This window comes from Mirounga leonina, unplaced genomic scaffold (assembly GCF_011800145.1).
Source record: "Mirounga leonina isolate KUSES-001 unplaced genomic scaffold, KU_Mleo_1.0 Mir_174, whole genome shotgun sequence".
Taxonomy (NCBI): Eukaryota; Metazoa; Chordata; class Mammalia; order Carnivora; family Phocidae; genus Mirounga; species Mirounga leonina.
This window is the reverse complement of record NW_023270451.1, coordinates 64,414,814-64,486,902: the sequence shown is the minus strand read 5'-3', so window position 1 is coordinate 64,486,902 and position 72,089 is coordinate 64,414,814. Positions and strand designations below refer to the sequence as shown.

General features: G+C 38.2%; 1 protein-coding gene across 1 annotated transcript; it reads left to right on the top strand.

The window, feature by feature from the left end:
* Positions 1-28,248: 28,248 nt before the first annotated feature.
* On the top strand, positions 28,249-50,233 carry GPR37 (G protein-coupled receptor 37). The gene is made up of 2 exons (XM_035021040.1): positions 28,249-31,931; positions 49,342-50,233. Exons 1-2 carry the CDS (start codon positions 30,906-30,908, stop codon positions 50,158-50,160), a joined length of 1,845 nt encoding a protein of 614 aa, XP_034876931.1. The 5' UTR covers positions 28,249-30,905; the 3' UTR covers positions 50,161-50,233.
* The last annotated feature ends 21,856 nt before the right edge of the window (positions 50,234-72,089 follow it).

Here is a 72,089-nt window from a genome sequence, read left to right as displayed (position 1 = left end):
TTATTTATCTGTTTGACAGAGAGAAAGACAGCGAGAGAGGGAACACAAGTGGGGGGAGTGAGAGAAGGAGAAGCAGGCCTCCTGCGGAGCAGGGAGCCCTATGCGGGGCTCGATCCCAGGGCCCTGGGATCATGACCTAAGCCGAAGGCAGACGCTTAATGACTGAGCCACCCAGGCTCCCCAGTAGGGATGGATTTGCGCCGAACAACCCATGCTGCTTCTCCCATGAGTCTCTTACCCTCACTGTTCTCATCCTGTGGGACAGCAAAAGGGAGGCAGGCAGCAATAATGTCAGAGCCCCTTGGAGCTTAAGTCAATGACAGTTGTCTCATTGATCTAATATTGCATCCTGTCAAACAGACCAAGCCACATAGAAAGTGACTTATTTTCCATAGCTTAGTTTTGGAAAAAATATACATTGCCACTTTACCTTGCATCTTAGCAATAGCCACAGGGAATATTTTTGGACTATGGTAATACAAAAGAATTCCCTAATTAAGAAATTATTTATTGATTCTCTTAGTGGTTCTTTTACTCACAGTTTTACTTATGTGTGACACGTGGAGCAATCGAGCTAAAATGAAAATACAGCATCTCCCTACTTCACTAGAATTTAAGCTCTCTAAAAATGGGGAATTTCTCCATTTTGTTCACTGTTGCATTGTCAGAGTCAGGAAGAGTGACCAGCATGTAAGATGTGCTCAGCAAATAAAAATTTGTTTAATGAATGAAGAAAAGAGAAGCTTTATTTAAAAACCAACCAGCCAACTGACCAAACAGATGTTCTGGTTCTGGTAATGCTGGAGTAGGTTGTATTTGATTGACATTCCCTCCGCCCCACCTTATGTAACAATTATAAAATCTTTTTTTCCCCAGTTTTTTGAGATATAATTGACATACAACATCATATAAGTTTAAGGTATACAACACAATGATTTGATATATGTGTATATTGTGAAATGATTATCACAATAAGTTTTACTTAATAGCTATCACCTCACATAGTTACAAATTACAAAATCTTAAAGAAAAATGATGAAGCCACTGGAGAATGACCAAAGCAGAATTTGACCCTTGCCATAAGGGGACTGCATTTGTCCTTTTCCACTGCTCTGCACAGTATAGGGGAGCAAGAGACAGCTCTCAGGCCGAGAGCTGTAGTATTCTTGGTTTGAGTGTCAAGAGACAGGATGTAGGGCTGCCTATGTGTCTGAGAATCTCCCCCCAGTAAGGAAAGAGTTACAAAGGAGGATGCACCACATTATAAATATAAACTTTCCTAAAATCCTTGGTAACTGTGTAAGCATAAGGGAGAATCCACGGAGATCCATGAAAAACAATAGCTTGGAAGTTTAAAAGGCTCGATAGAGATGTTAGCTGCTGCCCACCACAGGGAAGACAGACATTTGGAGCGAGAATCATGTGGCAGATTAAAGGGCTTGATGAATACCGTGGGTGTTATATTCAAATACCATACTTGTAGACTAAAAACTATCACAGGATTTGCCGAATGGATTTTCCCTGAGATATAAACAACCTAAAATTAGGCCTGGTTTGACAATATGTAAAAGCTAGCATTCACAAGTTCAGGGTGAGCAACCAATAATGTAACTGCTAGGGGAAAAAGTAGCACTCAGAGACTAATATAGAACCCAGTTTCTTACCAATGTATCATCCACTATGTTTAGAATATAACAAACATCACTAAATATGCAAAATAAAATTATGATGCTAGATCAAGAGGAAAAGCAGTCAACAGAAACAGACCAACAGACCCAGATATGGATAAGATGCTGGAATTATTTTAACAATTTTAATTTATTTAAATTTAATTTAATTTTAACCAATTTTAAAGCACCTTTAAAACTGCTTTTATAAATATGTTCAAGGGCTGAAAGAAAAAGATGGTCATACTGAGTGAACATGTGGAGAATCCCAGCAGAAAAATGCTGAATATAAAATAGAATGTAATATAAATTTTAGAGCTGAAAACTAAAATATCTGAAATGAAAATGTCACATGATGGATTTGAAAGTAGATTGAAGATGGTGGAAGAGCAGTAAAAATTATCCAGTTTAAAAAACAAGAGAAAAAAGGGCTAGAGGCAAGGAACAGACATTCAAAGATATGTGGAATAATATCAAGTTGTCTAATGTATGTATACATGAAATCTGCGGCTGAAAAAAAGAGAAAAAGTGAAAAAATATATATTAAAAACATGTCTGAAATTTTCCAAATTTGGTGAAAAACTTATACTTCACGTTTCAAAATCTTAGAGAATTCCTAGTAGAATTAATACATTGAAAACCGTAAGTGTACACATCATAATCAAACTGCTAATAACAAAAAATAAAGAGAAAATGTGGAAAGCAGTTAGAAGTTGTGTGTGTGTGTGTGTGTATGTGTGTGTTGGAATATTATTATGTACAGGGAAACAATGATCCAAAGATAATTGAAATCTCACCAAAAATAGTGGAGGCTAGAAGACAGTGGAACAAAATCTTTAAAGTGCTGAAAGGAAATTCCCTCAACTCAGAATTCTATCTTCAGAATAAATATCTCTCAAAAGTAAAGGCAAAGACTTTTCAAATAAATAAAAGCTGGTAACTTCCTACCAGCAGACTTGCACTACACGAAATGCTAAAGGATTTTCTTCAGTTTGAAGAAAAATAATCACTAGCAAACTCAGATCTTCAGGAAGGATTGAAGAACAGCAGGAAAGATAAAAATGTCATATATGTGAAAGAATATCTTTTTCTTCCCCCTTTAACTTTAAGACCATTGCTTTTTGATACAGATATTATAAGTTTGTATTGTGGGGTTTATAATGTGTGTGGGTTTGAAATACACGTCAACAATAACAGAGAAAATGGGGATAAATAGAGTCATGCTGTTAGGCTCTACTATTTTAATTCAAGTGGAAAAATGTTAACTCTAAGTAGACTGATAACTTATTAAATATGCAGATGGTAATTACATGTAAGTTACTGAAAAAAAAATTCAACACAGAGGTGGAGCTAAAAGCCTAAAAGATTTGAAACAGAATAATGATTAACAGTTAACCCAAAGGAGGGCAAGAAAGAGATTTGTGCATTTCACTGTATGTAAAATTTTACTTTAATCAAACATTAGAAAAATACAAAATAAAATGAACAAAAATAGATCTAGTGGATCAGAATTAGGGAGTGGGATTCAGGAACTTATAGAACACCCACTTCCCCCAAATATGATGATCACTTTTGTTTGAAACTACTAATGCCGATTGACTTCCCCAACCTTCTTGTGACTATGACAAGAGGACAAGGCCTCTCTCGGGCTATTCTCTCCATTGAGACACATCTCTCAATTGTAAGACCAGCAGGAACCTCAGACTTGTCAGCTGGAAGAAGACAGCCTTGGAGAGCTTAACAGCTTGATATTTTCTCTTTTATTCTTACATACCGCTTGCTAACTTTTATCTTCCCTCAATTTGTCTGCCTTTTATAGGCATTTGATGGAGAGAGAATTATCATAATCTGACACTTCCATTTTTACAGGAAAAGGAGACTTACAAGGGAATATCAGTGTTCTCTCACACATTTGTGGCCTGAGCAGGTTTGGCATTGAGGCATTAAGGAGACAAGATTGTGGCACTTGCTATATTTGTATAAAACCAAAGCTGTGTGAAAAGATGGAGAATCTGTCAGAAATGCTAGACAGTCCAATGGGACCTGCAGTACATCCATCATCAGGCAAGTCATGAGAGATTTGGTATAAGCCTATTTCTTGTGCTCTAGATGTCACCTTCCATCACGTTAAGGCAAAAATGTAAAAGAAATCTCTTCAGGAAATAAACTGATTTAAAGTCATGGGAGTAATTTATAGTGGTAATGTGCATGTGCTGAACATGAAGATTACACATGCAAATCTCAATATGGATTAAAAAAGAGTAGAATTCTTGGATTATAAATGTTTATTTAATGTAGTATAAAGTAACGGCAATTTTAATAATCATTTTGGAAATACTGATTTTTTTTTCCAGTAGCCTTCCAGGATGGCAGGTAAGCTTCCATATTTCCAGGTACACAGTCTCATAGGAATCCTCTAGTTTCTTAATTTAATATCCTGATTTAGAGTTATGTCTATTTAATTTAATGTCTCTATTTATGACTCTTTGAGTTGGGATTTTTTTTTTCATTCACTTAATCTTTATTCAATAGCTCATGTATTTCAGACTGTGCTAGAGCTTGGGGATATTATCCCTATCCTTACCTCTCTCAATCTAATGAGAGGTGCCACAGTTGGGGTTAGCAGATACTGCATGAAGTGCTGTGATAAGGAAGTACAAACACATAGGAAAGGGAATGTAATTAAGACTTGGGAGGTCAGGGAAAGCTTCCTGAGAGATGTGATCTCGAAGGTGAAATTTAAAGAATGATTAGGATTTGGGAAGCAACAGAGGAAGGAGATAAAGCACAGAAGAATGTTCCAGGAAGAGAAACCAGCACATGCAAAAGCCTAGCGTGGCAAATTCAGTAAACCCAAACAATTCAGTCCATCTGAAACATGGAGTGAGGTAGAGCAAGAAGGTAACTAATTAGGGAGAGAGGAGTGAAGAAAGTAGTTCAAGATCATGAAAAATATAGAAGTGATATTTAGGAATTTGTAGTTTGTTCCTGAAGCAACTACAAGTCATGACAGTTTTAAAGAGGGGACTGACATGGTCAGATGTGTATTGTAGAAAGATCACTCTGGCTTCAGTGTAGAGATTGGGCTGGATGGTAAGTTTGAAAGGACTAGGGCCAGGAAGACCTATGTGGAAACTGTTAGCTAACTGTTAGTTAACCTGTGTGCAAGGTAATGGTGACTTGAAATGGGGTGGTGAAGTGGGATAGAGAGAGAAGTGCAGATTCCTGAACTATTAAGCAATAGAACTGTAGGACTTGCAATATAAAAAAAAAAGGGTCATTGGAATCTAAAGTGTCATAAAAGATGTGAATATCAAAAGGAATTCATAAAAGTGATTTCAAGAGAACTGAGGTCACTATGAAGTAAAACTTAATGTTTAATGAAAGTAACAGATTGAGAGAGCTAGGAGAGTAAGACTTTGTGCACAGAGTGGGACTTTCAAATCAAGTCAAGATTTCAGAGGTGGAGTGTCAGGTGATGATAAAGCCCAGGATGTGGCATTGGGAGCTTGTGATGGAAATTAAGTGGAGATGAAGGTCATGGAAGGCAGAGAGCCAAGGTGGTGTAGCATACTAGAAGAGATCTCCACATTTCTTTTCAATGTTAAAATGAAAACTGAGGCTGAAATGAAAACCATGAGTCAGACACTAAAGGCTTCAGTGAATGAGAGGGAGTTACCCGGAAGTCTGTAGATGACAGAAGTAAGGTGGCGTAGAGGTTAGTATAGACTGAATGACATGATAGTAAGTGAGCCTGTCTATATAACTCAGAACAGGCAGAAAAAATTTTCCTTTGGTGACATTCTTCTCTAGCTTGCCAAGTCTCCCAGATGGAAGCTGATGACTGCAGTGTTGCTTTTTCTGCCTAGTTACATCTTTGACATCTCTACCTCATTTAGCCTCTGCTGATTCACCATTATAGGATCCTGTTGAATCCCAGTCCTCCTGGAGTCTTACTCCAATGGTTTCCCCTATTCTAACATGTATAGTTCCTTGGAAATGTGTGCAAGCATGTGTGCCGCTCTGTGTGTGTGTGTGTGTGTGTGTGTTGGGGGGAGTCCTAGACTGGAGGATAATGGTCATTCTGCCTGAACAGTTTTTGTGTTCCAATTTTGGCTCAATGATTCTTTGTGAAGATAAGAAGATGAATCCATGATGAGAGATCAGCTAAGTATCCAAATGTAGTCAGGAGTATATAGACAAGTGTTTAAGTACAATGTAGTCAGGATGGACATAGACAAGCATGAAGACTGAAAACATGAGAAGTTAGAGAATCACAAAGATCAGCATTGAGAGGAGAGATGTTTAGTCTCTACCCTGTTTTAGATAGACTGCTATCCTTGAGTTTCTGGATTCTTAGGACTGGAGCCAGAATGAAATCAGAGGTCTGCAGGAGTATATCTTTCTGTTAACAGGGGCATGGGAGAAACAAAAGTGAGATGGAGGAGCCAAATAGTTTTGATAGAAACAATTAGCATGAGGGCCTCTCATTCCAAAAGTAAATGCTATAAAATGGGAAAGGCAGGGCATTTTACATGTCTCCAAACAATGAGATCATTGAAAGCAAAAATTGTGCCTCACTATCTTTACTTTGCTGCTAGGGGTCCCTACAACGTTATTATAAGATTTTGAGGTATGAATTTATTTATAATTTTCTGCTTGGGATTCATTGGACAATTCATCTGCTATATAATCCTTTTATTGGGTTTCTTTTTCAATTTCTTAAAGTTCTATTTTTTTTATTAAAACCAGAAGTGCTTTATTTTTTTAAATTTTATTTTATTTTATTATGTTATGTTAGTCACCATACAATACATCATTAGTTTTTGATGTAGTGATCCACTATTCATTGTTTTTGTATAACACCCAGTGCTCCATGCAATACATGCCCTCCTTAATACCCATCACCGGGCTAACCCATCCTCCACCCCACCCCCTCTAAAACCCTCGGTTTATTTCTCGGAGTCCATAGTCTCTCATGGTTCATCTCCCCCTCCAATTACCCCCCATTCATTTTTCCCTTCCTTCTCCTAATGTCTTCCATGCTATTCCTTATGTTCCACAAATAAGTGAAACCATATGATAATTGACTTTCTCTGCCTGACTTATTTCACTTAGCATAATCTCCTCCAGTCCCATCCATGTTGATGTAAAAGTTGGGTATTCATCCTTTCTGATGGCTGAGTAATATTCCATTGTATATATGGACCACATCTTCTTTATCCATTCATCTGTTGAAGGGCATCTCGGCTCTTTCCACAGTTTGGCTATTGCGGACATTGCTGCTATGAACATCGGGGTGCATATGGCCCTTCTTTTCACTACATCTGTGTCTTTGGGGTAAATACCCAGGAGTGCAATTGCTGGGTCATAGGGTAGCTCTATTTTTAATTTTTTGAGGCACCTCCACACTGTTTTCCAAAGTGGCTGTACCAACTTGCATTCCCACCAACAGTGGGTTCCCCTTTCTCCACAGCCTCTCCAACATTTGTTGTTTCTTGCCTTGTCAATTTTTGCCATTCCACCTGGTGTAAGGTGGTATCCCAATGTGGTTTGATTTGAATTTCCCTGATGGCTAATGATGATGAACATTTTTTCATGTTTCTGTTAGCCATCCGTTTGTCTTCTTTGGAGAAGTGTCTGTTCATGTCTTCTGCCCATTTTTTGACTTGATTATTTGTTTTTTGGGTGTTGAGTTTGAGAAGTTCTTTATAGATCTTGGATACCAGCCCTTTATCTGTAGTGTCATTTGCAAATATCTTCTCCCATTCTGTGGGTTGCCTCTTTGTTTTGTTGACTGTTTCCTTTGCTGTGCAGAAGGTTTTTATCTTGATGAAGTCCCAAACGTTCATTTTTGCTTTTGTTTCACTAGCCTTTGTAGTTTGAAGAGACTCTTCTTTCCATTGCATGTTTTTTCCTGCTTTGTCAAAGATTATTTGACCATAGAGTTGAGGGTCCATATCTGGGCTCTCTATTCTGTTCCATTGGTCTATATGTCTGTTTTTGTGCCAGTACCATGCTGTCTTGGTGATCACTGCTTTTTAATATAGCTTGAAATCAGGCAAAACCAGAAGTTCTTTAAACAAAAATTTCCACTCAGACTTTCTTCAGACAACAAAAGTGATAATTTGGACTAGAGGCTCAGGTGAAAGCTTGCTAATGGTTATAAATCCTCAGCAAAGACATTAAGTTCTTTGTTATCGTCTTCTAAAGAGAGCGTTTAGTTCTCATTCATCTTTACTTTGAGAGTTTAGTATACGGAGGTCCATGCTGTATCCAGGCTGTAGGCTGTACTTCCCGCTTCCTTCTACCCAGTCCTGCCACAGACTTGTCAGAAACCGTTGATAAAGCTAATTTTGTCACTTACCTCCTCATGTTCTTGCTTTCACTTCAGATTTTGACCCTATTCCTCAATTTTGTGCCAGGTCAGGTAGGCATTGAAAAAGATTTTTTGATGTTATATCTACCATTTTTGTTGTTTCAGTAGGAGGACCATTCAAGGTATAGAACTTGAAAGCGTTTGAATTTCAGCGTGAAGCAGGAGGAAGCCAAATTCTGAGAGAGACAAGAAGTGAGGACTTCCTCAGAGTAGACAGTAAAAGTTCCCAGGAGTAATGACAGCCCGGAGTGTTAGTGAGGCTACTGGAGTCACACAGGATGAGGCAGGAATCTAGTCTGATGAGCATGGAGGTACTCAAGATCTAAGACAATAGTGGTAAAGAGAAGGTTGGCTTGTGTTAAGGAAACATATGTACCTCCCAGGAAGAGTGCAATTTATATCATAATGGAAAAAAAAATTGCTTCCCATCAGCAATTTCCTGGGAGATCTGCTCTGGGACATAGAAATTGAATGTATGTTATATGGTCAAATAAAGTATTCTTCTTTTATTAAAAATCAGGGGAAAATGCCAAACATAATTAATATGAAAGCAAATGGGGGGTGCCTGGGTGGCTCAGTTGTTAGGCATCTGCCTTCAGCTCGGGTCATGGTCCCCGGGTCCTGGGATCGAGCCCCGCATCGGGCTCCCTGCTCGGCGGGAAGCCTGCTTCTCCCTCTCCCATTCCCCCTGCTTGTGTTCCCTCTCTCGCTGTCTCTCTCTCTCTCTCTGTCAAATAAATAAATAAAATCTTTAAAAAAAAAGAAAGCAAATGATAAATCTTCCCTATGATTTCAATGTTTATTCTTTTTTATTCCTTGAAAGAAAATAGAACTATAAAAGCAAAAGGAACTAGAGTGGAAATTAAACATTTCATGGGAGGTAAGGTAAAATGATAGCACTATGTCATCTTGGGGGGAAAAGGAGAGGGATAAAATGAGTGCTTGAGGTTGGGAAGGAGAAAACAGGGAATGTGGGCAATAAGGCTTGAAGATAGAAAGGGAAAGTGGCATGATGAGCAAAAAGAAAACAAGAGGATAAATGCAGATATTAAAAAAGGGAAGGAAGACTAGGAGAAACACACAATGAAGGTGCTTGGAAAACTAAGAGACTATCTGAAGAAAACAAATAAAACCAAAAACAAATAGACCCCAGAAATATATAAGATGAGGAACAGAAAATTTTAAAACAAAAGTTCAGAGGAAAGAAGAGGGCTGGAAATCCCTAGAAAGGAAAGGAAATGCAATCAGTAAGTGTATGTCCATGTCTTTTGGATTAATTGTGAGAATGTTTAGGCACCACTCCAAAAAACATGAACACCAGCCTTTGGGGGAATTGACAGATTATCCCTATAGATGGATAATCTTCCCGAGTAGTATAAAAGAAAATGGATAGAAGAACGGTAACCATCCTGTGGGCAGTGAAACAAACTTCATAAATAATATTTGCTTAGAACTTTTTAGGATTTGACTTCCTTTATAATTCTTTAGAATGACTTTTTAAAAATTCTTTTTTTTTTTAAGATTTTTTTTATTTATTTATTTGAGACAGAGAGAATGAGAGAGAGCACATGAGAGGGGGGAGGGTCAGAGGCAGAAGCAGGCTCCCTGCCGAGCAGGGAGCCCGATGCGGGACTCGATCCAGGGACTCCAGGATCATGACCTGAGCCGAAGGCAGTCGCTTAACCAACTGAGCCACCCAGGCGCCCTAAAAGTTCTTTAAATAACATGTAACTTGAGTAAATATCTAAAGAAAAAAAAAGTACTTTTCCTATTCTGTAAACTCCACAAACAGGTATTGAGGACCCACCATGTTTAGATTCCTATACAGGCAGGCTCCATGAGATTTTAATCAAATTTGTGACACATAATTACAAGGCAGACAAGAACATTAGATCCATTTATTTGAAGGCAAATAAAACATTAACAATCTGATTCTTGCATTAATACAATGTACTTAAAAGTACTTTGAGATATCCTCTAGGTTTGCAAATATGCCAAAAAAACAACAACAACAAACCCTTACAGGATTTCCCACATACATTTGTTAGTTTTGAAAGACTTAAATGTTATTAAAAATGTATGAAGAGAGTCTTCTCAAAAGGGCCTTAGATTTAAGACGGCAACATTACCCTGTATCTAATTCCCTCTATGCAGATTGCCATTAAAATGAACAGTAGATTATTTAACCAAATATATACATTAAACAAGAAAAGAAACCCTTCACTGGTGCAGTTAAATACAGAATAGTGAGGGCCACTCTCCAGAAACAGAGATTTTTCTCCATGTAGAACAAGGAGAAGAATGAAGGGCGAATGTACACTGCCATTTCTTTCTTTTTTTTTTTTTTAAGATTTTATTTATTTATTTGACAGAGAGAGACACAGCGCGAGAGGGAACACAAGCAGGGGCAGTGGGAGAGGGAGAAGCAGGCTTCCCTCTGAGCAGGGAGCTCGAGGCGGGGCTCGATCCCAGGACTCTGGGATCATGGGTCGAAAGGCCCAGCCATTTTATTTTTTTTATTTTTAATTTTTTTTAAAGATTTTATTTATTTATTTGACAGAGAGAGACACAGCGAGAGAGGGAACACAAGCAGGGGGAGTGGGAGAGGGAGAAGCAGGCTTCCCGCTGAGCAGGGAACCCGACGCGGGGCTCGATCCCAGGACCCTGGGATCATGACCTGAGCTGAAGGCAGACGCTTAGCCACTGAGCCACCCAGGCGCCCCTACACTGCCATTTCTTAGTAAAGTGTACCTGGGAGTAAGTGGAGAACATCTCAAAGAAACCCTTGATGCTCACCATCTGGGGAGGCTGTGACATTATTTGGTCTTAAAATCGCAATGAGTATGCTGCATCCTCCATAGCTAATGTGTCCTGGTTCATTGGGCACACAAAATAGTGCCTGCCAGTTGATTTCTGGTTGCCAATCAAAACAAAACAAGAAACACAGTATCTTCAAAGGAGAAGTATGCACCTCTTTATTTCCTTCAGTCTGTTGGATCTCTCAGCTAATCAAGTAAATTTCTTCCTTTCCTCTTCCTTTGCACCCAAAAGATTCAGACAGGGATCTGTACCAAGGTCTGATAGACCTCATTTCAAGTGTAGACCTTCCTTTAAAGGATGGAGTCAATGAAAACAAACCAAAAAAAAGTCATTATTAGACTTAGTAAAAATACATTCCAGTTAACAAGTACAAACATTTTCTTTGTAAAAAGAAAGCAACAGGAAATTTTAGAACATTTTTTCCCATTTCTTTCAATAAGCATATGTAATTGTTTAAATTAGAAATAATATGCAGAATTCTTCCAAGGTAGCAAGCAAACTATCCATTCAAAATCTCAAATACTTCTCCATCAACTCCCTCCCTCCTTAGGCTTAAACACGTGGCACTTCAGATCAAAGGGTGTCAGTTCAAGTCTTGACTCTAAATTCTATCAGCTGAGTGTTCTCCAAAATGTTGTTTAGTACCTTCATCTGTAAAAATGAGGAAAAATATTCTAAGTTGTTTTGTGCTTAGAGTGGTTAATATGAAAATTAAGTGGAGTGAAACATATTAAAAAATGCCTATCCCATGGAGGATTCTAAACACATTTTAGTTCCTCTTTCTTCATCTCACCTTCTCCTTTCTCTCTTCCTTCTTTCCATCACCCCTTTCGAATGAATGGTTCATGTTTCTTCTCCACTTATAATGAGATTTCTCTAATAGACGTTTTACATTTCTCATTCTGCATTTTGTTATGCCCATTCCACTCTCTACTTGGTGCCTTACTATCTATCTCACTGAAGCCCAAACATTTAAGTTAATCTCTTCCCAGATCCTTACTAGATCCACTTATCTTCTTTCTAGTTATCCTCGATTGATTTCTTGTAGTCTCTCATAGAAAAAGCTAGTATTTCGCCTTCTTGCAGTCTTGGCATTTTGGGTGCTATCCTGGATCCTCAACTCCAGTTCCACAGTGGATTCACTGACCAGTAGTGTACTCAGGAAATGGCAAAGGATTATGGGAAAAAGCATAGCTATTAGTCAATTAATTAGTCCAAAATCTACAGTGTGATGGTTAAACACATGGAGTCTGGAACCAGACCGTGGTTGAAAACAGTTCCACTACTTCCTGGCAACGTGAGCTTGGTCAAGATATTTCATTCCCTCAGCCTCAGTCTGCTTAGATTTCCTTGAATTCCTGACGTTTGAAGGGGATAATGAATATAATGCGGTTAGCACAATGCACCGTACATAATAGTAGCTAACATTTGGGGAATACTCTGTACATGTTAATTCAGATTAATTTGAGGATCTTCCAAACGAGTGATGAGAACTAAATAAAGCGCAGATGAGTGACAATACTGAAAATTACTTTAATTACTTTTGTGTTTATGTTTTAATCTCATACTTTTTCAAAACAACTCCTTCCTAACAGAAGTTGAACTTTCTTGATGAAGATTCAGAAACTAATATATTTTCAAATATTTATGAACAGAGAGAAAGAATTTGATCTCAGAATGGTTACTTAAATATACTCATTTTAATTCTGAAGACATGCCTGCAAACTCTATTTACTGGAATGAATATTATAACAACACATTGTGATGGAGGTGCCACGTGAAGTTTTGAGTATAAGAGTGTTTTCTTCTGGCATTTTGAGTATTTATATTTTATATTTCACCTATTACCAACAAGTGAAAAATTATCTGGTATTAATTAAAACTCTCTTGACTTTCAGCATGTCTTTAGTAAGATAGATTTTTCTGTGCTTTGTGTCATTTTCATTACAAGGCTAAAGCATTAAATTTTAATACTTGGCATTCATACATCTGTCAAAATTCATTTTAACTCAGGCATAAACATGTCATTTGCATGTTGATTAACTGCCACGATTTCCTCCGTAACAATCTCAGATTGGAAATGCACATAAATCACAACTGAACAGATCCCTATTAATTCCAAAACCTCATATGAAATAATTGTTGTTTTTCTGGAGAAAATCTGTAGTCAATGTGCAAATTATACATTTTGTTTATACATGCAATCTATAGTTGATGTTTTAATTATACATTTGTTTATACATGAAACTTGGATTTCCAAATGAAAGATGATAAATACGGAAAAGATTTAGCCAAACTAAGGTGCAAACTTTTTGTAATCAAATTAACTGGTTTGGCTGCAAGAGGCAGTTAATGAAACCACCCTGGCAATTTCCTGCAGTGGTATTACGTTCTAGAGTCAGGCGAGGGAGCTCTTCCCATGGTATTCTGGTCTAATGTTCAGGAGAAACAGGTGTGAGAAGTCAGCCCAGTCAGAGGAAACACCCCACAAGTTTGGGCAACATCATGGCGGTGCCGTGTTTGGAGACCTTGAGAAACATAATTAGACCTATCACAGCTGGGGGTGGGAGGACGTTTTTCGATTCTGTTGAGGTTTTCAGAGATTCTAAATTGTTTTGGAGGAATACGGAAGTTACAGTATCTACTCAGAGTTAAAAATGGAGGGCTTTCAAATCAGGAGGTTCATTCAAGTTCCCTCCCAGCCTACAGTCTGAAGTGTGCTGGAGCCAAGCTATATATGTGGGTGAGTGCCTTCTCTTATAGACAATGGACTGTGACTTTGGATCCTGGATCTCTCTCTTCACATATACTTTAAGAGTTCTGAAATACAAAGAAATTCATGGTCTTTGGAGGGTTGAAGTTTTGAATTGCCATTGCACTCTTTAAAGAATGGTTTTAGCTATATATTTTGGGAGCTTAACAGAATCCTCCTGCATTCTTTTATTTTGCCTTAATTTGCACTATGATTGTCATGAGCCTCATTTCTTTACTTAAAACATTATGATAGCATGGAAACACTTATTAGTGTTCACAATGAGAGGGAACATTGCATACTCCCCATCCTTAAGAAGAGTGACTATACTGATAACATCTAGGCCTATTTTTAAAGCAGAGTTGATACTGCATTTGATAGGGTAAATTAAATAGTTCACATTAAATTTGTTCTCAAATAAATAAAAATGTAATCTGTAAACATAAGTTATTATGTTGAAATGATGACATCTTTCATTAGGTTTCTAACATTCAGAAATTAGTCAAAGGGGTTATATATGTTTTCAAGGAAAAGAAAAATGGAACCTAAATGGCATTTTATTGGCAAATTGATATCTAGCTGTTCTTCAACTACAATTTTTGGCTAGGGAAGAAATTGGGGCCATCGAGGAAAAAGCAGGAGAGTGAAGACATCTGATCCTGGGTCTACCACTAAGTAGCTGTGTCAATGCAATGTCTGTTTTCTACTCTGAGTCTCAGGCTACAGAGGTTTCAGCTGTGCAGAATGAGGCATAGCAGGTGGAAAAGTCATGTGAGGAGTTAAAATTATTCATATTTATATGGTATTAGAGGAAATATATTTGCATATATTATATATATGTGCAAATAATTTTTACATATGTATGTATATATGTATATATAATATATATTTTACATGTATATGTGTATATATATATATATATAGCTATAAAGAAATAATAACTATATGGTAGATATAGATAGATAGCTATAGGTACACACAAACATGGCCAGATAAGGCAATATGGTGAAATAAGAAGTAAAGGGTACAAAAGGAAGGAGAAAAATAGTTTGTGGGTAATAATTTTCTTCTGTTTTTTTCATGGCAAAGTTGTTTCCAAGTTTCTTGAGTTAAAAGGAAAAGAAACGTAAAATATTTCTATCCTGTGGAAATAAGTTTTGTTTTGCTTCCAAATTGAGTGAATTACTTTGACTTACGTATTTAAGTCAAAAAGTTTTTCAGAAATTAATATATAAACTTTCTTAAGCAACCCCATTCTTCACTGTACCCTCAGCTCCTGGAACAAGTGGCTGGGGTTATCCTAGATGCTCAAGAAGTATTTGATGAATGAATAAATAAATAGAAAAATATTGGATATGACCCCACCTTAATAGTCTGTACACCATTAAGGCTATATATCGAAACATTTAAATTATTAAAAAGTTATGGCTGGGTGATAGACATTGGGGAGGGTATGTGCTATGGTGAGTGCTGTGAATTGTGTAAGACTGTTGAATCACAGACCTGTACCTCTGAAACAAATAATACATTATATGTTAAAAAGAAGAAGAAGGAGAAGGAGAAGAAGATAGCAGGAAGGGAAAAATGAAGGGGGGGAATCGGAGGGGGAGACAAACCATGAGGGACTATGGACTCTGAGAAACAAACTGAGGGTTCTAGAGGGGAGGGGAGTAGGGGGATGGGTTAGCCTGGTGATGGGTATTAAAGAGGGCACGTACTGCATGGAGCACTGGGTGTTATACACAAACATTGAATCATGGAACACTACATCATAAACTACTGATGTAATGTATGGTGATTAACATAATAAAAAAAAGAAAAGAAAAGTTATGTTAATACTGACAGTATTAGTTAAGTTTATCTAGAGAAACAGAGAGAGAGGTTTAGTGATGAATTGGTTCACACTAAAATTATAGAGGTTGGGAAGTTCAAATTTTGCAGGGTGGGCTAACAAACTGGAGACCCAGAGAAGAGCCGATGTTGCAGTTGAAGTCTGAAGGCAGTCGGCTAGCAGAATTCCTTCCTGCTTAGGGAAGGTCAGTCTTTTGTTCTATTTAGTCCTTTCACTGATTGGATGAGGCCCACCCACAGGATGGAGGTGCTTTACTGAAAGTCCACCAATTTCAGTGTAAATCTCATCCAAAAAACCCTCACAGAAAGAGTTAGTTCTTAGAATATATCCCCCAAATCACCAAACTACATCTTTTCAAACTAAGTAATGAAATAATTCAGCTCAAAAGGCATTTCAGAAGTTTAAATTTTTAAGTATTTATTATGTGTCTATTACATGCATGGCTCTTTGCTTGGTCCTGCCTTGCACAGGTGAATAAAATAAACTTCCTGTATTCATAGAACTTACAGTTTGATGGTAAGATAAATGTATTAGTAATACCACGTTATGATTTTCATGTGCAATATGAAAAAAACTCCAAATTATCTCTCCTTAGGATCACAATTACACATTTATGGTGCTTCTCATTCTCTTCATAATGCTCACCCTGTAACTATGCCGTCAGACTTCTCGCCTTTTCTAAAAGTTGCATCCACAAAGGCCACACTTGTGTTGATCAGGACCTCAGCTCTATTGCTTGCTAATTCAGAAGAGTTACTGTCATGCTCAGAGCCTCCATGGCTTCATTTCTAAAGTGAGTGTAATAATTTCCACGTTGTCACAATAAGATGGTAATGTGATTGACCTAAAGATAAAAGGGTTTAGTGGCAAATGGTTAGGAAATTTACAGAGATAGCAGAAACAGCCCCAGTTACATAAAGCAGGGGTTAACACAGGTTTCAGAGGTGCAGGTATGGCTTCTCATATTCTCCCAGGACTCCAGTGGAACTGTGAAGCTTCCCATAACACTGCCTGAATGGAGTAAGCATCCCACCAGGTGGGAGAAGCTTCCTTTGCCGTTTTCAAGGAGTTTTTAAAGACCCCGTTCTTGGTATCAACCGGGTTGTTACGGAGACTCTGGCTTCATGCCTGCCTCCTCGCTAGGTGCAAATAACTAGTGCAAAACAAAATTAGCACCTTCCCAAGTGTTTATATGGAGGTGGGATGAAGTGAGGTTCTATTACCCACGATCAGGCTTCAGCAGGCCTGGGCTTCAAGCTCTGTTACAGCCCTTCCTGCAATCAATGAGCCCCCAAAGATTCAATGTGGAAATGTTTAAAGCACCTAGCATATAACAGGCAATCAATTAAAAACTGGAATTCTGTGACATATATAATATTGTCCATAATTCTGTAGGTGCACTGCTGAATTATTAAATTAAATTGAAAAGATAATATTCTAAGAGCTGCATGCTATTACTAAAGTCAACCATAACTGCAAGTTATTATATTATTATTAATATACTATTCTGTATGTTATCATTCAGTGTACTGTGCTTAGACTATATTCAGATTTTTCATATTCCCAACCTCTGTGCATTTATTATATTGTAAATTCTCTAAAAGAGGAGCACTATTCATCTTTGAGTGTAACCAGATATTTTATTCATTATTTTGCTCAGGAACAACAGTGTCTATGCTTAAAGGTGATTATTCAAACATTTAATTGGTCTTTGTCAGAACGAGCTTTTTCTTGATTCTCTTTGTGTTAAGAATAGCAAATTATACTACTTTATGTTACAAGTGAAAAACATGCAAAACTTGTGATGTCTACTGATTTAATATTTTTAAATATATGATGCTATATTTGTGTTTTCCACAATGTAGATGTAAGCCACTTTATATTCAACTCCAATTAGTCTTACCATATAAGAAACTGTTAGCAAGGACAGTTGTCTGTTGGTAAAATTCAGAAGTGATTCAATAGAGTATGAAAGCAAACCTGAATCTGCCACTCAAATAGCATGACACCTGCCCCCCCCCCAGCAGATACACACACACACACACACACACACCTGAACACTCCATTGACTTTATAGATCACCCAGGACAGAAGCAAGCCCTTTATCATGTCAGTGAGGTTCTTCATGATTTGGCTCCTCTGTCTCTCTTCAGCCCTGTTGCCAGCCACAGCACCTTGACACCCTGTGCTTTAGCCACAGGGACCTCCTTTCGAAAGTCTCAACTGATCAGTCTCTTTCTGCCACCATGCCTTAGGACATGGATGTTTACTCTGCCTGGAGTATCCTTCCCTCCCCATGTTGAGTAGCTAACCTCTAAGAATCTTTCAGAACTTCTTTATAGAAGCCATCTTAGACCTTCTGAATTGGGTAAAATATCCAGTCACAGATTCTAAGCATCACATAGCTCTCCTTTGTCGAATTTGTTTCTAGTGAAATTTCACACGTACTTGTGTGAACACTTAATTGCTATGACTGCCTCCCCATCCCCATTAAGCTGTGGTCTCTGTGAGGAAGAGTCCTTGTCAGTTTCTGTACACCATTACATTCCCCCGGTGCCCAGCACTGTGCCTTGGAATAGTAGAAGCTTGGTGAAGAGAGAGTGGAAAACAAGTATGAGTAGTGCATGAAAACATAATGTTGGCCAAGTTTCAAGGCTCATCTATTTGTGCAATGGAATATCAAAAGACATAAGAGATGGTTTAATTTATTTGTTTGGAATTTTGAAATCAAAAGATTTCAATGAATGAAGTGCTCTTTATTTCTGCCCTTGCTTTTGATTCCTTAGGGCACCTGCTAATTTGTCAAATGCCTTTGATGAAACTGTTTGCATTTGGTTTAATTTTTATTTGTTTTCTTGTCATCCTCAGGGAGCAGAATGCCTGTCTGACTCACCCTGACAGATCAGCTATGGCAGGTCTGCTGTTATAGAAAATTCTCCACCCAAAGGCTCTCCTGCAGGGAAGGCTCCTGAGCAAATGCTGTCATTAGCAACCAAGCATTGCTGAAGACATGCAGTGCGAAAATATGTCAGGTATTATTTCAGTGTATAGGTTTTAGTAGAAAACTATGAAGAATTTTCAGGATATTGAATACAGATTAGGCCAACAATGACCTTTAACCTAAATCTTGAGAGTTTCCCTTGTCATTTTTATTTTCTGATTTTTGTTGCCCATCTTTTGAAAATTCATACATTTGCCCTTGTATTTTTCAGGGAAAAGTGCTTTCATCAGAGAATGTTAGCTACACTATTGGATTTCCCTTCACTTTTTACATAGTCTATTTCATACTTCTTGGTTTAAATTCATCAAAAGAAACCTTCCCTAAAGCTAGAACCATAGATATATCAAACTTCCTTATATAAGATCTCTTTTTTTTTTCTTTTTTTAATGTACATACAAGCACACTGCACTGTCTTGTGCATAACAGATAGCCTGTGAGCATTTGTTGAATTAATGTTTCTCCCCTCACAGACCATTCTGGGAGATAGTAATTCTTCATTTAATTTAGTCAAGATATAATGTTTATTTTTTAATTTTCAAAACTTTAGAGTACTAATCCTTGGTTCTGCATGGTACAGGAAAGTTGGATGAATGGACTGATTTGACAAAGAATGAATTTCTTTAAAAAATAGCAGTAAAGCAAATTATTAATGGTATTTCTAAGATAATTGTCTTTTTTTTTTTTAAAGATTTTATTTATTTATTCATGAGAGACAGAGAGAGAGAGAGAGGCAGAGGGAGAAGCAGGCTCCCAAGGAGCAGAGAGCCCGATGCGGGACTCGATCCCAGGACCCCAGGATCATGACCTGAGCCAAAGGCAGACGCTTAACCATCTGAGGAACCCAGGCGCCCAAGATAATTGTCTTAAGGCTGTTTTCTTTCAGGTTGTTATAGTTCAGGAGGGATCTATGCTTTGTTGAATTAAGAATGATTCAGAAAGGAAGGAAGTGTTTGAGATTCATTTGTGAGACTAGTAGGAAAGGAGCCACAGAAGGATTATTTATCCTACTATATCTGAAGAAGTAGTTATAATAGGAATTTTCTTATCTGACTCAAGTAGAACCTATAGTTGGTTATATCATTGAAAAACAGTGAATGTGAGAAGTCATTAAAAAGTGATTCATGCATGTCTTAAATATTTTAATCTAAAACATAAATTTATTGTTTATTTAAATTTATTTCTGAATCTCCTTCATTGGTCTTCCTAACTACAGATTGCTTTTCTCTGTGCCCTCATCCTCATTGGAAACATGGCTGCCAATAGTTCCTGTCTAAAGTTCTATCTAAAGTGGAGGTACTCCCTCTACCTTCTTTCTCTTTCTTTCTTAGTTGGCAAAGTTCCAGGCTTGGGATTAATTGGCTCAACTTCAGTTAATTTGACTGAGCCAGTACTAGGACAATAAACTGCGTGGGCATACTTCCCAGAAGAGTACGTGTGGCTGGTGGTAAGACAAAACAAATGGTTCTTATAAAAACTTCAATCTCTTCATTGATATTCAAGCAACTAAAATAAATCAGTTAAATAACAGTTACTTACTGACTGTGGGTGCCTGTCAAAGTGCCCTCTGATTGTATATGCATTACCTTTTCCTCATTACAACAATTTTGCTAGTCCATGAAGTGAAGACCCATGACTTTTCCCACTCAGAACTCCTTCTCTCCTGGGAAATGCCCCTACAATTTTTCTGTGATTTCACAGACATTGAGCTTTTTTTTTTAAGAACACAAATTCTCATACATTATTCCTAGCAACACCAAACTACTTATTCCATACACTTCATCCTTTTTCTCTTCTCCCCATCTTTGCTGGAATCAATCCCTCTGCTTGCTCCATGGATTCTTCCTCCTCCCACTTTAATAACCAATTCCTACCCTCCTGCCCTTTTACCATCCACCTCCTTCGGGTAGCCTCTCTGAACCACTGACTGGTGGCCCTTTCTCTTCACTCTCAAAGAACTTGGTTTTTAGTTCAAGTTCTATTCTACCGCACTGCATGACACAGGGGAAATTACTCACCCATTTTGATCTCAGTTTCCTTAATTCTTTTTTTTTTTTTTTTTTTTTGAGAGAGAGAAAGGGGCAGAGAGAGAGGGAGCAGACTCCCCAGTGAGCATGGAACCAGACCCAGGGCTTGATCCTAGGACTCTGAGATCTTGACCTGAGCCGAAATCAAAAATTGGCCACTTAACCAACTGAGCCACTCAGGCGCCCCTCACTTTCCTTATTTCTAAAATGAAAGGTGTTGTACTAGATTATTGATGTTTAATTTCTTTTTAGCAGCCAGATCTCTCATTTTATAAGTAAAATTCTTTCATGAAGTTCAATATCTTGAAATCGTGGAAACTACCCCACTCTACACTGCCTAAAAAGGGCCACCCTTGTGGACAGCTTGCCATCACCACAGGGCACCTCCCTTAGAAGGTGGAACACTGCAAGGGGCCTCAGTCATATTACATATGTCCTCTCTCTAATACAAGAGAAGCTTGTAATAGAGCTTCTTTGTTTTCTGAGAGTCAAAATGAAAGTCTTCCCTCCTCCAAAAGGTAGGTGCTCAGGGAAGGATATTGAGTTCATGAAGGGGTGAACATAAAGCTAGTCCGAAAAAAGCACTTTGTGGGGGCACCTGGATGGCTCAGTTGGTTAAGCAGCCAACTCTTGATTTCAGCTCAGGTCATGATCTCAGGGTTGTGGGATCAACCCCCGCATGGGGCTCTGTGCTCAGTGTGGAGTCCCTTGTCCCTCTCCCTCTGCTCCACTGCCTGTCCCCCCTCTCTAAAAATCAATCAGTCAATCAATTAATCTTAAAAAAAAAAAAAAAGCACTCTGTGGACCAGCTGGGGCCTTGGAAGTGGCTGCATATGGTAGCCTGAAAATGCAAACACTAAAGAACTAGTAATCTCAAGTACAAATTTAATTACCTTGGGCCAAATCTTAACATTTTATTAATTTGACCATTCAATATGTTTATATTATCAGATCAATTTATTGTAATGATTATATCCAGTCATACCCTCTCCACATACTAAGTTAAAAAAGGAATATAAAGGAGATCTTCTAGGGGCACCTGGCTGGCTTGGTCTGTAGAGCATGAGAATCTCAGAGTTGTGAGTTTGAGCCCCATGTTGGGTATAGAGATTACTTAAAAATAAAAATCTTTAAAGGAGATCTTCTAAAAAAGGGAATACAAACAAAGCAGAAAGATTATACTGGAAAGGTTTATTGTTTCCCGTTTGTTGACCAATCTTTAGGGTAGAGTTTTATGACTCTCACAAAGCAAACCTTGTTTTAGAACCATTTATATTTCAACTACTAATCAAGAAAATAATTGCTACAAGTGCCAAGACTCAAGGCTTAGATGTATCCCCTGAATTGATTTCTTTGCTGGAGCTAAAATTTAAAAGGTTGCTGAAAGCCAACTCAGTGATGTATTCTCTTTTGAAATCCTTCTAACTATCTCAGCTTTTCACTTCTCATATAGAAATGCATGATCTGGGCGCCTGGGTGGCTCAGTTGGTTGAGCGACTGCCTTCGGCTCAGGTCATGATCCTGGAGTCCCTGGATCGAGTCCCGCATCGGGCTCCCTGCTCGGCAGGGAGCCTGCTTCTGCCTCTGACCCTCCCCCCTCTCATGCTCTCTCTCTCATTCTCTCTCTCAAATAAATAAATAAAATCTTTAAAAAAAAAAAAGAAATGCATGATCTTCCTTACTGGCTCTGCATTCTGGTCAAATTTACTAGTATTTTAAACAAAGACGATGCTTCTGTAGCATTAAAAGCTTGGCTTGACTTGCTTTTATACTTGAGTATTATTCGGTATCAACATTACACAGAAAACTGATTTAAAGAATGCTGCTTAGTCAGAGATGGAGAAACAGTAGAATAGGGCAATTTGTTTTGGAGAGTCTTAGAAGGAATCTTACTGATGCAATATACAGCTTGGATCCAAACAATAGAAGAAGGAAGTAAAATATGTATCTTTATAATATTACATTTTCTTTGGATGAGTGTTGAAAAGTTCTGCTTCCTATGATTATTTAGAGGAGTAAAACCAAAGTCATATAATTGCTAGGGAAAATATATTATTTGAGAAGTTATGAGGGACTAAAGCCTGAGGTTCTCTGGCTGCCTGGGGTATCATTATTGGCTCAGTGCCAACTAAGTATCATTGCTTCTCAATGGATTTTCCTCCAAGGGTGGGTTGTATTTGATAAAACATTTACCGTGGTAAAGAGATGTGAAAGGTTAGAATGTTTGATTATATATGCATTAATTAATCCTTAATTTTATCCCTTTCTGCATTCAAGTTTCTTTCCAATTTAAAAAAAAACAGATTTAGCTATGCAATATAATGTAGTGGTTTAAACAGATTTTATGCCACCCAACAGCTATGTATTTTTTTCTGGCATAAATAAAGGACCATTTTAATTATTGTTGTTTCATTTAAAATTTTAAATACTTTTAACATTGATGTTTTATTTTTAAGATAGATATAGTCACATTAGTGTTTTATCCAAACAGTACTTTTTTTTCCCCATTAATTCTAATTAGGCTCTCATATGTGGCAAATGGAAGGATAGAGTAGGTAGTCAAGAAAAATTACCAAACTAACATTTAGTAACTTAGGGACCGGGTTTGCCGCGACAAACTGTAAAAAAAAAGACATATTTTGAATCTCAGAAAATAATAATCTATTGGTTGCATGTTACAATTTCTTTTAGAAAAATGGTCCTTTTGAATTCTCTGAAGCCAAAAGGAAAAAAATATTATTTTAGAAGTGAATTGGATGCTGAGGAAAACTTCCTATGTTCTTGAAAAAAAAAAAAAAATTGAAATAGTCATTTGTCTGATTTTTGTAATGTATCTTAACTTCAGCACACCAAACACTAAACACAGTGTAATAGGTTGTACAGAAATGCCGAGATAGGTAATAACTTACATGTTCTGTTTTGTATATTAAAAAAAATCATTATTATATAATATAAACCCTGTAGAATGCTGACACAGAAAAATCCATGTTCAAATCAGTTCTTTTTTATTTAATTAATTAATTAATTAATTAATTAATTAATTTGACAGAGACACAGCGAGAGAGGGAACACAAGCAGGGGGAGTGGGAGAGAGAGAAGCAGGTCTCCTGCAGAGCAGGGAGCCCGATGCAGGGCTCGATCCCAGGACCCTGGGATAATGACCTGAGCCGAAGGCAGACACTTAACGACTGAGCCACCCAGGCGCCCCTCACATCAGTTCTTGTCCAGATAAATGATCTCTGATGTAAACCAGACAATAATTACCCAACATATTTTCTGATCTATATTTCTATAGTAGAATCTACAGAAATAGATGAGTTGTGACTATTCCTATTTCAAAAACTATAGTTACAGGTGAGATGAGCTTTGAGAAAAGATTTCAATGACATTTGTTTCTGAAGTGAATGTCTTCTCAATTTTCTTTTTTTTTAATTGATTGATTTATGTCAATCAATAGAGGGAGTGGGAGGGAGGAGTAGCAGAGGGAGAGACAGTCCTAAGCAGACTCCACGGTGAGCGCAGAGCCCGCTAGGGGCTCAGTCTCAGGTCCCTGAGATCACGACCTGAGATGAAACTAAGATTTGGATGCTTAACGGACTGTGTCACCCAAGTGCCCCTTTCTCCATTTTCTTATAAAATAAATCTGTTACTTCAGACTTTCATTTATCAAGCATGATCTCCTTCACGGCTTCTGTGTTCTTGATGTCATTTAAATTTTGCTAATAGCAACCAATAGTTGAATACTAAAAGGAACAAAGATGAATATTGTACAATTTATGAAGTTTTTTCATGTTTGCCTCATCATCATAATGACTTGAATGGGCAGAGCTGAGAGCAGGTGTGAATATCATTGTTTTACAGATAAGAAAATGGTTTCCAAGAAGATAAATGATTTACATTGTCCCAGGCTCCAGCAGGGTGGCTGGGAGCTCTCTGTAGTCTTATTCATGGCCACAACAAGCCCTGACTTAAGGAGCCAGAGTATGCCCGCCATCCTAATAGAAAGGCACTATTGTTCAGGTTATGAATAAGGAGGTATCCTCTGAGACAGGCAATGGCAGCCCCTCCTCCAGGATTTTCCTTAGCAACTCCCCAAGCTGGATACCTTAGTTCTTCTGCAGCTTCCACCCTGAAAATGATGCCCTCCTCAGGGCAAGCCTGTGTAAGTTACAGTGGGTTTCTGGGAGGGCTGCAAAAGGGATTTGTCCCTATTGAGTTTGGATTCCTTTCTGGGTAAAGGTGAAAATTAGTGACATGTTATTGTGATCTAGACTAAAGGGATATAAAAATAGCTTACTTCTGTAAACCCAAACTTCAAACTAATGAGGTAAGAGGGGAGGCAATATCTCTGGTTTTATTTTAGCAACTACTTTTTTCTTGTTCCATAATTAACTCAGAGTACCCCCTCCTGAATTTTTTTTAAAGAAACAAAGTACAAAATATTACAGTTAGAGTAGAAGCTCTCTCTCATTCCATTCCCATCCCTCTATTCCCAGAGGTACCTAATATCCTGAAGTTGATGTGTATTTTTTCCTTCTATATATTTTCTACTTTTAGGGTATATCATGTATGGTTTACCATAGTGTTTTGTGTTCTTTTTGAGAGTTACATAAATGGCAGCATAGTATAGTTGACGTCAATCGAATCTTGCTTTTTTCCCCCTGACATTTATATTTCTGAGATTCAGCCTTGTTGATATGTGTAAATCTAGTTTGTGCTTTTTATAAATATACTACAATTAATTTTTCCATTCCTATATTGATTGACATTTGCAATGTTTCCATTCTTTTTATTCTTAAAAACAAGTGTAAAGATGTCCTTATGCCCACATGCAAGAGCTCCTCTAGGGCTTATTCTTATGCGTAGTATTTCATGTTCACAAGGTATAAACATCATCAACTTTTTAAGGTATTGACAAATTACTCTCTCTTCCGAGAGCAGGTTATGTCAGCTCTCATTTTTTCCTATCCTCTCAAACAGTTGGATATTGACATTCTCTTTTATAGTCTAGTAGAGGTAAAATGGCATTCCATTGTTATTATAATTTGCAGTTCTCTATTAGATTGACCATATTTCCACATTTTTTTCTTTGTTTGTTTGTCTGGTATTCTCTTTATTTATTTATTTTTTATTGTTATGTTAATCCCCATACATTACATCATTAGTTTTAGAGGTAGTGTTCCATGATTCATTGTTTGTGCATAACACCCAGTGCTCCATGCAGAACGTGCCCTCCTCAATACCCATCACCAGGCTAACCCATCCTCCCACCCCCCTCCCCTCTAGAACTCCCAGTTTGTTTTTCAGAGTCCATCATCTCTCATGGTTCGTCTACCCCTCCGATTCCCCCCCTTCATTCTCCCCCTCCTGCTATCTTCTTTTTTTTTTTTCTTAACATATATTGCATTATTTGTTTCAGAGGTACAGATCTGAGATTCAACAGTCTTGCACAATTCACAGCGCTTACCAGAGCACATACCCTTCCCAGTATCTATCACTCAGTCACCCCATCCCTCCCACCCCACCCCCCACTCCAGCAACCCTCAGTTTGTTTCCTGAGATTAAGCTAAAATTAACAAGTCAGGAAATGACAGATGTTGGCGGGGATGCGGAGAAAGGGGAACCCTCCTACACTGTTGGGGGGAATGCAAGCTGGTGCAGCCACTCTGGAAAACAGTATGGAGGTTCCTCAAAAAGTTGAAAATAGAGCTACCATACGATCCAGCAATTGCACTACTGGGTATTTACCCCAAAGATACAAAAGTAGGGATCCGAAGGGGTACGTGCACCCCGATGTTTATAGCAGTAATGTCCACAATAGCCAAACTGTGGAAATAGCCAAGATGTCCATCGACAGATGAATGGATAAAGAAGATGTGGTATATATATATATATATATATATATATATATATATATATATATATATACACACACACACAATGGAATATTATGCAGCCATCAAAAGGAATGAAATCTTGCCATTTGCAACGACGTGGATGGAACTGGAGGGTATTATGCTGAGCGAAATAAGTCAAACAGAGAAAGACATGTATCATATGACCTCACTGATATGAGGAATTCTTAATCTCAGGAAACATATTTCCACATTTTTAATGGTCGTTTGAGTTTCCTCCTCTGTGAATTCCTGATCTCATCCTTTGTCCATCTTTTTAAAATTAACCTTTTTTTCTTATTTTTGCAGGTGTTTTTGTAGATATTGGAAGCCAGTCTTTTTGTCCCATTGCAGATCAAAAAGTAAATTCCAAAGATCTCTGTGGAATGTGGATTATTTGAGAGAAAATGATAAAATGGTAGAGAAGAACCTCAAGACCACAACATGCGTGAGTGTTCCCATATTTGTTCCTCTTAGTCTCAGAACAAAACTTTAATAACTATGTCCCAAAACAAGGATACTGCTGTGGGAGGGGAACACCTTGGAAAGCCCTCTCAGGAGTTTTACCAATGTGCATGCAAATTCATAGAAATTATATCATTTTGTTATGATCACTTATGTAATAATAATTCAGCTTTCTATAAGATATTTCTAGTGGGCAGTTATAAACCTGTACCATAGCATGTTTTATGTCTTTAAAAACCCACTTTCACTAGTAGGCAGCACTAGATCTTACTCCTTCTTTTGTACCACAGCCGGCTTCCACTTTGTGGCTTGATTTTAACTTGCTGATGGTTTCCTTGTTGGTTCAGAAATGTAAACTTTAAGAAAATCATATTTATCATTTTTATCTTTTATACTTTTTCTTCCTCAATCTTATGAAACCTTTTCCACTCTTATGTCATAATGACATTTTCCTATATTTTCTTCTCAATGTGTTAAATACTTAGTTTTCATATTGAGATCTTCAATTTGAAATATATTTTATATATAGTATGAAGAAAGAAATACAACTTTATTTTTTCCTCTATGGATTGTCAATTTTTTTCAGTACCATTTATTGACTAGTTCAACCATCCATTTGTAATGGCAGTTCTCTTGCTATATCAAATTCTCACATAAGTTTATGCATGCTTCCCTGTTTTCTGTTCTATTTCATTTGTCTTTTCGGTCCTCCCTGCACCAATGTCATGCTATTTTTGTTACTATAGCTATATGAGTCTTGATATCTGGTAAGTTACAACTGGTAGCTATGTAAATGTTAATTCACTTTAAATTTTGTATATAGGTTTATCTAATCTACAAATAACACCAATTGTACTTCTTTACTATAACTATTTCTTTTCCTTGTCTTATTTCATTGGTAAGTATTTTCAGTACAGTGCTGATTATAGAAGAGGTGATCGATGTCTTGTTTTCATTTTAAAGGGAATGTTTCTGTTATTTTGACATTAATGTTTGCTTTATTTTTAAATTAACATGTTATATTAAAGAAGCTTTTTTTCTATTTCTAGTTTGCTAATAGTTTTAATAATGAATGATGATTGCATTTAATCAAATGCTTCTTCTGCATCTGTTGAGATTAATGTCTTTGTCCTTAATTTCATAAATTGCTTGATTTCATAAATTATTAAAAAATACTCTAAATATTAAGCTATCCTGACATTTCTGGGATAAGCCCTATTTTATGCCATATTAAAAAAAAAAAGATGGTGTTGAATCTGTCAGGCTTTTATTTGGGATTATTGGATTATATGTAAGTATTCAAAAATCACCTTATTAGAAAGGCTTTCACTGCTATGCTTATAAAAGAACAGATTTCCCCCATCCATTACTCTATTTCCTTACTCTCCATTCTTTTCTCTATAGCACTTATCATCATCTGACATATTATATATTTATTTGTTTATTATCTGTCTCCCCCAAGAGAATATAAATTCAGAGGGAGCAGACCTTTATTTTGTTCACTGCTCTTCTGTATGTAACATGAGCAGAATATTTGTTTAATGGACTAATGTACTTGAGATCATTATTTTATGTAAATGATTAAATGTATAAATGAGTGCTATTAGCCCTTTTTTTTTTCTTTTTCTGTCATTGTCTGATTTTTATATTAAGGTTATTCCGACTTTATAAAGTTAATTGGGTAGCTATGGAACATTTCATATAAAGTATAATTACTCCTTAGGATTTGATAATGTCTAGTGTTTTCTGATAGGTAGGAAATGATGAATGACTTGATTTCTTTAATGTTATGGTTATCTTTAGGTTTCTAAAAAATTCTTCTTGAGCTATTTTTGGTAGTTAATATTTTTCAATAAAATTGTTGCTGCTGTCTACATTTTCAGATTAATTGGCATATTAGTTTATTATTGCTGCTGTAACAAATTACTACAAACTTAGTGGCTTAAAACAACACAAATTCATTATTTTATAGTTCTGGAGGTCAGAAGTCTAAAATGAGCAGTAAGGGACTTTTCCAGTTTCCAGAGATTGGCAGCATTACTTGGCTTACTGCCCCACGATACTCTGACCCTCCTACCTCCCTCTGTAAGGACCCTTGTGATTTCAGTGGACCCACCTGAATGATAATTCATGATACTCTTCCCATCTCAAGATCTTTAACTGAATCACATCTGCAAAGTCCCTTTTGCCAAATAAGGTAAAATTTTCACAGGTATTAGGAATTAGGATGTGGACATCTTTTGGAGGGCCATTATTCTATACCTGCCACAATTGGCATCATATTTTTCATTGTATTTTCTCCTGTTTTTCTATATTTTGCCTTTTTAAATTTCAAAATGCATTTATATCTTCCTCTATCACTTTCTCTTTTAATCAATTTGTCTATTTTATATTATATTTGCCTTATTAACTATACCCTGAACAACTGTAGCAGGAGTGGAGGGTTTATTGTAAAGGTTGGAAAGGCATGGTCAGCCATACTGGCAGTTCTGTTCAAGTTAATTTCCTCCCACCTGTCATTTCCCAGTAGTTCATCCAACAAAACTACTTTCTTTGTACTCTGAGCGTTCTAAGTAACCCCTGTCAGCATGCTTCCTAACTCAGTGTTAAAGGTAATGGTTCATCCTAAACATTTTCACTCCTCGTCCCACTGTCGAACTGCTCGTTCTCTACGACTGAAACCTCTGAGCTTCCTTTCTCTCGAGTCTCAGCTCTTGGGAATACCAAAGGAGGCGAGCGGTTCACCTTACTACTCCCTCGGGGCCAAGGCCTGGGCATGCGCACCCGCCGCGGCGGAGTGGAAGCGAAGCACGGGTCTCTGGGACCTGTCAAGCTGGTTCCGACATCTGGGGAATTAACGCGTCCCGCCCATCTCTAGCTCCGCGCCTCCGCCCTTGTTCCCTCTCGGCTTCCAGCTCCTACGAGCGAAAGCCGCTACAAAGGGCTTGAATGAAACGTGTGTGGGTTTAGTGAGTCGTAACCCACCAGGGAATCCAGTCTCCCCACAAACCAGCCTCTCTCGGAGGAGGCAGAAGAGGGGGAGGAGGCAAGGAGCCGAGCGCTGGGTTTCCCCCGCGCGCGCAGCGACTGGAGCGGCGGGGAGAGGCCGGGCCACCTCCCCCTTTCCGGCCATGCACCGCCTCGCCCGCGGCGGTTCCAGGCACCACACTCTCCGCCCGGGTTGCGCCTGCTGTCGCAGCAACAAGCTCCTTCGGCCGCCGGCACCGTCCACCGAGGAGCAGCGCTCGCCCTCCCCACCCCCACCACCGATTCCCTTGTCCGCGAGGACACGCCGGCCAGCAGCCCGCGCCGCCCCCTGGTCAACTTTGAGCTGGAGGAGAAGCAACTTTGACAGTGGCCGCGGGTTTGGAATCCCGCTTCTCCTCGGCAGCAGTAGCCTCACAAGTCGCTGGGGTTAGGTGGGGCAAGAGTTTCCCGGTGCATCTGCGCGGCGTCTGGCTGTTTGCTACCTGTTTCCAGCGAGCCGGGAGCGGGGTTGTGGCTGCCAGTCATGTGAAGAAGGGCAACTTGTTTTTCTCTCCCTTTAGCGACCTCGGCTTACAACTGGATAAAGCGGTATTGAAAGGGTGTAAAAAGGCAGAGCAACTGTTACGAATTGGATAAGGCGCTATGGGAAGGATGTAAATAGGCAGAGCGACTGTTACCAAGAAGGCAACCGCCCAAAGGCAGGGAGGAACGTGGGGCTTGGTCCGGGCTTTTCCCAGTCGCAACATTAATCAACAGTCAGGTGTTGGTTGCAACTTTTCAAGGTCAGCCACCGGGAGCAGCGATTTCCTCTCTGAACCTTGGGGATACGCAGCGCCCGGGTCGGATTTGGCTGAGAAATGCACGGGAAGCCAGAAGAGGAAGGATTGTAGAGGGGGAGGGTTTGTGACCCAAGACCCATCCCCCAACCTCCCCGTAATCTCCCGTCCCCCACTGCCGGGGCGGGGGTGAGTTGTGACATGTGCCTAACTCCCAGCAGCAACTTAGGCAGCAGGTGTCGGTCCTAACCAGGAGCCGCGGCTGCTGGGTACGCCCTCACCGAGCCATGCGGGCCCCGGGCGCGCCTCTTCCCCGCACCTTGCGGTTGCTGCTTCTGCTACTGCTCAAGGTTTCTGCCTCTCCTGCCCTCGGGTCCGCTCTTTCGCCCAGGAACGAAACTTGCCTCGGGGAAAACTGTTCACCTGCACTGAGCCAGCGTCGCAGTAGGGACGCGTGGGGACTGGGAAATTCTGCAGGAGACCTTCTGAGAACCCGTGCGCCCAGGGAGGAGGAGCAGGGGGCAGCGGTGCGCGCGGCGCCCTTGTGGGACCTAAGGGCCACCCGGGGCGGTGACCCAGGTGCGGGAAGAGGGGCGGAGGCGTCGGCCGCAGAACCCTCGGGACCTCCAGCCAGGCCATCTGGAGCCTGGAGGTGGAAAGGTGCCCGGGGTCAGGAGCCCCCTGGAACTTTAGGGAGAGGGAACCTCCCGGCTCTCCAACTCTTCCTGCAGACCTCAGAGGGGAAAGAGAAGGGTCCCAGAGGCGCTGGCATTTCTGAGCACGGTCAGGAGCAGAGTGTGAGGACAGAACCCGGAGCCAGCGACCTTTATTACTGGCCAAGGAGAGGCGGGAAACTCCAGGGTTCCCACCACGACACCTCACCCAAGATGGTCAGTGGACCGTCGGGGCACGAAGGGCGGACGATCGCACCCCCTGGCAGGGCGCTGGCCCAGAATGGGTCCTCAGGTGAAGGGGTCCACGAACGCGGGGGTTCCCGCCGGGCGAACAGCACAAACCGGCGCTTGCGACTAAAGAACCCCTTCTACCCGCTGACCCAGGAGTCATACGGAGCCTATGCAGTCATGTGTTTGTCTGTGGTGATCTTCGGGACTGGCATCATTGGCAACCTGGCGGTGATGTGCATCGTGTGTCACAACTACTACATGCGGAGCATCTCCAATTCCCTCTTGGCCAACCTGGCCTTCTGGGACTTTCTCATCATCTTCTTCTGCCTTCCGCTCGTCATCTTTCACGAGCTGACGAAGAAGTGGCTGCTGGAGGACTTCTCTTGCAAGATTGTGCCCTATATAGAGGTAATGGCTTCCAGGGGGTCTCAAACTACTGGCTTTACCCATTTCTGGGATTTTAGCATCAGAACAGCTGCACCATGCACGTACCTAGCTGCTGAACCCCTTTACTTTTTTTCTGGGTCCCTTCTCCATTTCTCATGTCAATCATTGAGAAAGAGAGAGAGGCAGCTTTGTTCGCTCACCTTCAAACTCATCTGCTCCTGGATTGTGAAATAATTATGATCTCATCATGTATAGAATTGTTTACATTTTAAATTTATCTCACTGAATATGGCATTTACATATATTTCTGATGTGGCACCTATCAGAGATTCTAGGGTTAATAAATAGCCAGTCTGTGGTTGTCATTACCAGAATTCAGCAACAACAACAAAAAACCATGTATTATTTATTGAGTAGTACTCCAACATGATTTTTCCCCATGAGGATTGTTGAATTTTTCTTAAATATCAAAATGGAAATACTATTTTATTTGACAAAGGAAATCTGCCTTTGTCAGTTGGCTTCATGATGTATTAATAACCTCCCAAATTAGTTTAAGTGTCCTTTGGCTGTCTGCCATGCCATCCCAGCTAAATTCTATGTCATTTCTTATTTCTCTCCTTTTCCTTCTCAATTTCTTAACAGTTTTATTTATTTTGTATGAATGAGCTTAGGCAAAAATAACACTTTGGCCATCCTGGCACAGACTTCATATATATGTGTATGCATGTGTGTGTGTGTGTGTGTGTGTATATATATATATATATATATAAAGTGTGTATATATATATACTATATATATATACTAAGTATATAATATATACTTGTCATTTGTTAGTATATAATGGATTGGCTATTTTAAGGGATTGACTAAGACTAGAAAAATTTCTTAAGAAGAAGAGGGCATATAATAGTTTCCAAACTTTGGAAACAAAAATATTGCTGAGTAAAATTTTGTTTTATCTTACAGCTAGTGTCCTGAACCGTTATTATAGTAGTTGGAATTTGCTCTTTAAATGGCCTCTGTTTAAACACCAGCTCTTGGAAGGAGCCCAAGTGCTTTGTAGCCAGTTGTGTTTTTAGCCAGCTGGCCCTTAATTTCCTCCATTCCAACTGCCCATTTCATTTATGGAAGCAGAAGAAGGGAAACTGTAAATATTCCAGAGCCCCTGATCCTGTCTGGCACCAGAGCCAATGACACTATGTTCAACATTGTTCCAGGGCCTAAAGCTAGGGGATAAGTAAACAGAAAACAGTACCTACTTAGAAGAACCAAGGGAAGAGACAGTAAATAAGACCCTCTGTTATCCTGGCAGGGATCAGATGCAGAATCATTCCATGCTGGTTAAATCAGCTGTTGCTACTTTACCAAGGCCTAGGGTTTCTCTTGTTGCCAGGCGCCAAGTAGCTCTGAAATATCTAATTTATTTGGTAGACAGTTCATTTTTGAATTGCAGGGGAGGTAGTTGAATTTATGTAAGAGAAATGTGTCTATCAATTGCATTTCCAAGGTCAAGATTTATGATTTCTCTGCTGGAATAATGCAGACGAAATTGACATATGCAAGAATGAGACAAAAGTAAACTATAAAGTGAACAGGAGAATTACCCCCAGTAACAGAGAAGTGTATTGGCTTGTCTAAAATGTACTGGGCATGATGAAGTCTTTATACATTAGAGGAAAAAACAATATAAAGAGAACAAAAAAAAAAAAAAAGAAAGGAAGAAAGAAAAGAAACTGGGGAAAGAAGAAAAAAAGAAGTTACCCAGTTCTTAAAAAAAAAAAAACTTTAAAAGAAAGGAATCCCATCCAAATTCAGAAAAGAATATAAAAACTTTCGGTAGTTTATGAGACCTCTGAGTTTTGAGTGATGGTATTTCAAGTATGTCTTTTCTTTCTCTCTTAACTCTGAGGATTTTTTTAAAATGTATGTTTTCATTTTTATTTCATTTTTAAACTTAATTCTCTGCTCCTTAAGAATATTTTTTTACCTTTTTTATTATTAAAACAACTGTTATTTTTTTCTCTCTGTATTCCCCCCCTTCTTTATAGACCTATTTTTTTTTTTTTTTAGTTATTAGTACTAGGCTTTATTTTCCCCAGAGAAGCAAAGGTTAGAAAAAAAAAATTTACTCATTTTGTTTCTTTAAAAATTAGACTTTTTACTGTTAAAGTAATGAATGAAAATCTTAAGTTTCTTAAGTAGTGTTTCTACATTCCTATCCTATTCTTCTGAAATAATTTTATAATTCGTTAGTATGTTTTGTGAAAATAATTATTGGATAGTAGTTATCAGCTCTATAATTTCTGATGACGAGAACAGGAAATACAGTCCAAATTTCAAAATAAAACATTTCTGCCTTTAGGAGGCACTATTATTTTCACAGAAGTAAGAGAGATTGAGTCCCTGTTCCATGTCAGGTTCCCGAAAGAACAGACCCAAATGTGGAGATTTGCTTTGCAGGAAGTTTACTGGGACATGCGCTCAGGTTCAACACCTAGTAGGGAATGAAGGAGGCAGGACTGGGCAGAGGGAGAAGTTGAACTGTGATCCAGATGCCGGAGACCTTGGCTGACACCACAGGAGCTCCCAGGCTGGAGGACCTTGCCTGGTGTCCTGAACGAGGCAAGACAGCCCGGACTTTGTCTCCTGAGGGACCAGTCACTGGATGGAAGTTGCTCCCAGGAAGCGGGGGTGTAACCTCGATCTGGGTGGGTCTCTCTAAAGGGCAATTCCTAGAGGGGGATGCAGCTGAGAGCCACCAACCACCAGTGCTAGGGGGAATCAGCCCTGCATACCTGAAGGAATTTGTGGGGAGGCAATCTGGGTGGGGAGCCATAGCCTGCACCACAGTGGCTTTTGAATTATCAGGTTAAATTAGAACCAGATGGCACTCTGATCCAACCCCCTGACTTTAAAGATGAAACATGAGGCCCAGAGAGAAATGATCATCCTAAGCATATATACCTTGTCCGTAGAAGCCAGACTCCTCATCTCAAGTTTGCTTATTAGACAAACATCTACAAGGCAAGAATGTCCAATGAGTGTTTCCTTTTTATGTCTGCTCCTTGGCATCTTTTATTTTTTTTGAAAGATTTTATTTATTTGACAGAGAGGTAGAAAGCACAAGTAGGCAGAGCGGCAGGCAGAGGGAGAGGGAGAAGTAGGTTCCCTGCTGAGCAGAAAGCCCGATGCAGGACTCGATCCCAGGACTCTGGGATCATGACCTGAGCTGAAGGCAGACGCTTAACCGACTGAGCCACCCAGGCGCCCCTTCTTAGCATCTTTTAAAAAAAGATTTTTCTATCCAGTAGGTAGGTAAAAATTAACCCAGTTAACCTCATTTGCTATATGATGAAATTTATAGCTTTTTATATTCTTAAGTTTCATCTTGCTTCTCATAAGTTAACAGTAAGTTCCAGAGTTGGTAGCTCATTAAATTTTTAAAAACTGCAATCATCTGAGTCAATTGCACTTTTTAATGTGTCAAAGATGATTATTTTAGTGATCAAATTAAGCTATGTAGGTTACATTTTTATATTCTTAAAAATCACAAAGTGTTTTAGACTGGTAAAAGACACTGTAAATAAGTATATTTGTTTAAACTTTCTCAAAAATCTTCCCCCTATGATTCGATATCTGTATAATCGTGAAATGATCACTACAATAACTCTAGTTAGTATCTGTCACCTTACATAGTTACATTTTTTTTCTATGATGAAAACTTTTATAATTTACTTTCTTTCTTAACAACTTCCAAATATGCAATACAGTATTAACTATAGTCACCATGTTGTACATTACATCCCGATGACTTATTTTATAACTGGAAGCTTGTATCTTTTGATACCCTTCAAGAACCCCCAGCCTCTAGCAACTACCAATCTCTTCTCTGTATCTATGAGCTTAGGTTTTTTGTTTTAGGTTTTTTTCTTGTGTGTGTATGTGGTTTTGTTGTTGTTGTTGTTGTTTTTAGATTCCACATATAAGTGAGATCAGGTGGTATACGTCTTTCCTGTCTGATTTATTTCATCTAGCAAAATGCCTCGAGGTCCATCTATGTTGTTACAAATGGCAAGATTTCATTCTTTTTTATGGCTGAATAATATTCCAGTGCATATATATGTGTGTGTATATGTACACCACATTTTTTTCATCCATTCATTCATCCATCAGTAGACACTTGGGTTGTTTCCTTGGCTATTGCAAATCATGCTGCAATGAACATAGGGTTGCATTTATCTTTTCAAGTTAGTGTTTTCATGTTCGTCAGATAAATACCCAAAAGTAGAATTGCTAGATCATATGATAATTCTATTTTTAATTTTTTTAAGATTTTATTTATTTATTTGACAGAGAGAGAGAGAGCACAAGCAGGGGGAGCAGTAGAGGGAGAGGGAGAAGCAGGCTCTCTGCTGAACAGGGAGCCCAATGTAGGGCATGATCCCAGGAACCTGGGATCATGACCTGAGCCAAAGGCAGATGCTTAACTGACTGAGCCACCCAGGCACCCCTTTAAATTTTGAGTAATCTCCATTCTATTTTCCATAATAGCTACACCACAGTTAATTTTATTAATCTTAAGAAATTTTCTTAATTTTCTCTCCTATCTTCCCCTCTGCCTTCTTTTCTTCTACCATAGTTCTTTTTTTTCCCCCTACAACTTGAGTATTAGCATAATCTTAAGGAGATAGTGGAATTTGGGGAGAGTTGGGTTTGTGTAGAAAAAAAGGAGGTGTTTCTTCAGCAGAAATTACATATCTTTGTAATTTACATTCAACTCTTGTTTTATTTCAATTTGTTGGCATAAGCCTTGGGGAGAGTAGCCAGCTTCCAGGGTCTGTTGCTAGAAAGTAATTTTATCATATTTAATGTTGCTATGAGTGGGAATATACTGGGAAATGTTGTAGTTGATAACTTCTCTCTTTCTATTCCAGGATTCTGATGCCTTTGTAGCCCAGTGGTAAGTCCCTTAAGGATCAAGGGCAGATGGAATGGTAGGAAAACGGGATAGGAGAAAAGAGAATCTGAGTGGATGGTGGCCATCCTAACAGACACATCATTTTCAACTGGTTTATCAGATAGTCACCAGAAAAAACAAACAAACAAAGAAACCAGAACTATACTCAAAGTGATAGTTGTACGTGGAGAGAGAGGGGTAGGGGAGAGGGAGGGAGAGAGATGGATAGATATGGAGGTCTGGGTGTGGACTGCAATAGGAGATTGGCATAGGAGTTCCCTATCACACTATTCCTTTAAGGATCTAACAAATGATTAAAGCCAAATAATTCAGGCACTGAATATGGCAACTGGAACAGATCTTTGCTCATTACTTGATGAAAGCCAACCAGAGTCAGTGTATCATCTGATTCAGATCCACTGCTAAATATGTATTTCTGTTTGGACATTAATTGGAAGTTTTGAATGAGGGAGGGGCTCGAGGGAGAAGGAGAGAGAGAATCTTAAGCAGGCTCCATACCCAGCACGAAGCCTGAGGTAGGGCTCGATCTCACAATCCTGAGATCATGATCTGAGCCGAAATCAAGAGTCCTATGCTTAACCAACTGAGCCACCCGGGCGCTTCTAACTGTATTTTTATTTTACTGGGATACAAGATTCCTGCATCAGGGTGGAGGATGGATAAAGGGAATGCATCTCACCAGGGCCTCTGGACCAGAGATGATTTGGGAAAGATCTACAATGTTTTGTGATGAAAAGAACCAGGTTCTCCAATGGCTTTAGAAATACTTGTTTTAAACTGATTTTAAACTGAGTGAAACAAATGGCTCTTTAATTGCCTTAGATTGTAGTTAGCACTGACAGGTAAGAAAGGAAGGGTCCTGGAAGCTGAAGATGATTTACCATACAGGTATGCGATGCCACAAAGATTTCCTTGGAACCCCTACATTCAAGTAAGAGCACATTTATCATGACAGATGGTAAATTTGCTTGAGTTGTGGATTAGCCATTAGGTATTCTAATGGACTTTTAAGTGGAAAGATACAGTTTTATGAGCAATTTGAAAGTCACTAATAATAATATTCTCAGGGAAAATAAACTCAGTGTATGCAAATGGTACTCAACAAATATTTTATGACTTCCTACTAATCCCTTTATAATCATTTCCTGCATTCCCATGCAAGTAAAAATATTTAGCTGATGACTTTTGCAGAAAGGATTTAAAAAGTTATAGAATGAGCTTTTATTTATAATGCCATTTATGAATAGTGTATGGCAAAGTTTACTGAATTTGGGTTCTATATAAGAAATAGAAGTTTTATTTAGCATAATTCCTCCAGTCCCATCCATGCTGATGTAGAAGTTGGGTATTCATCCTTTCTGATGGCTGAGTAATATTCCATTGTATATATGGACCACATCTTCTTTATCCATTCATCTGTTGAAGAGCATCTTGGCTCTTTCCACAGTTTGGCTATTGCGAACATTGCTGCTATGAACATTGGGGTGCATATGGCCCTTCTTTTCACTACATCTGTGTCTTTGGGGTAAATACCCAGGAGTGCAATTGCTGGGTCATAGGGTAGCTCTATTTTTAATTTTTTGGGGCACCTCCACACTGTTTTCCAAAGTGGCTGTACCAACTTGCATTCCCACCAACAGTGTAAGAGGGTTCCCCTTTCTCTACAACCTCTCCAACATTTGTTGTTTCTTGCCCTGTCGATTTTTGCCATTCTACCTGGTGTAAGGTGGTATCCCAACGTGGTTTTGATTTGAATTTCCCTGATGGCTAAGGATGATGAACATTTTTTCATGTGTCTGTTAGCCATTTGTATGGCTTCTTCAGAGAAGTGTCTTTTCATGTCTTCTGCCCATTTTTTGGCTTGATTATTTGTTTTTTGGGTGTTGAGTTTGAGAAGTTCTTATAGATCTTGGATACCAGCCCTTTATCTGTAGAGTCACTTGCAAATATCTTCTCCCATTCTGTTGGTTGCCTCTTTGTTTTGTTGACTGCTTCCTTTGATGTGCAGAAGGTTTTTATCTTGATGAAGTCCCAAAAGTTCATTTTTGCTTTTGTTTCACTAGCTTTTGGAGATGTATCTTGAAAGAAGTTGCTGGGGCCGATGTCAAAGAGGTTATTGCCTATGTTCTCCTCTAGGATTTTGATGGATTCCTGTCTCACATTGAGGTCTTTCATCCATTTTGAGTTTATCTTTGTGTATGGTGTTAGAGAATGGTCGAGTTTCATTCTTTTGCATGTGGCTGTCCAATTTTCCCAGCACCATTTATTGAAGAGACTGTCTTTTTTCCATTGCATATTTTTTTCCTGCTTTGTCGAAGATTATTTGACCATAGAGTTGAGGGTCCATATCTGGGCTCTCTATTCTGTTCCATTGGTCTATATGTCTGTTTTTGTGCCAGTACCATGCTGTCTTGGTGATCACTGCTTTGTAATATAGCTTGAAATCAGGCAACATGATGCCCCCAACTTTGTTTTTCTTTTTCAACATTTCCTTGGTGATTCGGGGTTTTTTCTGATTCTGTGCAAATTTTAGGATTGTTCCTAAAGTGTTCCAAAGTGTTCCAGCACTTTGAAAAATGTCATTGGAATTTTGATCGGGATGACATTGAAGGTATAGATTGCTCTGGGTAGCATAGACATTTTAATAATGTTTATTCTTCCGATCCATGAGCATGGAATGTCTTTCCATCTTTTTGTGTCTTCTTCAGTTTCGTTCATGTGTGTTCTGTAGTTCCTGGAGTATAGATCCTTTACCTCTTTGGTTAGGTTTATTCTGAGATATCTTATGGTTTTTGGTGCTATTGTAAATGGAATCGTTTCTTTAATTTCTCTTTCTACAGTTGTATTGTTAGTGTATAAGAAAGCAACTGATTTCTGTGCATTGATTTTGTATCCTGCCACATTACTGAATTGCTGTATGCGTTGTAATGTAATTTGGGGGTGGAGTCTTTTGGGTTTTCCACATAAAGTATCATGTCATCTGCAAAAAGAGAGAGTTTGACTTCTTCTTTGCCAATTTGAATATCTTTTATTTCTTTTTGTTGTCTGATTGCTGTTACTAGGACTTCTAGTACTATGCAAAGAAAGTCAATTATCATATGGTTTCACTTATTTGTGGAACATAAGGAATAGCATGGAGGACATTAGGAGAAGGAAGGGCAAAATGAAGGGGGGGGAATCGGAGGGAAGGATGAATCATGAGAGACTATGGACTCTGAGAAACAAACTGAGGGTTTTAGAGGAGAGGGGGGTGGGGCGATTGGTTAGCCCAGTGATGGGTATTAAGGAGGGCACGTACTACATGGAGCACTGGGTGTTATACAAAAACAATGAATCGTGGATCACTACATCAAAAACTAATGATGTATGTAACTAACATAACATAATAAAATTAAATTAAAAAAAAGAAATAGAAGTTTATGATATTCAAATATGAAATTTAAATAATTTCCTTAACTAGTGATTATACTGAGAATGCCATTCTTTTCTAAAGCTTGTCAGTGAAGTACACACAGAAATGGATTTTTCTTTACTTCCCTTCTAGAGATACTTGTTGGCATTCAGCCTGGAAGGATTATATATAAAACAGCAGCACCCAATAACTGATTAAAGAACAGTTTGAATAATTCATTATTTTCTATAATCCTTTTCCACATATGTCATCACTCATTCATTTACTCACTATCCATTTATTCATCAAACATTTATTGAGCTTTCCTACTGTATTGGGTATGATAATAGGTGGGGATGGGAGTAGAAGGAGTGGGAGAAAAGGGGGGAAAGTTTCCAGAAATGAGTAACATCTGCATTACTGCTTTTAAAGTAACGTTCTACAGTATAATGAGCACTATACTAGAGGTTAAAACAAGGTATTATGGAAGGTCAGGAATGGGTCCTGGAATGAGTCAGCTCACAGTTGTACTTACTTAGGACCAAAGATGGACAAATTCAAGTGAAAACTGTGCTCACTCTAATTCTTTTTCTATCATATTCTTATTATTAGTCTTCATAAATTCTACACAGCCTAGATCCCTGGTGAAAAGATACAAATACAAAAATCTTTTAATTCTTGCTTTCTTGTTTTCTCAATCTTTTGTGGGATAGGAAGCCCATAAGAATCATTGGCAAGATAATTTGGCAGATAGGACAGCCCTAGAAATTTTCATTTGGAACACAGAATTCTAAATTATTATTTAGAATACAATGCCTGAGATAACCGTCTCTGCTTTGGAATTATTAGTCCTTATTAGCCATAAGGAATTAGGTAAATCAAATTTTAAAATTTTACTTAAATGATTGGTTCATTTAACAGTGTAATAATAGTACATTAAATTGAGTCCCTTTCTTCTGAAAATCTCAAAAATGTACCTATTACTTAATTTGACCTTAGAGGGGCACCTGGGTAGCTCAGTCGGTTAAGCATTTGCCTTTGGCTCAAGTCCTGATCCCAGGGTCCTGGGATCGAGTCCCATGTCAGGCTCTCTGCTCAGTGGGGAACCTGCTTCTCCCTCTCCCTCTGCTGCTCCCCCTGCTTGTGCTCTCTCTCTCTCTCTGTCAAATAAATAAATAAAATCTTAAAAAAAAATAATTTGATCTTAGAGAACCTAGGAAGAAAAGCTGAGAAGGGAGATATGTTAGACCCGATTATATATCCCTTAGACCCTGTTATAGAAAGGGAAGCATAAAGAATGGACTTTCTCAAAATTGAATTAATCTTTCAAGCACAGAATCAGAGTGAGCACTTACCCTGAGTTCCCAAGGACTGCCAAGGTATCTGGTTATATCAACAAAGCATCCTTCAACAGCAAAAAGGAAGCAAGTATGTCTGGAAAAGCAAAATAGATCTGGGTTTATGATTCCTAGGCTGAGTAGGTGGGGGTCTATCTACCTTGCCTTTTACCCTTACCCTGCAGGGACCTTGATAGAATGTTTCCACCTTTACTAGCTCTTTGCTAGATTTAAGTGTCACATTGGAAGCACACGGATCTGTGGCTGGGGTGTGGACTATGTGCAGAAAGGGATGGGCAGGCTGCTCTGCAGTGAGATTTGTCTCTGGCATTGCACTTCTGCTCCCACCCTCTGGGGATCCTCTGGTCCTTTTACTTCCCAAGAATTGACCTGCCAAAGTCCCAATAATTAACACAACCTTGTTGCCAAGACTAACTCTTAAGTATCCTCATTAGAATGGTATTCTTTGTGCCAGAGGAGATGATCTCATCTAAAATTTCAAGGTAGACTGGAGAATGGGGTTGCTGCAACCTCAAATATGGGGTCTATTTGAAAAGTAGGTATACATACTTTCCATAAAACTTCTATAAAACACAGGATATAATTACAGTGCAAGGCTTGTTCCTGAGACAGAATACTTTTGGTTTGTGAATTTATGATAGTTTTTAATGTTAGTTGTCAGCACACTTGAATGGTTATAGCATTAACAAGGCCAAGGTCACTGATTTGATCCAGGACTGGAATGAGTCATTTTCATTAGGTCTGTGACTGCTCAGGTTTGCCATTTTTTACTTCCTGCTCATCACTCCATCTCCGAGGGCCTTTTCTCCTATCTTCATTGTCTTCTTGGTTCATATCTCTCATGTATGGGAAAAGCATCTATTAATTCATTTACAGCAAGATGTGAGATTTAGAGATACATGTCTTTTATAGGAGGATTTATGAAGAAAGAGTACTTCCTTAATAGACTACCAAGGATGGGATTTTGGTTAAGAGCAGAGAAATCTTGTCTTAAAATATTGTTTCTTGGTGTCATTCAAATCATAATTACCCAACCACAAATGGATGAGGAACGTGTTTTTAGTTTAGGTTTACTGTCATGTAAACTAATGTCATTAAGAACAAAGGAAAACTGGTGAAAATTTATTATTGTTCTTTGGAAACTCATCAGAACCTCTAGGTGAACAACAGAAATTCCAGGATTCCAGGTCACTTTAAGATTGATTAGAAACATTACAGTAATACCAACAACTGCTTGGGCTTGGGATAAATACTAATTATTGAGACTAAATAGATTCCTTAAGATCTGTTGATTTCATCCCTCTTAGGACAAATGATGTTAATCTTGCTGATTGGTTTTTTTATACTAATGAGCATTGACATACTTATAACCAAATTACAATGTTTTAGACAAGTTGTAGTAATTTTTTTTTTAACTGCGAAAGAAATATACTGTGCTACAGAGGTCATATGTCACAATTGGTAGGAAACTTTATGTCGAGGTCGGACTGTAAAAGTAAAGAAAGATTTATAAAATCAACACACGTTTGGGAATGCTATGTTAGCTTTTAAATAGTCTCAATTGTTTTTAAAATAAGGAAGAGAATGAGACTATAATGACAGCTGATGCCTTCAGTGTTTTTCCATGGCATTGGGAATCAAGTATAGATGAAATATGTTGGGTATCATTGAAGTAAATGGATGTTTGTGATATGTGGGTGTGTCAGATTAAATCTCAGTAGTTTTGATAAAGGGAAGAAGCCCTCTCTTTGCGGAAGAGCAGCTGTAAATGGCTTTATTTCATTTTAGAGATCCATGCGTGTTTGTAAGGGGTGAGGCAGATCTCTCCCACTCGCTGTTTTGGTTTGGAAACACTAATGGAAGTGTGTTACCACCCTAGTATCATGACTTGCATGCATTCTGAAAGGAAGACCTTTTGATAAAGGCCGTCTTATTCACAGCAGAGGCTCTGATAAACATGCTCTCCCTACTGGTGATCAAAGAAGTGCCTCTTTCCTGGAGAAGTTGCCCTGAAGTGTGGCAAGGGTAAGGATTATGGAAAATGCAAGAGGAAGCCAAAGGCATACAAGCTCAAACCATTTAGAGTTTCAAAGGAAACTCTACCCTGTGCTCCTCCTGCTTTTTTCCTGCCTGATTGTTAGGCCTGTAACCACAGACTTATAATAGATTATCATTCATGGTCCAAATGAATGGGTTTTCTTAACAATAATGCCCTTGTTTTGTGAGTTACTTGTATACAAAGGACAGCACAGAAATAGACGTACTTAAACATCTTTTTGAGGTAAAATATAAGTTAGGCTAGAGTACAGTTGTCATGGCTTTGGTTAGACATTTCCCTATTTTATAAAAATCGGGATATTTCAGTCACTTCACTGTACTGAAGCATGTTGACTCAATTTCATATGAAAGAAATTTTGTTTGGAAGTACATGGGTCTTTTTCCCCCCATCATTGTTATCACTGATTTATATCAGAAAGTTTAGCAAAAGGTACCATTTATTTGATAAAAGTTGTACCTTCATAGCTTACTGTCATTCAAAATGGTTTCTTAGGGGGCACCTGGGTGGCTCCGTCAGTTAAAGCATCCAACTCTTGATTTCGGCTCAGATCATGATCTCGGGGTCATGAGATGCAACCTTGCATTAGGCTCTGCGCTGGGCATGGAGACTGCTTGAGATTCTCTCTCTCCCTCTCCCTCTGCCCCTCCCCCCACCATCTCTCTCTTTCTCTCTCTAAAAAAATAAAAACACAATACTTAAAAAAAAAAAAAAAGATTTCTTATTTGTCTGTCTGCAGTAAGCTTCTGAGAAATGGAGCAACAGCTAAGACAGTAGCTCAGGATCTTCCTGCCAGGATCCTTACTGTTTTTCGTAAAGCGTCCGTGTGTTCTTTGTTCCTATCATTTTGAGTGAACTCGAATTTAATGTAGTATGAAGTGAACACGGTGGCTCCGGTTTTCTCATGGCCTGATGTTTGTACCGAATGAGAACTTGAACAGTAGGAAGAATGCTTTGGCACCTCGGCTGCTGCTTTCCCACCTGAGTCCTCAGGTCTCGACTCTGTGCCTGTCCCCTGCCTTGACGCGATGCTGCAGGTTGCTGAGCTGCCAGAAGCCTCGCTGCCCTGCACATGGGCTGGGTAGGGGCTGAAGGCGCTGTGCTGTTGTTCCTCTGGGATACAGAGATGGGCAGAACATTGCTGTATGAAAGAAAGCTTTCAGAGTTGTTTATTTTGATTCTCTTTGCTTGTGCACTTTGATGCCAACCACCCTCAAAACACTCCATATCTCATTTTCCCAAATAGTTAAAAATTTCTGCTGTCAGCTTTCCTCTGATCTCGTTCTCAAAATTAATAGTCTTGTCCATTAGAAGTGTTTACAGTTCTGCTTTTGTTGACGTTAATTATTTCTCCCATTGCAGTTTAATTAATAGGAGATTGTATCTTACTCATTCCATGTCTCTGGATGTTGCTTCAAAAAAAGAAACTACCCCGTACCAGTTTTACTCCCAAGAGCAAATGTCTTAGTGACGTTGAATTTTAGCAATCAGATATGGTCATTAAATGCAGAAGATCCAGCATTTATGACACAGTTTTATAATTGCGTATCATTGCACCATTCATCTCGGTAGAATTTCCAATGAGCTGTACGTAAACACATATATTTAAAAATTGTGACTGAAATCTTTTCATGTTACCCCAATGTTTAGCAATCTTAATTGCATGGTTAGAGTTTATGTCAGAGAAAGCGGAAATTAGCCCACCACCCATGATCCAGATGATTTTTATCAATTAATTTCTGAGGTTGATTCTTGACAAATGTTTAAAGCCTTCTATAAATAATTTGGGAAAGTACTGAGCGGGAGCTTTGTACCTTTCTCTCTCTTTCACATCATAAAATCAAGTGCAGAAGTGAATTTACAGAAACCTACCTGAAGTAGTAACACTGCAGGAGGGAGGAGGTACCCAGGACTGGCCTTCGGGCGGTTGCTGGTGGCAACTCTGTAGTAAGCGCTATCTGCATTTGGGGCAGTGTTTTCCTCGGAGGCCCCAGCTCTTGTGACCTTCCTGCTTCAGCTGGCTCCTAACTGAGGAGAACACGATCAGAGAGAAGTACGATTGGACAACAGGAAGCTGGGTACCTGCAATGTGTGTAGGAAACCTAGGAAGCTTCCCTCAATCTGTGATTCGTCGAGAGGACTACAGATCAAATACGTTCTTTCAAACGCATCTGGTGCTCAGTCCGAAAGCTTTTGGGAACACGGCTGAAGAACTAAGCATCTTCAGATAAAGTACAATGTAGAATTCCTGAGCGAACGTTGGAGCACATGTAAATCTTGCTTAAAATTTGCCCCGGCTTTTGCTACCATGTGCGATGAAATATACAGAACCTAGAAAACATTTTTTGCTGTTTGAAGCAGCAAACGTCTTCTAATTAAAAATGGATGTGCAGCACGGTTGATAACTATCTAAGGAGAGGCAGTCTAACAACCTGTCTTAATACATGTCCACCCGCATTCATTGGCTGTTCCCTCTCATGAAATGCTTTGTAACAGACTGGGAGGTAGGTATGCAAATGCTAGCTCTTGTGCAAATTGGTCCAGATTTTATTTTTTTAAAGATTTTATTTTATTTATATATTTGAAAGAGAGAGAGCACGAGCAGGGGGAGGGGCAGAGGGAGAAGCAGGATCCCCACTGATCAGGGAGCCCAGTGTGGGCTCAGTCCCAGGACCCTGGGATCATGACCTGAGCCGAAGGCAGACGCTTCACCGACTGAACCACCCAGGCACCCTTGGTCCAGATTTTAAATCTCTGTGTTTCAAATTAAGGAGATTAATTGGGGGAGAAGATGCTATCTCTTGAGTGTCGTGTGTTCTTTGTAAATAATGATCAAAAACTACCAAGAAATGGATGTGCCAAGCCTCTAAGAGATTGCCTCTCATCAGACTCTCTAGTATTTTGTCTATTTTGTCAGTAGAAATGTTATTCATAATTTTAAGAGAGTGCACTGCATAAAGCTCTGTAGCTTTGTTATTTGTGGACTGACTCCGGATATGTGGGCGACAGGGACACGCGACAAAGATTTGCGTTAGTGAAGATGGCACAGAAGGTCTTGCTGAGGATTTGTGTACATTTGATAGTTTGAGGATTTTTTTGTTTTACATTCTTATAGAGAAATGAATCAAAATATTTGAAAAATATATAAATGTGAAGTTTCAAAAACCCATAAAATAAAATACTGCAATTTCTAAATAATACTTTTGATGCAGACTTTTAGAAAATAGCCAGTCCTCAGATTTCCATGCAAAGTGTGGCAATTACTGACATTAAGAAAAGTAATAATCTGATCTTAAGACAGTTGCATAGTGTGGGCCTCAATTTTAGAATTATTTTGAATCTCTGGCATAGAGGCAAAATAAATTTCCATCAAGGTGAACAATTTGTTAATTTGAAAGATAATTTTAAAAAGGTGTATGGAGGGTGCCTGGGTGGCTCAGTCAGTTAAGCATCTGCCTTTGGCTCAGGTCATTGATCTGGGGTCCTGGGATCGAGTCCTGCATTGGGCTCCCTGCTCAGTGGGGAGTCTGCTTCTTCCTCTCCCTCTGCCCCTCCTCCCCACTCGTGCTCTCTCTCTCTCAAATAAATAAATAAATAAAAAATCTTTAAGAAAAAATAAAAAAGTGTATGGAGAGTTGACTTTTTATGACAGTCATATTGGATGGATATTTCTTATACTGGTATTTATGGGAAACTTTCTGAAGATTTTGTACAAGAATCGTGGTTATAAGCTCAACCATGTCGTCTTGATCTGCCCGATCTAGATTATGAATCATACTTTTTCTTCAGTTTTGCTTTTCATACACTTAAGCCCTCATTATATCTCATTTTCAGACTGTCTCCACTAAGAGTTGTGAGAATAGTCAGGGCATGGATGCGGTATCCTTATTTTCCATAGTGGAACCAGTAGACACTGACTAATGTTTAGCGTGTAAAAAAGGGGAGAGTATTTGACATTGGAACTCTCATAGAATCCGTAAGGCAAGTTGCCATCATTCTGGGAAGAGTGACAGCTTGAATGTAGCAGATAAACTACTGATGTGTTGAGTGTCAAAACTGTTATGACAAATGGTTTTCCTTTTTTCAACATGATCCCTTTGAGTTCTAACAAATTAGACAGGAACATTTTATATATATATATATGTACGTTTTGGTTTATATATATATATGTACGTTTTTGGTTCTTAACCTTTAGTTGTTGATTTATTTAGATGTCTGGACCATATGCATATAAGAGTTTGGATGCAGTGCTCTGTGTGGTCAGCATCAAAGGGTTTTCTGATCTGAAATTTTCCTATGGCTGGTACATCTAGACATTGTTTCTGGCTCCTTTTTTGCATATTTTCATGGTTATTTTTTCTATCTCCCATCTTTTGACATTCCTTCAGTATCTCATATAACCTTAAATTTGGTAAATGTACTTAATTCATGATAGCTGTACTTATTTTATGCCTACCTGATCCAGTAAGTAGCTTCTTTGGGCAACATAAATTCATAGTGGTGGATTGTCTCTTGCATATTGTGATTTTTAATTGTGAATCCATGTTCCCTCAAATTTTATCTGTGGATTTCTGAGGTCTGGTTTTAAAGTGCATTCTTCCAAAGAGGTTTTGTGTTTTCTTCTACCAGGTGCCTGGGACAATTTAAAATTGTAATTTGGTTTTTTTCTGAGCCACATGGATGGTGTGAATTCTGGCCTTAGGCCAGTGTAAATTTGAGCTCCTGGTTAGAATTTGCTCTTCTTTGTTTTTAATCTCCAGTTCACCTAGATCCAAATCATATAAGGTTGACAAGTTTCTCTACTATTTCCTTCTATTTTTCCTCTTTATACCCATGAAGATGTCACTATTCGGGGAGTTCCCAATTCATAAGGGGATCTTTGACCTAATCCCCACGTACACTGGCTCTAGCTTTGTTTCCTGTCTCTGTGTACTTGGGCACCTGCCCCATTACCTAGTTAAAACCAACTTGAAACTCTCATCAGGATTGGCAGATGTCCCCAGGGCAAGCATGCAACATGGAGGGGGAGGCGTCACTGACCTGTTTGGCATTTGTTTTTTCATTGATTTTGACCCCTGGAGGATTTCCCTTTCTTGTTTTCTACAAGTGTATGTATTTGAAAATAATATTAAAATACTTTACTTTGCATTTAGGAGAAATTGGAGATCTTTACTCATTTGTTGGAATTAATAAGCTCTTGAATGTTTGCTGTGTGTGAGGCATGCTATTGACCTGCACACTGGAAAACATGACTATCCTTTTCAGTAATGAAAATGGGATGCACTCAACTATCCTTACTCCTTATCTGGATCTTCTGGTGGCCGGCATTTTCATGGTGACTGAAATTTTTGAGGTGTCTCTGCTCTTTTCTAAAATAAAGTGGTATTGGACTAGCTGATCCTTATGGATCCTTTCAGCTGTAAAATTTTTTGACTCCATGACCCTTGAACCACTGCATTTCTTTATTTTCCCCTCCTATTTTTATCTTATAATAATTCAGCTAAAGACACCAACCCAGTTACCCATGCCTCATTCCAGGAAATTTTTTTTTTTTTGGTCCTGTTTTGCCCATCTGTATTTACTGCCTAGCATTCTGATCTTTTAGAGATCACCCAGAATAAATGTGTTCCATGTTCCTCCCACAGGTCGCTTCCCTCGGAGTCACTACCTTCACCTTATGTGCTCTGTGTATAGACCGCTTCCGGGCAGCCACCAACGTGCAGATGTACTATGAAATGATCGAGAACTGTTCTTCGACAACTGCCAAGCTTGCTGTTATATGGGTTGGTGCCCTACTGTTGGCGCTTCCGGAAGTTGTTCTCCGCCAGCTGAGCAAGGAGGATCTGGGGTTTGGTGGCCGAGCTCCTGCGGAACGCTGCGTTATCAAGGTCTCCCCAGATTTACCGGACACCATCTACGTTTTAGCCCTTACCTATGACAGTGCAAGACTCTGGTGGTACTTTGGCTGTTACTTCTGTTTGCCCACACTTTTCACCATCACCTGCTCTTTGGTGACTGCAAGGAAAATCCGCAAGGCAGAGAAAGCCTGTACCCGGGGGAATAAACGACAGATTCAGCTAGAAAGCCAGATGAACTGTACAGTAGTGGCTCTGACCATTTTGTATGGATTTTGCATTATTCCTGAAAATATCTGCAACATTGTTACTGCCTACATGGCTGCAGGGGTTTCTCAGCAGACAATGGACTTGCTTTATATCATCAGCCAGTTCCTTTTGTTCTTCAAGTCCTGTGTCACCCCTGTCCTCCTCTTCTGTCTTTGCAAACCCTTCAGTCGGGCCTTTATGGAGTGCTGTTGCTGTTGCTGTGATGAGTGCATTCAGAAGTCTTCAACAGTGACCAGCGATGACAATGACAACGAATATACCACAGAACTTGAACTCTCACCTTTTAGTACCATACGCCGGGAAATGTCCACGTTTGCTTCTGTGGGAACTCATTGCTGAAGGACAACCTTTTGTTTGGTTAGATTTATTTGATTTTCAGATCCTGTGAAAGTTTTTACTTCATATTTTTCCCTCCTGGGGGAAAAAAATGCAACAAAAGAGAGAAATATTAACTACTGTAGAACTGATTCTGCAAATTAATATTTGTGCTTTGAAAAAAAAATGTTTATATTTAGTTATTTAAGAAATATGAGGAGGCCAGTAGTTTTAGGTCATTTTATCTGGTATGGTGCTAATATTTTATTTGAAAAAAGTTACTGCACCTTAATTAATTGCTAACTTTCTTTCTTTTAAAAAAAAAATATATATAATCAGTGTATATTGATTATAGCCATGTGATTTTGTAGGTTATTTTATGTTTGAGTTGTGATTGGAAGTATATTGTATATGGTATCGTGAGATGTTAAGAAGCATTCACAAAGTAGCACCAAATAAATTATACTTTATTCTTTAATGTCATTGTCAATCTACTTTTAACCAAGATTCAATAAATCTTTTAATTGCCTTAAATACACAATTACTGGTTCTACGCACAATTTAAAATCAGCCTTATTGTTTTAAAATTCTATTTTCCTTTAAAGCAGGTAATCACCATGTTACAAAGCAGTTTTTCTAATAGTACTATTTTATGTGCATGATTCATATAAAACTATATTGTATGTTCAGACAAAATTGTATTTTTAATATTCAGATACAGATGTAAGATTACTTCCAAATATTTATAAAATATGAATAGACAGCAGAGTTACTATTATTTATTTCTGAAGCATCATGTAGAGCTACAAGTTTTCCCATTACGATATGAGCAGAATCAAGGACTAAAACACCATGTATTTATCTAATTTCCTCTGAACATTGACCTTTGAAGCACTCTGAATTCTAACGTTTCTCCTTTTAAAAAACAAACGTGGTTAAATCTGTGTGGCTTAATTTCTTTAAAGGAATGAAAGTACAGTAGTGGAATAATAAAATATATATCTTGATTACAACACTTGAATATTCAAATACTACCTTTAAATTGATATTCCATAAGCTTCCAACAAAAAAACTAACCCTCTCCTTTTGAATTATTTGATTCCCCTCAGGAGTTTAAGTTCCAGCAGTTGTGTACGATGCCTGCCTCTAGGGATTTGGGAATGAAAACAAGGCATCATTGTCTTCTTACAGATCCCTGTAATAGATCTCTGGAAAACTTCTCAAGGATGCCTAAACTCGGTTTGGGCTGCTGAGCATATCAACAATTGTGATTCCACAGTGTCTCTCATGATATTTAGTCAACTTTATAAATCATAAAACATTGACTGAGCACATGATGTAGAAAACGCTCCGTGAAATTACCTGTAGTAAATAAAAGTAACAAGAGCTTAGTGTCGGACTTTATAAAACCAGGCAGGGGTGGGATAAGAAGGCAGGAATAAGATAAATGTGTAAACAACAATGGTATAATCTGGGACCTTTTAGGGAGGTGTAATGTCCCACGATGGATCAGAGAAGAGAGAGAGAGCCATCAGAACTGAGGAGATTGTGAACGGCTGTGTAAGATAACTGGATGGTTAGTCCATTGAGAAGGTTGATAAAAGGTAGTGTGAGGAGTGAACACTCCAGGAGGAGGGAGCCAACTGAACAAAGGAATAGAGGGAGGACTTACAGGGTATGACTGAAGAATAAATGAATAGTCTATTTTGGCTCCTGTACTATGTGGGCATAGGAGGAGGGGAAGATTGAAGGGGGGGAAATCGGAGGGGGAGATGAACCATGAGAGATTATGGACTCTGAGAAACTGAGGGTTCTAGAGGGGAGGGGGTGGGGGTATGGGTTAGCCTGATGATGGGTATTAAAGAGGGCACGTACTGCATGGAGCACTGGGTGTTATACGCAAACAATGAATCATGGAACACTACATCAAAAACTAATGATGTAATGTATGGTGATTAACGTAACATAATAAAAAAAAAGAAGCCTCATGCAATATGCTGATGAAAATATGCATTGAGACCATATTATAAAAGGGTCATGTTTTGAAAGATGTTTAGATGGAGAACTTCAGGAAATGTGGCTTGGTTTTAATGGTTTTTGAGCGTTGGGGAAACATCACCACAACTCTGTAAAAGGAAGATCAATTTGAAAACAGTTTCAACAGGCTGTTGGGGAGAGTCTAAAAGTGAAAAACCAATTAGGAAGCTATTATAAAGGTTGAACCACAATGAGAGCAGTTGGGACTCAAATTTCTTTTTTTCTTTTATCCTTGACTTTTGACTTTTCAGTAGTTGAAACCTACACCTTCTTACTGAATCCTATCTCTATCGAAGTAGGAACTTTGATAATTCCAGTGAAGTTGTCCCAAGTGTAAAGTGGTTTGGAAGTTTTCTCCATAGCCTTGCTCATTGCTTTCTCATAAGAATTCCTGCAGTGTATTTTTTTTTTCATTGTTACCCTTTTATGCTCTACTTTTCTCTAATCGAGATTCTGTCCCATGTCTTCCCCTCCTCAAAGTTTCCTTAAAAAGAGAAACACACACCTAGATTAAGTCTGCTAACATTTTGATTGGCCAGATATCTCTACAAATAGCGTTTGAGTTCATGAACAAAATCAATTCTGTAGTTTCAGGGTAGTTAGCAAAAGTCTTTTCAAAATATCTATACCTGTATCTACAACTGGATAGCATAATCAATTCAGCATTTCTTGGATGATTCACAATTCTGAAGGCTTCAAATCTATGACTTCAAAAATCAACTCATATTTAACTTGATGAACCTTTATTAAAATTCTTTGTGCCTGGTGCTAGGCAAGGTAGTTAGAACACATAATTTAACTTTTCTTAACCTTAAGATTCCTGCCATCAAGTAGTTTATTTGCTGAAAGGGGCATATTTATAAGCAAATAAAATTTAATATGATAATTGCAGTGTGCATGAAACATGGAGAGGTTGGTGAGAAGCTGAAGGTGAACAGACTTTGAGGGCCCAGCAGTTGGGAGGAGGTAAGAACAAAGGCTTCACAGAGGAGAAAGATCAAATGCTTATTGTTCCATATCAGATGTAAGTGATTTTAGATCTAAGTGATTTATGTTGAATGAATGATGAATTTGTGTTTATTCTAAGGAAATGCTGATACTTGTTTTTGCAAATACATTCTTAATAACTTTTCCCTCATTATTTGCTTTTTTTTCTCATAAAAGTGGAATTAGAATAAAGGTCCACTTCTTTAATAATTATGGTAAGATTGATTTTAGTGTGTTATAAAAAGTATGCAAGTGATACTGAGTGCAGAGCATTCGTTAAGTAATGGCTGTTTCATTGTATCTCAACTCACTTATTCAACCAATAGTGAGTACTACTATATGTTAAACACTGTTGTGGGTGCATGTGCTATAGAAACTGGACCAAATAAATTTAAAAGTACAATATACAGTATGTTTGATAGTGAAAAGTAATATGGAGAAAAGGAGTAAGAGTATAAGCTGAGGTTATAGAGAAGACTTTACTGTAAAGGTAACATTGGAGTAAACAAACAAGTTACATAGCTATTTGGGGGAAGGGCAGAGGGTACAAAAGCTCTGAGGCAGGAACACGTTTGATAGGTTTCAGGAATGTAAAGTGGCCAATGTGACTGGAACAATTGGAGGGAGGAGAGGAGAAGTATCAGATGAGATCAGAGAGCTAAAAGGATGCCAGATGATGTAGGGCCTGCGAAGCTACTGCAATGACTGCTGTTTATGCCGGGTAAGGCTCCATTCCATGATTTTGGAGAGAGGAGTGACATGACTTTTTAAATAACATTTACTTACTTAATTTTAAAATTAATACAAAATTTTTATTAAAATATACAGTAAATTCACCACCTTTCGCGTATAGTCCTGAGCACATTGTTATGTAACCACCACTAAAAAGTACTGAACAGTTCTATCACTCTAGGAAGTTCCTCCATGTGTCTTTGTTGCCAACTCCTTATTTCACCCCCAGGCCACCTATTAATCTGTTTTCTGTCCTTACACTTTACCTTTTGCAGACTGTCCTATAAATGGAATTATACCATACATAGCCTTTGACTCTGGCTTTTTTAACTTAGCATAATATATGGGATATTCACCCATGTTGTTGTGTGTATCTGTAGTTTGTTTGTTTTTATTGCTAAGTAATATTCCATTGTATGGATGTATCACAGTGTATCCCTCTCTTTCCCGATTGAGGGACATCTGCATTGTTCCCAGTTTTTAGTGATTATGAATAAAGTCACTATTAACATTGATGTATACGTTTTTATGTGAATGTAAGTTTCTGTGTCTCTGGTAAACAGCTAGAAATTTTGGGTCACTTGGTAAGTCCATTTTTTAACTATGAGAAACAACCAACTGTTTGCCAAAGTTGCTATACCATTTTGCCCTCTCACCAACAATGTATGAGAGCTCCACTTTCTCCATATTGTCAACAGTACTTGCTAGTTTTCAATTTTTAAAAATTTTAGCCACTCTAATAGGTGCATAGTCGTATCCATGGGTTTTGCACTTCTCTAATCAATTTTATTTTTTAAAAAGATGAACCAACAGAAAAATCAAAAGACAACAACTGTGAACACACAAGTTCACTATTCACCTGGAATCGCAAATTATTAACAGTTTCTGTGCTTGCTTTATTTTTTCTCTATTTTTTCCTTATTGTTTGAAAATAAGTTACAGATATTAGTGCTGCTTCACCCGTAAACACTTCGTGTATCTCCTAAGACCAAGAACATTCTCCTGCTGAACTCAGCATCATTATCACAGCCAAGAAATTAAACACTGAAACAGTCATATTTCCTAATATTCAGTACATTTTCAAATTTCCCAATTATCCCCAGTAATGTCCTTTATAGGAGTTTCCCTTATAGAATTTCCTTCCTAATCCCTCCCCTCTTTCTTGGTTCTTTTAAATTTGGAGCATTGCTATCATCTTAGATGGGGTTCCTGAAAGCAAAATCAGAGGAGGATTTAAGTGCCAGTGACTTATTTGTTCCTTCTTTCCTCTTTTTGAGAAATACTGGTCTATAGTTTGTATGTTTTTCCTTATGATGTCCTTGTCTGATTTTATTATCTGAGTAATACTGGCTTCAGAAAGTGATCTGGGAAATGTTCCATTCTTAACTTTATGAAAGAACTTTTGAGGAGTTGCTATTATTTCTCCTTAAATATTCAATGGAACTCATGAGCAAGGTCATCTTGGTTGAAGTTTTTAATTGTGGGAAGAATTTCAATTACTAATTCATTTTCGGGGCGCCTGGGTGGCTCAGTTGGTTAAGCGACTGCCTTCGGCTCAGGTCGTGATCCTGGAGTCCTGGGATCGAGTCCCACATCGGGCTCCCTGCTCGGCAGGGAGCCTGCTTCTCCCTCTGACCCTCCCCCCTCTCATGTGCTCTCTGTCTCTCTCATTCTCTCTGTCTCAGATAAATAAATAAAATCTTAAAAAAAAAAAATAAATAAATTACTAATTCATTTTCATGATGTGTATGGCAATGATTATATTCAAATCCTTTACTTCTCTGAGTCTTATAGACTTTATTCATACAGGGATTTCTGTTTCAGACTCTGAATATTTCATACTCAAAAAGTTCCCTGATTCTGTGAAAAGTCTTGGGTCCATTATTTACCACACGAGACACCATCTCTTTTCCAAGTTAATTCTGAGCCATGGGATCAAAATCTGATTAAGTCTATGGTGGGCTAAGCACCCAGGTGCTTCTATTAGGGAGCTCACTTGGACAAAAATTGCCTTAGATGTTCTAAATAACTGTGATGACTCCTCCTTTGTTCATTTTAGCCTTGTACAATTAGAATTTCTAAGAACTTGTGACTGAATTATATGAATATTCTCTCATGTTTGATAGTTCTAGGGACCCATAATATTGAGTAGATGAATTAATACATATCTGGAACAGTGTCTTTCATAGAGTAAGCACTCACTGAATATTAGCCACTATTATTATATCAGTATTGTCAATACATATCAATATTATTATGTGCTACAGTTCCTAGCAGTACTATGAACTTCAAAAAAAACCCACACACTTCATTTTCCTCACCTCCATAGTTACTTAGCAATACTCACACTGTGTCAACCAGAATGTTCCATTTCAGGACTACCGAGATCAAGAGCTGGCCTGACACTACAGAAGATGCCGTTACCATCAGATATTCAAAACACAGACTTACACTCCTGCAGACTAGTCCATATTCCTAAAGCTCGTATCAGTGAGCAAGCAGTTATATAAGCCTTACGTCTTTGGCATGCCACATGTCCTGTGTTCACAGGAGAGGCCCTCCCCTCCCTCTATCCCGCACTCAAATACTATGTGTTAATTAGCAGCAGGTGTAGCAACTTCTCCCCTATAATCATACCTGGTCCTGAACTGGAAAATGTTTGTCAGGGAGCTTGGTTCCTCTAAAAAACATTTAAGATAGTCAGATAAGATATTCAGGAAATTTTCTTCTCCAAACTTTGCCCCTCATTTTAAAAATAGTTGGGCTTTTCTAGTCTTCAAGGATTCTCCAAGGTAACAGTTTAAAGCCTCTTCCTGATCATTTGAATTCATCTCCAATTTTAAAGTACTTTTTAATTACGTTCTGTTGGTTCGGCTTTCTATGTTCTCTTTCTAGGAAGAGTGTTCCCGGCATATCTGATTATGGCTAAACTTTTTCATAAAGAGGGAGAAAAAAACATGTTAAAGTTTCTACAATTTCACAATCATGTTTTATGAGCATTCCCTTCCTCCTTTTCCCCCCCACAATTTAGATATTTTGGTTTATTTCTATGTCTGCTTTTATATCAGCCCTTAAAATTCAAGTTATTTTTCTGTATATTCTTGATAAAATATGCAACTATTATTCAAAAGATATAAAAAAGTATTTGAATGGCTTCTTTCTGAGAGTAGAAAAATACATGCTATATTTTCTTTGGCCTGGTCTTTTAGTGAATGGGCAATTGAAGAGTATTTACTGAATACCTGTTGTGCTTTGCTACTTATGTTGTCAGTTTTTTAATTTGAAATTACCCAACATGGGGCTTATGTAATAGACTGGAATTACATTACTTTAGAGCTCAAAATGATCTCAAACTTCTGATATTACCCAGCTCTTTCTTTATGTATACAGAATGGATTCTCTGAAAAGTTAACTGACACAGCAAGTCATGTAATTAGACCCTGGTTAAGTATCGATTTAGCATTGGAATTCTAAGATTAGGAGATCTCCTTCCAGGAATTATAAAAAATAATTCTTTTCTACTTAAAACAATCTATGAAATACTATTTCATTTGTGTTAATTTGGATAACACAAAGCAGGTGTTCAGTACTTACTCAATGAAAGAATAAATAAATCTTTAAACTGAAAGAATACGCAGAAAACACAGTTTAGCAAAAACAGATGGAAAACCAGGGCTGTGAGTTAAGAAGCAGCAGCAAAAGAAAAAGGAAGAAAGGAAGGTTTTTCGTAAGATGGTTCAAACTGTAAAATTAGCAGTCCAGCATTAATCAAGTGATATTAGATACATAGTTATGGCCATGTACACAGTATATGTTCTAGACAAATTATAACATCTGGGTGCTACAACTGAATCTTCAAAATTCTCCACCCTAAAGTTACTGAGTCCAAGTATCTAAAAAGTCACTTTAATATTCTTCCCATTTCATTCCTTCCCTCATTCACTCCCTGCATCCAGTTAAACGCTGCACTGCCCAACATTGTGCTAAATCCTAGAGACCTAACAGTATTTGAATTAGATACAGTTCGGACCCTTTTGGAGTTTACACTATGGCAGCACCTTCAGGCATTAAACATTATTTCCTCAATCAAATATTTACTGAAAGCGTGAGTGATGCTTAGAAAGAAAAGCTCGGAAAGAAAAGTGCTCTGAGAGTGTATCATAGGGGAACCTGACCTAGTGGTAATGTCCAAGAACACTTGCTTGAGGAAGCGCTAGAAAAGGACTGGAGGGTGATGAGCCCAGGCAGAGGGCAGTTTCGCTCTATTGGTTCCGCTTACCAGCCGCTTGGCCTTCCGGGGTTTCGGAGTTTCGGTTCCTCGGTCGACTGCACGCCGGAAGTAGATGATCTTCCTTCTGACGAATCAGCGGAAGCTCAGTAGTAGCCTAACGCTGCGTCAGAGCGCTCACGTCGTTCGCGTTACTTCCTCTCCTCACGTAGGCGTTTTATCATCTCACGTCATCCTCGAGGAAGGGTGAGTATAGCACAATGAGATATTTTGCAAGTATGCGCGAGAGCACATTCACCTAACTTTTATTATAGTAAATTGTTATAACTGTTCTGTTTCATTATTGCCGTTAATGTCTTACTGTGCCTAACTTATAAATTACACTTTATTATAGGTGTGTATGCCTAGGGAAAAACAGTATATATAGGGTTCAGTATGTAGTGTATATATATATATATATATATATATATATGCTGTGATTTCAAGCATCCACTGGGAGACTTGGAACATATCTCCTGTGGATAAGGGGAGACCGCTGCACTTTATTAAGGTTCTTTGTGGAGACAAAACAGAGCAAGTTCAAGAGCTAAGAATGGCTGGTTGGCATGCAAAGGAAGGTTGGCAACCTAAGGAAGGTTGGCATGCAAAAAGCCAAGGCAAGCGTGAAAGTAGCATGAGGACAGAATTTGTATGAAACAAATTGCCGTTCATCTACAATGGGTTTCCTTTTTTTTTTTTTAAAGATTTTATTTATTCATCTGAGAGAGAGAGGCACAGCAAGAGAGGGAACACAAGCAGGGGGAGCGGAGAGGGAGAAGCAGGCTTCCTGCTGAGCAGGGAGCCCGATGCGGGGCTGGATCCCAGGACCCTGGGATCATGACCTGAGCCGAAGGCAGACGCTTAACACCTGAGCCACCCAGGTGCCCCAGCAATGGGTTTCTGTTATATGCAGCTAGAGTAACTTCGCTTCGTCAATGTTAGACTGCCCTTGTATGGTTCATAGGAGACCACCTGTCATGGTTATTAGAAAACTGACTTCCTATATATTTGAATGTAACAGCCTCACAATTCTCAGTCTTGATTTTTCATTTCATTTTGCTGAGTTGTGTTTCCACACTTGTACCCCAAATATTGCAATCTGAAATAGGATAATAATTCATTGACTGAAGAGATTGTATTGGTATAAGTAGAAGACAATTATTATTTACTATCACAGTTATGAGATCTTTAGTTCCTAGAATTTTGGTAGCTAAATCAGTTTTCCATTGCATTCTATACATTTGTAGAATGTGTCTCTGAGAGAGAGAGAGAGGGGGAGAAGGAGATGGAGAGAGAAAACATTTGAAATGTCTAGAAGGGCTTGTGATTTCAAAGTAGTTTATATAAATGACATAATCATATTTTTCTTCTATCTACTTCTTCCTCTAATGACTTTTATTCCTGAATATTTTATTGTTCTAATTCTGTTTACCAATTTAAGTGGGCTCTGATTACTTGTGCTTCCAAGGCATGGTACAGTGACCTAAGTCATGAAGCATTTTGGTAATGGAGAAATTATGTTGGGATGTGCTTTACTCATTCTAAAAACACATTCCATGTTTCTGTATAAAAGCAAGTTTTAAACATGTAGATATTTAAAATATCTTACAGCTTGTTTCTGTCACATTGGCATTTCAAGTTTAAAGCCTAAAAATTTTAAGAACAGTTTGTAAAGATGAGTATGTTCTTTTGTGAAATAGTGTGAGGACATGAGGGACACCACGAATCACATCTGAGTCTCTGAAAGTCATGAAGGTCACGTTTTCTTTTATTTTGAAAATATGCTTTTGTACCATATAGTTAGGCTAATGTGGGCAAGTTCTTTAAGTTGTAATCTTGCCTTTATTACTCCTGGAATGAAGACTTTTTTATTTGTTTGTTTTTTGTCTCTATATTTGATTAGCCTTAGTGACTTGGTGTTAGGGCAGCCTTCTATCCTGATTTACTCTGATTTGAATTCCAAATTGACTGAACAAACCCCACATTAATAGGTTGGCATTATTCTATGGACATAATACAGTGATTGTTGGAAAAGTGTGCCTTCAAAGTCCACCCAGGGTGTCAGATAGTAAATGGGCCTTTTGTTGCCTTTGGGGGTTGGATTATTTTTCTTTGTCTTGCTGATTTTGAGGTTGTTGGACAGAAATCTAACTTTTTCTTTTTTTTGTTTTGGCAAGAGATTAAAAAATCTCAATAATGTTTCTTTAGAAGCCTTCCTTGACCTCCATAGAACTTTGTTTCTGAATTAACTTTTATCTCCTAAAAAACTTGGGGCAGGACAAGCCAGGCATTTACATGATATTTGCAACAATTAGGAAGTTCACTGGTTGGGACTGATCTTTGGTCACCAAGTTTAAAAAGATTGGATGCTGTAATGCCAACTGATTGTGTGATTGTTTAAACCTCACTCATAAAGGATTTTAGCTGAAGAGTCTTTGTCTAGGGTAGGCTTGTGAGCCCCAGCTGCATCTGTCTCTGGAATGAATGCCTTTGTGTAAATGGTCAGCTCTGCTCTGATATTTGATCAGCCCCTGTTTGTATCTCAAACTATTTCTACATCAGCAAAGCGTGCATATAATGCTGGTCTTTGTAATCTGGTTGAGAAAATGCATGGGTGATCAGAGGTTCCCCCTATATGGTCACCTTTGGATGATTAAGTCTAGTGGAAAGAAGTGTTACTGAATAATTATAAGTGTTAAGTGAATGACTGATCCATGCCAAGCTGAATGAGGACTGGGACTTTGTTTTCGGTTCTGCAATGCCTTGTCACCAAGGTGAGCTATCTGACTTGGCTGCTTTGATTGATCAAATTAACTTTACAAGTTTACAAGATTTTCATTTCCTGCAGACCCAAACACTATGTCATCAGGCTTTGGCCACTGAAAAAGGAGAGAAAATATTTTTTATTGTTAGAGCCTTTGAAAGAGTAAAGAAACCCATGCAAAGCCAGCTATACCCACACCCCCACCCCCCCCCCCCCCCCCACCCACACACTGCTGTATAAAATGATACGGGAGTAAAAAGTCAGACTGGTGATACTGTTTCCTGATCTAGCAGCAGGAAATGCACTCAGTGTCTTTCTGTTTTAAATCATAACCTCAGAAAGTCACAATCAATTCTTATATCCTAAGAAGCTAGGAGCAATGTTTCTCAACAGAAATACAGTTGGCACTTGAGACAAGACAGTTTTTTGTTGTTCTTTCTCAGGTGTGATTTTCCCAATGCTGCAGCAAGTTGACTATACCTGACCCTTCAGGACCTAGATACCACAATCTCTTAATAGTTTTGACAAGAGAAAGCTCCTCTCTTTTCATCCTCACCTCCCATATTTACACATGTCTCTGGGAAACTGTGGAGTGGTGTCTGACTGAGAACCATGGTTAGGTAGTATGATTAGTGAACTATTATGAAAAATACAGAGGCATAGCCACTATCCATAGTTTACCATGTTTTATAAAAATTAGAATATGAAAGTAACATTCAGCCCTAAAACAATAGAATATATGTAGACAATCTCTGCCTTTTAAAGTATTCCAAAAAGGTTTACATTTTTATAATTTAGTTATTTATAACTTTATAGACACTTTTCCATAGAAACCATTAGGCTGCATTTCCAAGGTTTATTTAATGAATTGTAGAGTTTTTTAATAGAAAGGCCAAAGGCTTTGCCATGAGGTAAGAGACTCTATAGAGTTGAATTTGCCTAAGTTCGAATTCTTTTTTTTTTTGGCCTTGAACTCTTTCAGTATTACTTAGGACATTTTGATTAGGATGACAAGCTCACTGGCCTAGATGTGATAAGAATATCAATTAATTTGTTTATTTGGGGCCATATAAACATATTCTCATATCCTCTATCTATGGTGCTATGTCTTAAGATCAAAGAACCTGAGGATTTGCATTAGTAACCACATAGTTACTTGGTGATTAAAGGGAAATGACAGGTCCAGAAGGCTAGCTCCTCTAGGCCATGAAGATGCCTGGGCAAATGCCTTTCATGACTGAAATGACCATGTCCCTTACAATTTTGATTCCCTCTTCTTTGGAAAGTGGTAGATAAGCTGAAAGAATTTACTTCTGTATACCTCTGTGTTAACTTCACTGATTAAATTGAATTCTGTTTCTAGCCAAATTTACTGTTCCCACATGTCTAGGAAATGATCTATTGCTTCCTATTTGGGGCTGACATTAATTTTACCTTTAGAGGGAAATAGTCTTTCTCATATCTCAGAGTTCTTCCTGATGACTCAGGAAGAAATGAGTCATCTCATATACTGTAGATACTCATTATATAGATAAAATAGCATGGATGGCAGCAAATATTTATAGAGCATTTACTTTATGCCAGAAATGGAAATAAGCATAAAAAGTTAAGAGAATAGGTCTTTGTTAATACACATTTAAAGAATTCTTGAAATACCTCAGTGAACAAGAATTACATAATAAATTTATTTATTTTTTTTAAGATTTTATTTATTTATTTGAGAGAGAGAATGAGATAGAGAGAGCATGAGATGGGGGAGGGTCAGAGGGAGAAGCAGACTCCCTGCTGAGCAGGGAGCCCGATGCGGGACTCGATCCCGGGACTCCAGGATCATGACCTGAGCTGAAGGCAGTTGCTTAACCAACTGAGCCACCCAGGCGCCCTACATAATAAATTTAAACAGGTTGCTGTAATATTTTTTCATGCATTTATGATCTTATATTGTTCTAAGTAATAAAAACATTGTCCTCCCATAAACACTTGGTAATACTTGTGTCTCAGCCTCATTTTTCTTCCACTGAATCATTCTTTCCTCCATTAGGCATTGAGCAAGCAGTCTCCAAGCATGAAACATCATTCACCTCATTTCAGACAGACCCTGTGACAGATTATAGCCTCCTCAGACATTAAAAATACATTGATCAAGAGAAGTTGTAAGACATCGAAGAAGAATTAATCCATGCCCCTCTTAGAAAGAAAAGAAGAAACCACTTTTCTGAATGACCTTTGGCTGAACAGACCATCAAGTCTTGAAAGTACCTGCCAGTTTTGCATGCCTTCTGAGGTAAGTGTACTAAAGAACGTATTCTAGACTTCTCATCCACATTTATTCTTTATTGCGAGACTGTCACAAATCGTGTGGATTGCTTCTCGCAGCTCCAAAGGTAGGCTCATTGATTCTTACCCCATCTTTCTCTCCAGAATAATTTGTTTGGTTACTTAATTTTGCCTCAGTCAACCAGCTCATGGCATTTCCCTTGCCACTGTGACATGTTCAGCAGTGGGTCTAAATTTGTCCAATCCATGTGTCCTAATTCAGTGCATTAGTATTCTGTGTTTATTGTAGCAGATTACCATAAGTTTAACAACTTAAACAATATGAATTTATTCTGTTAGAGGTCTGTAGGCCTGAAATTTGATTCCTGTCTCACTGGGTTAAGACCAAGGTGGTGGTTATTTTATTATTTTCACCTGAAGAATCCTAACATTATATATATATATATATATATATTCCAAATGGTTCATTTTGGTATGTTATACATGATTTCTGAAACCTGTAGGGAATAAATTAGTTCAGCTATCTAGCAACAAACTAAGGATTGTCACAAAGGTAAACCTAAATAGTACAGTACTGATATAACAGAAGTATATCACCACTGAATTGACCTAGCATAAACTTTCCCAGGAAGGACACCCCAGAATTGAGTAAGGCAACCTGGACCCAATCAGATCTTACCTTTGGGCGATACACCTGCTGGATAAATAAATGGCATTCAGGTCACTTGAGCTTAAAGTATTGCCCAAGCTTGTTATCCATCCTACTCTTGCTAAGTTTTGCTAACATCAGGACCCAGAAAAATTCTAAACCAATGAGGCTATTCTGTCTTATTGCAGAACAGGGCATGTTTATCATGTTATGCAACCTCAGAGATGGAAGGAGATTCTTTTCACTTCTAGCATGAGAAAACACAAAGAACCTCAGGGAGAAGACATCACTAACATTCAAAGGAGAAAGGAATGGATACCAAAAAAAGATACTGATATAGATGTTTTCTAAGAATGGCCATTATATTTCATTTCATACAGCCATTTTTCATAAATTCAGTTTAATTAAAGCAATCAAATAAGTTGAGGATATGGATATAATATATGAAGAATATAGTGCCAGAGACTGAACCGTATTAGTATACTTCCTTCTGATATTTCAGGTAATTAAGGAACTAGGTTCTGTTATAATTTGCAAAGTGGGTGTCATAAAATTAGGCCAACATTGTTTAGAAAAAGAAAAATAAAGAATGATACTTTCAAGCTAAATTCTTCCTCCTCTTGTTTTATATTCCCTAGGGAAAAACTTTTAAACTGTAAAAAGTGATAATTAACAAGGCAGTGTAAGGAAATAATGAGAGGAAAACATAGGAGTAAAAGGGATTATTATTAACATCAGAGATTACTGGTCTTCAACTGTTTTTAATTACACTAGAGAATCAAACTATAATCATATTTTGAAAAGAGAAGTAGTGCAGGTATTTTTTAAATCTTCATAATAAAAGTGTAAAATTACCTCCAATGTATTTCAGAAGACATATTTGTAAAATATTGCAAAACAAAACAAAAAGATCTCCTTAGTGTCCGTAGTTTTTGTTTCCCTGTGCAGATTGTTTCTTCTCTAACACCCGCCTCCCCCAGTGATTTTCCATGGACCATGATTTTAAGCTTAACTTGAAACTATTTTTACTACTTACAATATAGTACAATATTGTTTTTTTCTTTCCAAGCTAACTGAGGAAGATGAAAAAAAAGTTATCCAAAGTTCTACTGACAGGATTCTTTACCGTATAATTCAAACGAAGTTTTTAAGGATTCAAGTCACATAATGCTTAGAGATAAACTGGGCACTAACACTTAATATTTTAACATTCATGTTTTTCCCTCTTAGAATAAGTTAAGGATATGGTGGTTTAAAATGAATGTTGTGAAAGTAATGATTGCAAAGGCAGACATTTAAGCCTTAAATTCGCTGTCTGGGAAGATACAATTTTTATATTCTGTTAGAAGACTATGTCTGCTTTCAATTACATGTCTGAGAAAATAAACTCATTTAAAACCCATTTGTCAGTTAAATTTGTCCCATGGGCGGTCTGTTTGTCATCCCTGTTCCAAAGGCCATCAGTCTATAACCTCATTGCCAGTAAGTAAGTTCACTTCACTCACAGTTGTATACTCCACGGGTGCTGCAGTTTCTACATTATTTTCCCACTCGTGCTGCCGTTCACTGCTGGTCATTTGAGCATGAATTTAGTTATAGATGGGAGGTGTGAGGGAGAAGGTGGCATTGGGAGGGGTTTTCTCAAGTAATGAAGGACTTTCCCTGTTGTCCTTATTCCTTAGACCTTAGACTATCAGGCTAAACTACCCTCAGAGATGCAGGCTGAACGGGTGCCTGCACATGGTTCTTCGAAGGAGGAAAACAGAATTCTCTCCCCACCCCCCAGATCTCCTCAAATGCTTATTCCACAAGATATTCAGTAAAAGACATGTGGTTGTAAAGTCCAGGTTTTTCTTTTGTGACACTTGTTTCCTTTTTTTTGTTGTGCTTCTCTGTGCAAAGCTCTTCTGGGGAACTTCTGCTTTCTGAATAAGATCTCTGCTAGATCTTTATTCAGGGGTTCACACCAAAGGCTCCCATTGTACTCTGGTTAGATTTTTGCAAATTGCAATTTTTGGCTTCTGGGCAGTTTTCCTCCAGCAGCCAGGCATTCTCCAATGACACTGCGATACCTAGAAGGCTAAAAAAAGTCAGATATTTTTCAGAAGAACTTTATCTCATGCTGTAATGCTCCACAACATCTACCTTAGTATTGGGCACAGAATTAATGCTTCTTGATTGATTTGTAACAGGAGTGATGTTACGTAAGGCAGAAACATAGGACTATGTCACTAGGATGCTTTGAAAATTTCTCAAGATATCTACCAGTAAATATCTTCTATCGGCATTAGGATACTTAAAACATCATTAGTGACTCTTTGGACTTTCTCCTGAAGATAAAATGTAATTATTACTAATAGTGTTACTCTGTTAGTTACCATTATTGTAAACTATAAAATAATTGTAAAATAATCTGTAAAATTAAAAATGGATACGAAAGTAACCTATTTTGTATTTTGGACCATGGCTGCTTAAAGCATGAGAAGGACCATGGGACTGTAGGAAGTGGGCAAAGCTCACAAGGACACAGTAAGAGGCTATCTGATGGAAAATTTTGTCAAGGAACATTTGTCTTCTATATAAACTATTTTTTTAAGATTTTATTTATTTGAGAGGGAAAGAAATAGAGAGCACAGAGGGAGAGTGAGAGGAGGAAGCAGACTTGCTCCTGAGTAGAGAGCTGAATGCAGGGCTTGCCCAGGACCCTGAGATCACAACCTGAGCTGAAGGCAGACGCTTAACCAACTGAGCCACCCCAGTGTCCCAACATTTGCCTTCTTCTAAAATTTGGCCAAGATTTTTGGTTTCAGCCTAGTTTCCAATGGATCTTGACTCTCCAGAAAATTCACCAGTGTTCAGATTTTATCTCCAGTAATTTCCACAACTGTCTGCAACCTGTGAAATAATTGAGGATGAAAGACTAATAAAATATTTAACATTCTCTAGTTTGCAGAGTATAATTGAAACCATGGAGGTATATAGCCTCTCCCACTGATGTCACCTTCAGTAAACTCCAGATATAAAGGAAGAGAAGGGTGACGTGTCCTTCTGACTGTAAATGGTTTTCTTGAGGGTTTTTAACCTAATAGAGTATCTAAAAATCATTTTGAAAATTTTGAGTAGGAGATGCATTGCAACCACAAAACACTTGCTACATTCCAATGGGTGTCAAGTGCCTTTCGTGGTTTAATAATAATTATAAACATTATCAGCAAATCTGTCACATCTCATTATTAATTATGGATTGTTATTTGTTTCTTCAGTTCTAAAAGTACTCATTAGAGATTCCTTAATTACCCTAGAGACTTAGTGACCATTTTCTGCTGTCCTCCTTCAATCTTCTCCCCATAAGAACACTCAACTCTTCACCTTGGATTAATTCAAACTTAAGATATATGAAATGGATACTTGACTAAAATTCCCAGGTTTTATAATACTGTGCAAATACGCCCTCAGTTAAAGAATTAAATAACTTTATGAATGTGTATTTTTTTTTTTAAAGCAAACATCTGAGCATTTCAGTGTTGTACAACTGAGCATGGCTGGAGCTGAATGTATGTGTAAGAAACAGGTCCCGTTTCAATTAATAATGGAGTTCTGCTCTATACCTGAGGTTTATTCATGCAGATGGAGGTCACAAGTGAAATCACTGCTGCAACATCTTACCAGAGCTTGCCAGTATCATTAAATTAACTTTACAAATGCATACTAACCTGGAATAAGAAAGGTATCAAACAGGTGTCTTAAGACTATGTCAGGAGAGCATGTTATTGCACAGAACATGTCCAACTTGATGACATGATCCTGGCAAAGACTCTACCAATGATGAAATAAACTTTAGGGTCCCAGGACCACAGAGTATATACACAAATTAAATCAATTATTCTAGAATGCAATTTATGTTTCTTTAGTGACAAATATGAACTTATCAATTATTAATTTGTGTATATAAATCTGTTAAGTAAAATGAATTGCAATTATTATTAAATAATACCTGCTAATCAATCGCTTTTCTTAGAGGAAGTAAAAAAACTTATAAATGTGTTCATACTGCACCTATAAGTTTCTAGAAACATTTTATTTAATCACAGCCATAGAATGATGTAGATGTAGATGATGAATCATGAAATTGCCAGTTTTGTAGATTAAAAATAGCCAAATATTGGCAGTTAATATAGCTCAGCTTAATAGTTGAGAGAGCCAAAACTTTTTTTTTTTTTTTTCAGGTCCAGCTTTCCACTGAGGCAGGCATCTGTTTCTTTCTTTCTTTTTTTAAATTTTTTTATTGTTATGTTAATCACCATACATTACATCATTAGTTTTGATGTAGTGTTCCATGATTCATTGTTTGCGTATAACACCCAGTGCTCTATGCAGTACGTGCCCTCTTTAATACCCATCACCAGGCTAACCCATCCTCCCACCCCCCTCCCCTCTAGAACCCTCAGTTTGTTTTTCAGAGTCCATCGTCTCTCATGGTTCGTCTCCCCCTCCGATTTCCCCCCCTTCATTCTTCCCCTCCTGCTATCTTCTTTTTTTTTTTTTTCTTAACATATATTGCATTATTTGTTTCAGAGGTACAGATATGTGATTCAACAGTCTTGCACAATTCACAGCGGAGAGCCAAAACTTTTAAAGATTAAATATTTTGCCCAAGCTCCTGTAGTCTGTAGTAGGTGAGCTAGCTTTTATCCAAAGTCTGTCTGTGTACAAATCTCTTGGCCGGTCTGTTTTCAGTATTCAGTGCTGCTCAAGCTTGGTGACGTCTCCAGCTCCGTGGCTCGTACACTGCAGGAAAGCACCCTGAACACAGAAGCGCTTCCATTTTTTGTTGGGATACAGGGGCACATTACAATCCATTTCATGCTTGAACCATTCCAGTCTGCATCAATCTATTTTCCTCCCTTTGAAGAAGATCTTGTCCTTGGTTATATCCTAAGTGAGCAATGAAGCAGTCAAGTGGAGCTTGACTTATCCCAGTTTCTTTAGAAACCAACTGACAGGTATATTCAGGGGTTTGTATAGGAACGAACGAACCAAATACATTAAAAGACAAAGTTCATTCATATATCTTTTATAAGTCAATAAAATTGATTTTAATTAGTGTTCTAATGAGCTCATTGAGACACTGCACTACTGTGTCGTATATATATATTTTCCCCCCATACACATGCTATTTGAAGCAGGAAACAAAAATAGCCTTGGGTCTTATCATAATTCATCTCTTTAAATAACTTTGTGCTTGAATTCATTTACCATAGCTGGCTTCCTTGTTTGCTTCTTTGCCCCAGTAATTCAAAATACATTGCATTAAAAGGGGAAAAAAAAAAAGAGAGAGAAAGGGAGGCAAACCAAGAAACAGACTCGTAACTGTAGAGAACAAACTGATGGTTATGAGGAGAAGTGGGTGGGGGATGGGAGAAACAGATGATGGGGATTAAGGAGTGCACTCGCTGTGATGAGCACCCGGTGTTGCGTGGAAGTGTTGAATCACTATATTGCACATCTGAAACTAATAGTGCACCGTATGTTAACTGGAATTTGAATAAAAACTTAAAATATATATATATTGCATTAAAAGAAATTAACATGAGATTGAAATGAAAAAGAGTAAAACTATTTTGTTTACCTTCTAGGAGATTCAGATATATGCATTTTTTTTCTTTCTCTTCCTTTCCTCTTCTTTCCAACAGTCTCCTGTATATGCGGCTATTTCAGAGATGTTTTATTTTGAACTAATAAACACAGACCTAAATTGGTATGGGCTAGTGTCTTCCTGAGGGAGAGATGTTAGATCATGTCAGTCATGATTTCATTTTCTGAAAACAATTTTACAGATCCATTCTGTTCTGCACTGGCTACTATCATCTCTTTCTTCCTTCTATCTCACCAAGATTTTTATCTCTTGGTATTTGTTTGAAGCAAAAAATAGATGTTTCCATAAAAGATGTCCATTTAAAATATAATACTGGGCAAAAATGGGCTTATGAATATCCTACAAAGATAGAACATTTAGTTTCTTTTTTTGCATCTAGCCCTCCAGAACTAGTATTGTAAGAAATTATTTTTTTTAAAAAGGATATTAAGCCTAGAGCATAAATAGGGTATGTATTTTATTTCATGATTGTGTAGAGTATCAGATGAGTTGTCAGATGGCATGGTGATTTAATTAATATATTCCCAAAATAAGCTATAATAGTAGCTGGTAATATGGAATTATATGGATGTGACTTAAATGGAAGTAACACCTAAAGCAAACTGTTATCTGTGGGCCAAAACCAGCCCATTGTTAATTTTTGTGAATAGGCACATTCATTTATTGTGTTCTGTGGGAACTTTTCTGCTACCATGACAAAATTGAGAAATTGTAAGAGAGATCAGAGAGTCCACAAAACTGAAAATATTTACTACCTTGCTCATTTATCTTTCTGACCCAGATCTATAGCAAAAGTATTTAGAAAGAAGTCCTATGAAATGAATAAAAGGCTGAAAATAAAACACAGTCCTATTTTATATCTAAATTAAAGGATGTGGAAGAAATCTTAGGGTCTTAGGCTAAATCGGCATTCCTTTAAAGGACTTGCAATTCAAAGTCAGCCTAGCAAGTAGAGGTGAGTGGGTATACGGAATGTAGTCAATAGGGTAGTTGTTTCATAATTAACTTTATTTGGCACACAATTTTCAATATATAGCTGCACTGAGGGTTGTATTTTAATAAAAAATACTAAAAGGCAGTCTTGTAAACTTCAGTGATAGAGTTGCAAATGAGTCTTCTAACATAAAGCTACCTGCCAACATAATTGTCTGCCACCTTGATACCAAAGAGTTAAGGTGTTTCATTGGTTTATTCTGAGTCTTTGGGGAGATTGGAGCTTGTATTAATCTGGATAGGCTAGGATATTCTTCAGTAATAAACAACCCCCAAATGTCAGTGGCCTAAAAACAAAGGTTTAAATCTTGTTCAAACAGAGTGCACTGTACCTCGGGTAACCTTCCAGGCACCTGTCCTCCACATGACAGCTCAGCTTTGCATCTCAGTATCAACATATGCTTCCATGATTGCAGGAGCCATGAAGAGAATTCTGAAAAGTGTCCAATGGCAATTAAATGCTCCTGCCCAGAGGTGACACATATCACCTCCACCTGCATTCTATTAAAAAAAAGTCATATAGCCATTCCTAACCTCAAAGACATAAGGAACTATGATTATGTCATGAATCCAGAATGATGATACTAGGAAGTTTTGAGAGACGGCAGGACAGCACAGGGCAGTTGGACAATAGGTTGGCTCAATAATAGTTTTTCATATTCCACCTCAACTTCTCTTACCACCCAGGAGTGTCTTCAGAAGGTCATATATTTAGCTTTTCATGAGTAGGAGAGAATCAGTGGGGAAAATGTTAGTATTCAAAGTGTATGAAGGTAGGCAAGTGTATAGACTGATAGTACTGTTGCAAAGATCAACTAGATTTCCGAATTATTATTACATGTTTCTTTCTCTGTTCGACTTGTCCGTTTCTCTAAACTACCAGTGTTTGGTGGAAAATTAAGGCCCTTTTCTGACTGGGTTTTCGGTATAACAGCTTATTTATTTATTTATTTATTTGTTTGTTTGTTTGTTTGTTAAGATTTTATTCATTTTTTGACAGAGAGAGACAGTGAGAGAGGGAACACAAGCGGGGGAGTGGGAGAGGGAGAAGCAAGCTTCCTGCTGAAGGCAGGAGGGAAGGAGGATGCGGGGATCCATCCCAAGACCCTGGGACCTGAGCTGAAGGCAGACGCTTAACAACTGAGCCACCCAGGCACCCCTATAACAGCTAATTTAAAATAATACTATTATCTCTGCACCTGTAAGCTCAGCTTTGATAAAAAGCAAAACAAAACAAAACCGAACTAGTTGCTCCTCACCCTGGATTCTACATGAAGAACAACATAATCAGTTCTTTCCTTATCCTTCAACCCAGGGTCAAATTCCAAAAGCAGTTCTTCTAGCAGTTCCTTCTTGGTTCACTCAGTTCCTCTTCATCCACTATATGGATACATAAATATCAATGTTCTTGCTCCAGTGGCTTTGTTCTAATTCACACTTTTACTCTGATTTTTTCTTTGGTTCCAATATATCTTTGTCTCTATTTTTCTCATGAGTCAACACCTGTGTTATAGACTGAAGATTTGTGTCCGTATATTGAAATCTAATCCCCATTGTGATGGTGTTTGGAGGTAGGGACTTTGAGAGATAA

Bases quoted from the DNA above. Each gene is read 5' to 3' on its own strand.
- GPR37 (XM_035021040.1), top strand. From the start codon at position 30,906: ATGCGGGCCCCGGGCGCGCCTCTTCCCCGCACCTTGCGGTTGCTGCTT. The intron at 31,932-49,341 runs GTAATGGCTTCC...TTCCTCCCACAG, and splicing joins AGATTGTGCCCTATATAGAG to GTCGCTTCCCTCGGAGTCAC.